We start from the raw sequence: 70,283 nt of genomic DNA, 5'->3' as shown, positions 1-70,283 counted from the left end.
CAAACTACGATTTGCTGCTTCACTTGTCCTTGTCTTGTTATTTGCAGCGGAATCTTTCAGTCGATCGACGAGATAGGCAGGCACGCTGGCGTTGGGGTGAGTGAGTCGATACGCGAGCTAAAAGTATACGAGGAACTAGAAATAATCTCGTACCGCTGGCGCTGATGATATAGATGTTCTTCCGTTTTGCTTTCAGATAATGTACTTCATGGGCTTCGCGTTGTTCGTGCTGGAGTCACTGCTCAGCATCTGGGTTTTCCAGGTAGGAGGAGGAAGAGCATACATACAGCGTAGTACATGTACTCGAAAAAAACATTCCTCCGATCGACAGGTTGTAGGACTGATGGGTTCTTTTTGTTCTGCAAAATGTTTTGTTTGTTCCCGTGTGTTTTTCAGATAGTGTACCGATTCTTCCGCGGGAAAGGTAGCGAGGCGCAGATGAGGCCTGACGCCGCGTCTCGTGCGCCGCCGTTCTGATCGAATATGCCTTCCCGGGCTTTTCCTCCCCCCCGCCCCGCTAGCTAGCCCGGAACCAGGAGAGAAGAAGAGGAACGAAGCATATGTGAATTCAAGTTTTGTGTGATGACCGAGTGAACTCTGATTCTGTACGCTTGCAGTTTCTGCCTTGTGGGCCGGGGTTGTTCCTTCCTTATTCGGAAACGAAACTGAAATGCCGCTGTGTGTCTGTGTTGTTCTGTTGGTCGAGTGGCGGCAGGATTTCAGGCAATGGCACATGTTGGGGTCATCTGGAAAAACTTTGTGTGTAGTATGGTTGTTATGCTAGCCGAGCGAGCCAATGTGGCTGTTGTCACTTGTCAGGTTTGGTCGTTTTTTTTTTTTTTGATTTCTTTCTTGTAAACTGGTATCCCGCGTTTGGGTCATGGCTGTTAAACATTGTGACTTAGCTTTCTTAAAGCTGAGGAAATCTCGTTCAAAAAAAGACATGTGGCCCGGCAAAGCACGATGGCGTACTGCTTGCTTTTAATCCCACATAGAATTTTTCTTGATCAATGCTGTAATCTTTTACGGCGGGAGCAGGTAAGAATAGGATATGGCAATGGCGACACGATCACTGTCTGTGGATGCCGTAGCTGGGGCGGCAAAAACCAAAGAGAGGTGAGGTCCAGCAGCGCCTCTTTTCCATTCGCTGCAATGCCTGATGATGCGTTTGGAGGCGAAAACTAAAATAAAGGTAAAAGCTGACGGCCGGATGGATGGGTGACAAATCCACGCGGAGTTCGCTGACCGGCAGTAGACGGCCGGGCACGGCTGCTTCTTCTCTCCGTCTACGATTTCTACGTGTTGGCTTGTTCCAGGGGTGCGGGTAGCGTTGGGAATATAGACAAGATTTTTTTTTGCCAGTACGGACACGGTCCAAAAATAAGAGTCTAAAGTACGATCTCACACAAGGCTCGAAGACGGGCCTAGATTGTGCCTTCAATTATAGCTCGTCGGGCCTCTAGCACGACCCTCACACATAGGCCGGGTTTGAACCGATACGACTCAATAAAGTCCATATTGTTTTATTTCTTTAATTTAGTAAGTTTTATACTTTATATTTGTCAGTACCCTGGATCAGGGGTACCCTCTTCTACAACATGAAGACGCTGCACCCGTGTAACACCTCAAGGCTACGCGGAGAATGGCGCCCAACCCCACCACATGGGCAGGTCCAAGGGTGCCACGTGGCAAGGAAAGGTAGTACATCCCAGTATTCATCGTTGGGTGCGGACCTCCACAGAAGGACACCAGACCCCTATACGTACAAGTCCAGAGCCCCCAAGAAGGCACGCCGGGTCCCTTGGAGGGCCCCAGTGCCCCTCCGAGTAAGGTCCGAGCCTTAGCAAGGTCCCAGGACGAAAAGGACCCTGGCATGAGTAGGGGTCCGGTGCTGGCACGTGTCCAGGCCTTGCCCTGCGCTCCCCGCTGCTACCGTGTGGCTTGTGGCGCGTGACATAAGCTAATGGGTCGAGCCTCACGTAAAGCCCATAAAGCCATGTAGCCTCTGCATTTATTGCGGAGAGGACGTGCCGCCTGCCACCACGCTAACGGGCGACGTGCCCTCCCAGCATTTAATGCATCCTGTCCAATCCGCTGGCAGACAGCGTCAGGGTCATCCAGCGGGCGGCGCGCCTGGCCGGTTTGTTGGCAAACAGTGCGCCCGTGCCGAGCGGCGCACTGTTCTCATCATCCCTTCTACAAGAAGCCTTCCCTGCACGCCGAGGATACACAGATCTCGGGTGTCAGGGCACTAGAAGATCGCCCCAGCAGCAAACATTTGTGGCTCCAAGTGCTATATTCGTTATGTCCCTGGGCCCGCATGTCAGGGCTCAGTACCTTTGTGCATGCCCCCTTCAGCTATAAAAGGGGAGGCATGTGGCGTTACAGGACAGATCCAATCTTAGGCTCACTCAGACACTCACAAGTTCATACAAGCTCTCAAGCAATACATCACACAGTGGAGTAGGGTATTACGCTCCGGCGGCCCGAACCACTCTAAACCCTCGCGTGTTCTTGTGTTCATCCTTCCATCTCGCATAACAGGCAAAACGCTTAGGCCCATCCTCATCTTAGGATCTAGGGCGGGTGCAATCCGCCACCCGGCTAGAGAGATTTCCTCTCCGACATTTGGCGCGCCAGGTAGGGGCTCTAGGCTTGAAGTTTTTGCTTGTTTTCTCGCTCAGCATGATGGTGCGGATCATCGAGCACCGCGCCGAAACTTCAGAAGATTTGGTGATGGAGCAAGAAGTTGCATCCTCCGCGCCACGAGTACCCGACCGCCCTGAGTCTGGGGCTGCTGTTGTACACGTCGTGCAGCAGCACACGCCAGCACAGGTGTCCCGGACTCCGTCGAGGGCAGCGCCTACGGCGCTGTCTGTGGCTAGGGAGTTGCTACGCCACCCCCTAGCTCCACGGCTTCACCGGGGCCATGAAGCAGTGGCGTGACGACGTTGACCAGTTACTCGGCATGGCGCATTCTACCTCAACCAGGTCCAGGCCTCGGTCATCCCGGCGCCAACGCGAGGCGACGGCGTCTGTACGCTCACCCTCCGTAAGGGGTGCACATACCGACGACCTCCAGGCAGAACTCAACCGCAGGCGTACGGGAGAGGACGCCCGAATCTCTTTGGAAAGGGCACACGAACGCCGCCAAAACATCGAGGGTCGCAGCCTCGATCAAAACTTTGTTGCGGCAGCACCGCAGACACCAATGGGCACACGGTCCCAAACGGGTGTCCCCTTGGCCAGCGTGGGCTGTGCCGCCCTCGCGGACCATCTTCGCATAGCGTCATGGCCGCCCAAGTTCCGGCCGTACCTGCCAGAAAAATACGATGGAATATCAAACCCGTCGAAGTTCCTGCAGGTGTACGTCACCACCATCACGGCAGCAGGTGGAAATACCACTGTGATGGCGACGTATTTTCATGTCACCTTGTCTGGACCTGCCCGGACTTGGCTCATGAACCTCGCCCCAGGGTCAATCTACACCTGGGAAGAGCTCTGCGCACGGTTCGTTGCAAACTTCGCCAGCGCTTACCAGCAACACGACGTGGAGGCCCACCTACACGCAGTGAGGCAGGAGCCCGGAGAGACCCTCCAGACGTTTATCTCCCGCTTCACCAAGGTGTGAGGTACTATACCTCGTATTTCCGATGCCTCCATCATCACGGCCTTTCGATAAGGGGTACGTGATAAGAAAATGTTGGAGAAGCTGGCCACACATGACGTGGAGACTGTCCCCATGCTCTTTGCTCTGGCTGACAAGTGCGCCAGAGCCGCCGAGGGCCGTGCATGGCACTCGGCCCCACAAACCGGGGCTACCCAGACGGGTGGCTCGGGTGCCGCCCCCGGGACGGCAAAAAGAAAAAGAAGGGTTACGGCTACGAAAGGTCGCAGTCTACCGCGCTGGTCGTTGCAGCTATGACCGGGGGCCGGGGCGACCGCAACAAACGCCCACGGCCGCAAAGGGGTAACAGCGGCTCGTGCCCTGTACACCCCAACGGTCACCACAGCGCCGCGGAGTGTCGCGAGATCATTGATCTCGCAAAACATGTCAGCGAACGCATTAGCGAGCGGCGTGAGCAGTCTTCCAAGGACGGCTCCCCACCTCGTCGCCGCCCTGGCAAGGAAAAGGTCGACGATGGCGAGGTAGCCGCGGCTGAGCGAGACCTCGGGTATCAGTCACCCGAAGGGGACCTAAAGGACGTCTTCACTAGGGACTCCCACTCCGATGGCGACGACTAGACGGACCACCGGTGGGACCCCATGTCCCCTGGCCTACGGAGCTAAAGCCTGCCTTCCTCCGGAAACCCTTCTGTATTCCCCACGGGTCTAGACTTCTGACAGGTTCATCCAGGAATGATCGCAGCCAAAGACGGGGGCTCCTTCATCAAATGTAGATGGAAACCCGGGGTCGAGACCTAATCTTACGGAAGTACCAAACCAGATTAGGGCTCCGCAACACTCCCCCAGCTGGGAAGGACCCTTCAAGGTAACGGGAATACTTCGACCCGAGGGCAACTGTCTAGCTATGACTGAAGGAGTGCCTCCCCTGGTGCCAGAACATCTCTGTAAGTTTTATCTATAGAGCAAGTCTGAGGGATCGAAGTGTTTCCCTTTTGTAACTAGGTAACGCATACGTGTACGCCAACCCGGTGGGGTCTGTCCCCATAAACCCAATCTGTTGGTTCGCACCCATGCATGATAAGTTATAAAGGAAAACTACCCTCTGAGATGTTGAAAGCTCTCTTGTGAGTTTTGGTGTTTGGATGACAACTCAATTAAAAGACTAACAAGTGTACTAAGTGTTGAACAGGTGCCTAAGGTAAAGCTAACAGGGTTCAACACAAGAGAACAAATGTGATGGTCCAAGAACTGGATTATGGATACATAATGGACATCACAAGTAAGATGGACATTGCATAAAGTGAGACTCGGGTGCGTAGCTCGGAGACAACTGATCAAGCCAAGGACGGAGGCAAGAGAAGCTTCGAGGTACCAAGTGCACGGGAGAAGGTCAAGGAGGCTGAGGAACCCAAAGCCAAGGGTGAAGAAGAAGGCTTGCAAAGTCAAGGGTGATCGAGTTGAGAAGAGCTATAACACACCAAGGATCACTACATAAGGACGTGACTTACAGCCAATGAAGAAACAGCTACAGTTATGTGGTGTAAGTCATAAGGATCAAGACCAAGCTCTAAGAAGGAGATCAAGGTCACTAGAAGGAGAACAAGTGTCAAAACCAGAACTGGAAGCAGCCCAAAAGAGCTAAGTTCACCTTGATCTTTAGTTTGGGTTGTTCCTATGTTTGGAGATGTTCTATGTGACCTTTACAGGATGTTGGAGCTAAGAAATGTCAATCTAGATCAAGTCAAGCCGACTTGATGATTTATGAGTCCAACATCAAAGCTCAAGCATGTGAAATGGTATAGATGTAATAATTAAGAGAAGGTATGTTTCTAGACTTAGTACATTGATTTTGTGGACTAATATACTTGTCTAAGTGTTAGAAACAGAAAGAAGAAGAAAAGGAAAGAGGTGCAAAGGGCTTGGCTGTGTACAGCTAAGACTCAGCTCAGTCTGGCACACCGGACTGTCCGGTGGTGCACCGGACAGTGTCCGGTGCGACAGGCTAAACTCTGGCGAACTGGCCGCTCTCGGGAATTCACCGGCGACGTACGGCTATAATTCACCGGACTGTCCGGTGTGCACCGGACATGTCCGGTGCGCCAACGGCTCCAAGACTGCCAACGGTCGGCTTCGCCATAGAAGGAAAGAAATCGGGCACCGGAAAGTGTCCGGTGCACCACCCGACAGAAAGCTGATATTGCCTTCCAAATGAAGTCCAACGGCTCCTAGGCCCCTTGGGTCTATAAAAGGGACTCCTAGGCGCCTCCAAGAGGGGTACAAGCGCAGCCAACAAGTATAGACTTCACTCGAATCAATTCTCGCTCTCCCTCTTGTGTGTAACTCTATAGTTTGTGTAGAAGGCACAGCTATAAGCCTTAAGAGAGAGAGGAGAAATGCTGCTTAGAGCTAGAGCAAGGTCTTGAGCGTATCGTTAACTCTACCGAGGTGCTGCCGAGAAGTTTGTAAGCAGCCACGGTGTTGTTGTAACCCATCTCAATAGTGAAAGGCTCTATCTGTCATACTGACAGATCTGAGTAAACGGAGGAAGGAGTTGAAATAGACTCCAAGCCCAGGTGTGGCTAACTCCAACGAGGACTAGGCAAGCATTTCAGGCTTGGCCGAACCTCGGGATAAATCCTTGCGTCTGTGTGCTCTGTTCTGTATTGTACTCTGACTCTCTGTCTTACTCGCTTTTACATCTGCACTTCACTACTTACTTGTGGTACTAGCTTTCCTTGAAGTGCAGGATATTCTTAAGACAGGAACTTCAATTCCACTGCAACCTACTCGAAGGGTTCTTCACTCCACTGCGATCCTGTCTTCGAGTAGAGTAAGATTTAAGTTTTAAAGTGATAATTTTTATTCGCCTATTCACCCCCCCCCTCTAGGCGACATCCAGATCATGTTCCCAGGCCAAAGGGAACTTTCAATTGGTATCAGAGCTAGGCCTCTCCAGTGTGGGCTTAGCCGTCCGGAGATAACGATGTCGTCACAAGAGGTAATTGTAGAACTTCTTTTAGGCAATGGCTCTAATTACAAATCTTGGTCTGTCTCTATTTATAATGCTTTCATAAGTGTTGATCCTGATTTGAGACAGATCTTTAGTAGAAGTATTTTTCCATCTGATATTAGTAAAAATCCCTCTAATGATGAACTAAGATGTTTATCTCTCAATCACCGTGCTTGCAACATCTTAGTTGATTCTCTTTCTAGAGGTGCTTATTTTGCCATCATGAGTAGTGATAATGATTTATTTGTTGATGCTCATGATTTATGGAATAGAATTAAAGTAAAATATTGTGTGGCAAATTGTACTGCTTCTACTCCCTATATTGCTTGTGATGCTAACCTTTCAAAGGGAGAAGATCAAGAACGATGGGCACCCAACGATGAATCCACCTCGTCGACAGGTTTGGTCTCCACTAATAATAAGTGTTTTATTGCTAACAATGACGGTGGAGACAAAAGCCATGATGAGGAGGAATATGAGGATGATAGCGAGGATGTATCTTCATCACCTCAAGGTACATTTTCCTATTTGGCTTCCACTGACATTAATGACAGGGAAAATGAGACCGATGATGTGGAAGAAGAGGAGATTCGTCGTTTCTACATCCATCTCAACAAAGAGGACAAGGCACTCTTGGTTAAGCTATTGAGAAGGAACAAGGAACAAGGCGAGACGCTTCTCAGGCTAGAGGAGTCCCTCATCAAAACCAACAACAGCCTGGAGAAGATGACCAAAGAACATGAGGAGCTAAAGTGCTCTCATGATGATTTGGTCCAAAGGTATGAATATGTTTTAATTGAGCAAAGAAATAGTCATGATGCATTATCTAATATTGCTCAACTTAAAACGGAAAATTCTATGCTTAAGAGTCAAGTAGAAACAAGGGACTTAGAAAAACGTGCTCTAGGTAAAAAGTATGATATGTTGTCATATTCTCATAATAAATTAGTTGATGAACATATCATGCTTAATGTTGCTCATGAGGTTATAATTGCAAACTTAAATTCATGTGAACCTCATTCTCGCACGTGTGCGCATTTGAATTGTATATCACCATGTGCTAACCCCTGTTGCTCAAAAGAAAGCCAATCATTGATTGAGCAACAAGTTTTAGGGTCACAAAAGAAATTCTGTGGGAACAAGAAGCAAAGACAACTAAGGAGAAGACACATTGCTCAACTCTCTCAAGATATCCACGGGCGCGTGGTGAAGAAGCTTGAGAAAGGAAAAACTGCAGCAAGTGTTAAGCTCAATAAGAAGAATGTTCCCAAAGCTATAAATGAAGAAATCAACATGAACAAGGAAAAAGGTAAAAATTCAATTAGTCATGTTGTTTGCACTGATCATCTCTCCATGTCTTTCAAGCACAAAAAGGGAAGAGGAAAAAGGAAGTGCTTCAAATGCAAGGAGATAGGCACCTCATCGCGTCTTGTCCGTACAAAGACAAGGATGAAGGGACAAGAAGTTGCTTTGGATGCAACAATAAGGACCACATGATCACTTCATGTCCAGTCATGAAGAATCAAGGATGTGCATCCTCCAAGATGACCCTCACCAAGGAAAATGACAAACAACAAGCGTCATGTCAGATTGAGCGACGCTTCTGCTACAAGTGTGGTGAGCAGGGTCATATATCAAAGGTATGTGATGAAGGTAAGGTTCCTAAGCAAGTAAATTTGTCTCAATCTCATTCGCTTAGGAGACCCAAATCATACACTTGTGCTAGATCTATAATGAGATCACCTAGAACTAGCACAAAGGCCATTTGGGTACCAAAGGCACTTTTAGTTGAACATCATGGACCCATCCCGAGATGGGTACCAAACTGTGCTAACTAGACCATGCAGGTGCCTTGAGATGGACTGGAGACCATGGGAGTGCTTAAGACGGTTATCTAAAACTCTATGCTTAAGCTGTCAATTGTTTTGGTGTTTATTGACCCAAGGTTGAATTATTGTAAAACACTAATCCCATGTTCATCTCAAGTGAAATAAGGTGTATAGGTCCTTAATCATTATTGGTGAATCAAGTAAAGGACTTTGATGAGAATCTACAACTTGCTCTCCAAAGGATGATATCCGTGTATTTTAAGTACATAATTGCAATTTAGTATTGCTCTTAAATTGGCTTGTTGTGCTACCTGTCTTTGGAGTAGTTATGCTTTATGATTGCCTGTGTTAAATGAATCATAATGATGTTTGCTTAATCATGACTGGTGCTATATAGGATATATCTTTTGAATCATTCATGGGTAGCTCTTTCATTTGTTATATCCACAACGATTAACTCTCTTGGTGTATATGGATAAACCTGTAACTTTTTGTAAGTCATGCTATGTGCAAATATGACATTTTGTTTTAGTCCATGTTCACATGATTACCCTAGTTTGGTACTGTGTGAATTTCAAATCCATGTCATGCCCTTTTGAGCTATGAGGTGCGTGAGCAAAAGGAGCCCTGAATTGGTGATAACAAGTGCTCTCATAAAGGCAAAGGTATGGAAAATGGAACTGTGCAATTTTATTGAATATCTTGAAGTTCCATTGATAGTGATCATAGCTGTGTTCTTGCATTTCATTGGTAGTATCGTGGCTTAGGAGACTTATGCCTTAAAATGTTGTTTCTTTTGGTGTCTCTAAAGAACCTTCTTAACTATGATGTGCTTAGACATGATCATGTTGTTTTTCGATTAGTATATGTGATGCAATGATAGTTAAGTATGAAGCATGTCTAAGTTGCGTGTAAATGTTATACTTCCTGTGAGTATTCAATTGGCTTAGGTGACACTGAGGCATGCATTGTTGTATTTAGTCAACCTTTCATTTAGCCTTCAATTGGTGTTAAGTGGCTTTTCATTTGATATTCAAATTGGCATCTTTGTGTGATGAAAGTGATAGAGTATGCCTTGACCAAGGTATGTTGTGAACCCCTCTAGTTCTAAGGAAGCTAGAATGTGCAAAGTGCAAGTCATTCAAATACTTGATGCACAACTTGAGGGGGAGCACACATAACTTGTGTCTTTTGAGACTAACTGTTTCTTGAACAATCTTGTATAGTCTCTAGGTGGAAAAGAGAAGATAAGCAAGAAATGGAGCAATCAGGACTTGGGTACCTCTGTAAGTCAAGAAATTGGTATCTCAAGTCGTGAGTAAGTGCATATTTTTAGATTGCTCATGCTCTATAATATCTGGTGATAATAGATGCTTATTCTTAAATATCATGGAGCTATGATAATAAATGAACTTTTGCAATTGGTATCTTTCAATTAGTAGCCGTGATAGTCTACTTCAATTGACATCTTTTGATAATCATTAGAATGGAAGTTTCTTCTTGTGCCCAATACTATAACTTGTTCTAAGTTTGGTGTCTTAGCAACAAGAAAAAGTTAGGAGAAAGAATCATGCACAAGTGTGGAGAAGCTCTCGAGAGATTAACTACTTTCAAGATGGGAAGTACACTACAACATGGTAAAGGTACAAAAGGAAGTATTAATCTTTTTGCATATATGTATCTTACCTAAATGTTCATAGTGCATATGTTCAATAAGTAAGGGGGAGTTTTGATAGTCGTTTTTCCTCCTTAAACACCCTGCTGTCCCTTGACATCATCCTATGTTTGCTCGAGTATGGTTTTTGGTGTTTGATGTCAAAGGGGGAGAATTTGTGTATTAAAGCTTATCTCAACCTGAGAGGAAAGCTTATCCTAAGGGGTGATGTGTTAGTTTAAGCTTTGCTAGTGTGTTATTCATATGCTTCCTGCAGTATTATATGTGTTGCATCATATGGACTAGTGTTTCTGCTGCGATGAATTAACTGGCTTCTATAGTGTAATAGATAGTCATGTGGTTAATGGTGCTTTAAGATTGCTTTAAATTGGAAATTGGAAGATTGCTTTAAATTGGAAATTGGTATCTTAGTTTAAATTGGTATCTTAAAAGTGAATAGTGGTAGGTTGATATTCCTGTGATATATCCACTAATTTGAATGGTGTTTAACTCTGATTATGTGCATTTGTGTGTTATAGCATCATGGTTTGATTCTTGACACAATGCATCCTAAAAAGTGCTAAGGTGTAGAAATGCTTCGAATTGCCTAAGTATGTGCATATTGGCGTCTGAGGCCAAAATTATGTTTTTGAAGTAAGCACACATTTAGGGGGAGCATTCTATAAACTTAGAATTCAAAATGTGTGCTTCTAATCTTATTCTTATGTAAGCTTTAATTGTGTTGCCATCAATCACCAAAAAGGGGGAGATTGAAAGCTCTCTTGTGAGTTTTGGTGTTTGGATGACAACTCAATTAAAAGACTAACAAGTGTACTAAGTGTTGAACAGGTGCCTAAGGTAAAGCTAACAGGGTTCAACACAAGAGAACAAATGTGATGGTCCAAGAACTGGATTATGGATACATAATGGACATCACAAGTAAGATGGCCATTGCATAAAGTGAGACTCGGGTGCGTAGCTCGGAGACAACTGATCAAGCCAAGGACGGAGGCAAGAGAAGCTTCGAGGTACCAAGTGCACGGGAGAAGGTCAAGGAGGCTGAGGAACCCAAAGCCAAGGGTGAAGAAGAAGGCTTGCAAAGACAAGGGTGATCGAGTTGAGAAGAGCTATAACACACCAAGGATCACTACATAAGGACGTGACTTACAGCCAATGAAGAAACATCTACAGTTATGTGGTGTAAGTCATAAGGATCAAGACCAAGCTCTAAGAAGGAGATCAAGGTCACTAGAAGGAGAACAAGTGTCAAAACCAGAACTGGAAGCAGCCCAAAAGAGCTAAGTTCACCTTGATCTTTAGTTTGGGTTGTTCCTATGTTTGGAGATGTTCTATGTGACCTTTACAGGATGTTGGAGCTAAGAAATGTCAATCTAGATCAAGTCAAGCCGACTTGATGATTTATGAGTCCAACATCAAAGCTCAAGCATGTGAAATGGTATAGATGTAATAATTAAGAGAAGGTATGTTTCTAGACTTAGTACATTGATTTTGTGGACTAATATACTTGTCTAAGTGTTAGAAACAGAAAGAAGAAGAAAAGGAAAGAGGTGCAAAGGGCTTGGCTGTGTACAGCTAAGACTCAGCTCAGTCTGGCACACCGGACTGTCCGGTGGTGCACCGGACAGTGTCCGGTGCGACAGGCTGAACTCTGGCGAACTGGCCGCTCTCGGGAATTCACCGGCGACATACGGCTATAATTCACCGGACTATCCGGTGTGCACCGGACTGTCCGGTGAGCAAACGGTCGGCCGGGCCAACGGTCGGCCGCGTGATCTGCGCGGGACACGTGGCCGAGCCAACGGCTAGATGGAGGCACCGGACTGTCCGGTGTGCACCGGACATGTCCGGTGTGCACCGGACATGTCCGGTGCGCCAACGGTCGGCTTCGCCATAGAAGGAAAGAAATCGGGCACCGGACAGTGTCCGGTGTGCACCGGACTGTCCGGTGCACCACCCGACAGAAAGCTGATATTGCCTTCCAAATGAAGTCCAACGGCTCCTAGGCCCCTTGGATCTATAAAAGGGACTCCTAGGCACCTCCAAGAGGGGTACAAGCGCAGCCAACAAGTATAGACTTCACTCGAATCAATTCTCGCTCTCCCTCTTGTGTGTAACTCTATAGTTTGTGTAGAAGGCACAGCTATAAGCCTTAAGAGAGAGGAGAAATGCTGCTTAGAGCTAGAGCAAGGTCTTGAGCGTATCGTTAACTCTACCGAGGTGCTGCCGAGAAGTTTGTAAGCAGCCACGGTGTTGTTGTAACCCATCTCAATAGTGAAAGGCTCTATCTGTCATACTGACATATCTGAGTAAACGGAGGAAGGAGTTGAAATAGACTCCAAGCCCAGGTGTGGCTAACCCCAACGAGGACTAGGCAAGCATTTCAGGCTTGGCCGAACCTCGGGATAAATCCTTGCGTCTGTGTGCTCTGTTCTGTATTGTACTCTGACTCTCTGTCTTACTCGCTTTTACATCTGCACTTCACTACTTACTTGTGGTACTAGCTTTCCTTGAAGTGCAGGATATTCTTAAGACAGGAACTTCAATTCCACTGCAACCTACTCGAAGGGTTCTTCACTCCACTGCGATCCTGTCTTCGAGTAGAGTAAGATTTAAGTTTTAAAGTGATAATTTTTATTCGCCTATTCACCCCCCCTCTAGGCGACATCCAGATCCTGTTCCCAGGCCAAAGGGAACTTTCAGATGTACCTCTATGATAGATTTATCCTACTGCTTCAAGGTCTTACCCTGTAGTTTCCGGATTGTATTTTATCCAACCCACCCGATCAGCTCCCATCCTATCAGGCGTAATGACATCTGAATTAAATAGCCATACTTGCAGTTTAGGACCTCTATGCGAAAGCAGGAGGGCCCGACAACCTGGGGGCTGGCTCTGAAGAATGGGAGCCCGTTCCATGGGGTGGTCCGGAGCCTGTGTGGGCGGTTAGCCTGGTTCCGTACCCGAAACCCTGCGCACTCCACCACTCCGTGACGGGTACCCTAGTATTTGGAGCTATAAGTCCTGTGGGTCCGACAACCTGGGGTCCGGAACTAGAGAAGAGACACTTGTCTCTTAGGGTGGTCCGGAGCCGTGTAGCCGCTCAGCCTGGCCCCGTACCGTGGGCCTGCATGCTCCACCACTCTGTGACAGGTGTCCTAGTACCTAGAACCACCATCCAGGGGGTCCGGGCGCACAACTTGGCTCCCCCAGACTAAACCCTGCAAGTTCCGAGCATGTATCAAAGGATGGCTAGTGCCAGATGACGAGTCCTACGGGTGTATTACTAACGCTCCTTAGCTAAAGCTGTGTACCGATCTAGGTCTCGGCGAAGCTGCCTCCCGAGAGTCGTTGGAAACTCTTTCACACATGCTGGTATCCAACCTTGACACATCAAGCCTGCATCCCAGGCGGGGCCAGCCACCAGGGCGAGTCAACAACGTAACGTCGCACACAGCAGGAACGAGCGATACACAGATAAGTATTAAACACTGCCTTATAAATAATACTCAAGAGTACCTTTCAAAAATAGGAAAAAGCCTAGGGGCCGATTCTAAAGAACGGGTGCCCGTTCCATGGGGTGGTCCGGAGCCTGTGTGGTCGGTTAGCCTGGTTCCGTACCCGAAATCCTGCACACTCCACCACTCCATGACGAATGCCCTAGTATTTGGAACTATAAGTCCTGTGCGTCCGACAACTTGGGGTCCAGAACTAGAGAAGAGACGCTTGCCTCTTGGGGTGGTCCGGAGCTGTGTAGCCGCTCAGCCTAGTCCCGTACCGTGGGCCTGCAAATTCCACCACCTTGCGGCAGGTGTCCTATTACCTAGCACCACCATCCAGGGGGTCCGGACACACAACTTGGTTTCCCAGACTAAAATCCTGCGTACATATGTGTCGGGGACCATAATTAGGGGTACCCCCAAGACTCCTAATCTCAGCTGGTAAACCCCATCAGCACAAAGCTGCGAAGGCCTGATGGGCGCGATTCAGGCCAAGGCTCCGCCCAAGGGACACGATCCCGCCTCGCCCGAGCCCGGCCTTGGGCAAAGACAGCCGACCCCGGAGGATTCACGTCTCGCCCGAGGGTCCCCTCAAGCAACGGGCGAACCTTCGACTCGCCCGAGGCCCAGCTCGGGCAGGCTTCGCAGAGAAGCAACCCTGGCCAGATCGCCACGCCAACCGACCGGATCGCAAGAGCATTTAATGCAAGGGTCGCCTGACACCTTATCCTGACGCGCGCTCAGTCGACAGAGCCAAAGTGACCGCAGTCACTTCGCCGCTCCACTGACCAACCTGACAGGAAAACAGCGCCGCCTGCCCTGCTCCGACTGCTGTGCCACTCGCCAGAGCGAGCCCGACAGCAGCTAAGTCCAGCCTCGAGCACCATAGGAAGCTCCGCCTCGCCCGACCCCAGGGCTCGGCCCCCGTCTCGGCCTCAGAAGACGATGGACTCTGCCTCGCCCGACCCCAGGGCTCGGACTCAGCCTCTACTCCAGAAGACGACGGTCTCCGCCTCGCCTGACCCCAGGGCTCGGACTCAGCCTCTACTCCGGAAGACGACGGTCTCCGCCTCGCCCGACCCCAGGGCTCGGCCCCCGTCTCGGCCTCGGAAGACGATGGACTCCGCCTCGCCCGACCCCAGGGCTCGGACTCAGCCTCTACTCCGAAAGACGACGGTCTCCACCTCGCCCGACCCCAGGGCTCGGACTCAGCCTCTACTCCGGAAGACGACGGTCTCCGCCTCGCCCGACCCCAGGGCTCGGACTCAGCCTCTACTCCAGAAGACGACGGTCTCCGCCTCGCCCGACCCCCGGGCTCAGACTCAGCCTCGACCTCGGAGGAGTCGCCGCCTCGCCCGACCTCAAGCTCGGACCGACCACGCCACGGGGGGGCATCATTACCCTACCCCTAGCTAGCTCAGGCTATGGGGAACAAGACCGGCGTCCCATCTGGCTCGCCCCGGTAAAACAAGTAATGATGGTGCCCCGCGTGCTCCATGACGACGGCGATTCTCGGCCCCCTACGGAAGCAAGGATACGTCAGCAAGGATCCGACAACCCCGACAGCTGTGCTTCTACAGGGCTCAAGCGCTCCTCCGACGGCCACGACATCACATGAACAGGGCAGCAACACCTCTCCGACAGACACATCGGCATGTACTTAGGGCTCTAGCTCCTTTCTGCTAGACACGTTAGCACACTGCTACGCTCCCTATTGTACACCTGGGCCTTCTCCTTACGTCTATAAAAGGAAGGTCCAGGGCCCTCACGCGAGAGGGTAGCCGCAAGTGGCAACAAGAGGTGGCCGCGCGGGAGAACGGGCAGCTTAACGCCCCCCCTCTCTCTCTCTCCCTCGCAAACGCTTGTAACCCCCTACTGCAAGTGTATCCGCCCTGGGCGCAGGACAACACGAGGCCGCGGGTTTCCCCTCACTGTTTTCCCCCTTGTGTCTCCGTCTCGCGCCGACCCATCTGGGCTGGGACACGCAACGACAATTTACTCGTCGGTCCAGGGACCCCCCGGGGTCGAAATGCCGACAATATATTATTACATTCTGCTTCCAAGCAAACATATGTTATTATATTCCCTTACAAGCGGGGCCCTAGCTCCATTTATGTAGGAATGAACTGCGCTGCACCAGCAGGAGTCGTGCCGGAAGCTGGCTCCGACCGGCCTCACCGGCGGCGGCGACCACCTCTGCACCGACGGTTCGCCGGCGACAGCGACTACCTCTGCACCAGCAGCGACAACCACCTCCGCTCCGAGCGGCTTGCCAGCGGCGGCGACCACCTCAGGGTGTGCGCCATTGCGAGGAGGTCCTCGCCCCCGTCCTCCTACGGGGGGTGACTGAAAGGGAATTAGGCTTACACCTAGTTCCTATATAATTTTAGTGGTTGAATTGCCCAACACAAATCTTTGGACTAACTAGTTTATTCTAGTGTATAAGTTATACAGGTGCAAAAGGTTCACACTTAGCCAATAAAAAGACCAAGTATTGAGTTCAACAAAAGAGCAAAGGAGCAACCGAAGGCTCCTCTGGTCTGGCGCACCGGACTGTCCGGTGTGCCACCGGACAGTGTCCGGTGCACCAGAGGACTCCAACTCCAACTCGTCACCTTCGGGAAAATCCAGAACCGGCGCGCTATAATTCACCGGACTGTCCGGTGTACACCGGACAGTGTCCGGTGCTCCAACGAAGACGCTGCTCCAGAACTTGCCAGTCTCGGGATTTCACGAAGGCTGCTCCGCTATAATTCACCGGACATGTCCGGTGTGCACCGGACTGTCCGGTGCATCCTCGGAGCAACGGCTACTTCGCGCCAACGGCTACCTGCAACGCATTAAATGCGCGCGCAGCGCGCGTAGAAGGCAGGCGCGCCCATACCGGCGCACCGGACACTGAACAGTTCATGTCCGGTGCGCCACCAGACATCGAGGCGGGCCCAGAAGTCAGAACTCCAACGGTCAGATTCCAACGGCACTGGTGACGTGGTTGGGGCACCGGACTGTCCGGTGCGCCATCGAACAGACAGCCTCCACCAACGGTCAAGTTTGGTGGTTGGGGCTATAAATACCCCAACCACCCCACCATTCATTGTATCCAAGTTTTCCACTTCTCAACCACTTACAAGAGCTAGGCATTCAATTCTAGACACACCAAAGAGATCAAATCCTCTCCAATTGCACACAAGTCTTTAGTGATTAGCGAGAGAGATTTGTCGTGTTCTTTTGAGCTCTTGCGCTTGGATTGCTTCTTTTCTTTCTCACTTGTTCTTGTGATCAAAACTCCATTGTAATCAAGGCAAGAGGCACCAATTGTGTGGTGGCCCTTGCGGGGAAGTTTTGTTCCCGGTTTTGATTTGAGAAGAGAAGCTCACTCGGTCGGAAGGATCGTTTGAGAGAGGGTAAGGGTTGAAAGAGACCCGGCCTTTGTGGCCTCCTCAACGGGGAGTAGGTTTGCGAGAACCGAACCTCGGTAAAACAAATCATCGTGTCTCACTTCGCATTTGCTCACGATTTGTTTTAAGCCCTCTCTCGCAGACTCGATTATATCTCTAACGCTAACCCGGCTTGTAGTTGTGATTATTTTTTGAGAATTTCAGATTCGCCCTATTCACCCCCCCTCTAGGCGACTTTCAATTGGTATCAGAGCCCGGTGCTTCATTAGAGCCTAACCGCTCGAAGTGATGTCGGGAGATCACACCAAGAGGGAGATGGAGACCGGCGACAAGCCCACTACGAGCCAAGGGAGCACTTCATCAGAAGAGTCCCGCACCAAGAGGAAGGAGAAGAAGAAGGACTCCTCCAAACGGAAGGAGAAAAGATCTTCCTCTTCTCACCACAAAGAGAAGAAGGAAAAATCTTCTTCTCACAAGTCGCATCGGAAAGGCGACAAGCACAAGAGGATGAGGAAAGTGGTCTACTGCGAGACCGACACTTCATCAACATCAACCTCCGACTCCGATGCGCAGTCCGTAACTTCTAAGCGCTAAGAGCGCAAGAAGTTTAGTAAGATCCCCTTACACTATCCTCGTACACCTAGACATACTCCATTACTTTCCGTTCCATTAGGCAAACCGCCAACTTTTGATGGCGAAGATTATGCTAGGTGGAGTGATTTAATGAAATTTCATCTAACCTCACTCCACAAAAGTATATGGAATGTTGTTGAGTTTGGAGCACAGGTACCATCCATAGGGGATGAGGATTATGATACGGACGAAGTGGCCCAAATCGAGCACTTCAACTCCCAAGCTACAACCATACTCCTCGCCTCTCTAAGCAAGGAGGAATACAACAAGGTGCAAGGGTTGAAGAATGCAAAGGAAATTTGGGACCTTCTCAAGACCGCGCACGAGGGTGATGAACTCACCAAGATCACCAAGCGGGAAACGATCGAGGGGGAGCTCGGCCGTTTTTGTCTTCGCCAAGGGGAGGAGCCACAAGATATGTACAACCGGCTCAAAACTTTGGTGAACCAAGTGCGCAACCTCGGGAGCAAGAAATGGGATGACCACGAAGTGGTTAAGGTTATTTTGAGATCACTTATTTTCCTTAACCCTACTCAAGTTCAATTAATTCGTGGTAATCCTAGATACACACTAATGACTCCCGAGGAAGTAATCGGGAATTTTGTGAGCTTTGAATGTATGATCAAGGGCTCAAAGAAGATCAACGAGCTTGATGAACCCTCCATGTCCGAAGCACAACCTGTGGCATTCAAGGCGACGGAGGAGAAGAAGGAGGAGTCTACATCGAGTAGACAACCAATTGACGCCTCCAAGCTCGACAATGAGGAGATGGCTTTAATCATCAAAAGCTTTCGCCAAATCCTCAAGCGACGGAGGGGGAAGGACTACAAACCCCGCTCCAAGAAAGTGTGCTACAAATGTGGTAAGCCCGGTCATTTTATTGCAAAATGTCCTATGTCTAATGACAGTGATAGGGGCGACGACAAGAAGGGAAAGAGGAGAGAAAAGAAGAAGTACTACAAGAAGAAGGGCGGCGATGCCCATGTTTGCCGGGAGTGGGACTCCAACGAGAGCTCCACCGAGTCCTCCTCCGACGAGGATGCCGCCAACATCGCCGTCACCAAGGGACTCCTCTTCCCCAACGTCGGCCACAAGTGCCTCATGGCAAAGGACGGCAAAAGGAAGAAGGTTAAATCTAAATCCTCCACTAAATATGAATCCTCTAGTGATGATAATGCTAGTGATGAGGAGAATAATTTGTGTACCCTTTTTGCCGATCTTAACATACAACAAAAAGAAAAATTAAATGAATTAATTAGTGCCATCCATGAGAAGGATGATCTCTTGGACTCCCAAGAGGACTTCTTAATCAAGGAAAATAAAAAGCATGTTAAGGTTAAAATGCTTATGCTCAACAAGTTGAAAAATGTGAAAAATTGTCTAGTGAGCTAAGCGCTTGCCATGAGACTATAGACAACCTTAGAAATGAAAATGCTAGATTAATTGCTAAGGTTGATTCTCATGTTTGTGATGCTTCAATTCCCAATCTTAGAAATGATAATGATGATTTGCTTACTAAGATTAAGGAATTGAATGATTCTCTTGCTAGCCTTAGAGTAGAAAATGAAAATTTGATTGCTAAGGCTAAGGATTTTGATGTTTGCAATGTTACTATTTCCAACCTTAGAAGTGAGAATGATATATTACATGCTAAGGTTGTTGAATTAAAATCTTGCAAACCCTCTACATCTAATGTTGAGCACGTTTCTATTTGTACTAGATGTAGAGATATTGATGTTAATGCTATTCATGATCACATGGCTTTAATTAAACAACAAAATGATCATATAGCAATATTAGATGCTAAAATTGCCGAGCATAACTTAGAAAATGAAAAGTTTAAATTTGCTAGAAGTATGCTCTATAATGGGAGACGCCCTGGCATTAAGGATGGCATTGGCTTCCAAAGGGGAGACAATGTCAAACTTAATGCTCCCCCTAAGAACTTGTCTAACTTTGTTAAGGGCAAGGCTCCCATGCCTCAGGATAACGAGGGTTACATTTTGTACCCTGCCGGTTATCCCGAGAGCAAAATTAAGAAAATTCATTCTAGGAAGTCTCACTCTGGCCCTAACCATGCTTTTATGTATAAGGGTGATACATCTAGCTCTAGGCAACCAACCCGTGCTAAGTTGCCTAGAAAGAAAACTCCTAGTGCATCAAATGATCATGGCATTTCATTTAGGACTTTTGATGCATCTTATGTTTTGACTAACAAATCCGGCAAGGTAGTTGCCAAGTTTGTTGGGGGCAAACACAAGGGCTCCAAGACTTGTGTTTGGGTACCCAAAGTTCTTGTTTCTAATGCCAAAGGACCCAAAACCGTTTGGGTACCTAAAGTCAAGAACTAAAATTATTTTGTAGGTTTATGCATCCGGGGGCTCAAGTTGGATACTCGACAGCGGGTGCACAAACCACATGACAGGGGAGAAAAAGATGTTCTCCTCATATGAGAAAAACCAAGATCCCCAACGAGCTATCACATTCGGGGATGGAAATCAAGGTTTGGTCAAAGGATTGGGTAAAATTGCTATATCACCTGACCATACTATTTCCAATGTTTTTCTTGTAGATTCTTTAGATTACAATTTGCTTTCCGTATCCCAATTGTGTCAAATGGGTTACAACTGTCTATTCACTGATGTAGGTGTCACTGTCTTTAGAAGAAGTGATGATTCAATAGCATTTAAGGGAGTGTTAGAGGGTCAGCTATACTTGGTAGATTTTGATAGAGCTGAACTCGACACTTGCTTAGTTGCTAAGACTAACTTGGGATGGCTCTGGCACCGCCGACTAGCCCATGTTGGAATGAAGAATCTTCATAAGCTTCTAAAGGGAGAACACATTTTAGGACTAACCAATGTTTATTTTGAGAAAGACAGGATTTGTAGCGCATGCCAAGCCGGGAAGCAGGTTGGCACTCATCATCCACACAAGAACATCATGACTAGTGACAGGCCACTGGAGCTCCTACACATGGACCTATTCGGCCTGATAGCTTACATAATCATCGGCGGGAGTAAGTACTGTCTAGTTATTGTGGATGATTATTCTCGCTTCACTTGGGTGTTCTTTTTGCAGGAAAAATCCCATACCCAAGAGACCTTAATGGGATTCTTGAGACGGGCTCAAAATGAGTTCGACTTAAGGATCAAGAAAATTCGAAGCGACAATGGGACGGAGTTCAAGAACTCACAAATAGAAGACTTTCTTGAGGAAGAGGGCATCAAGCATGAGTTTTCTTCTCCTTACACTCCACAACAAAATGGTGTAGTGGAGAGGAAGAATCGAACTCTATTGGACATGGCAAGAACCATGCTTGATGAGTACAAGACACCGGATCGGTTTTGGGCCGAGGCGGTCAATACCGCATGCTACGCCATCAACCGGTTATATCTACACCGAATCCTCAAGAAGACATCCTATGAACTCCTAACCGGTAAAAAGCCAAATATTTCATATTTTAGAGTTTTTGGTAGCAAATGTTTTATTCTTGTCAAAAGAGGTAGAAAATCTAAATTTGCTCCTAAAACTGTAGAAGGCTTTTTACTAGGATATGACTCAAACACAAGGGCATATAGAGTCTTTAACAAGTCCTCAGGACTTGTTGAAGTTTCTTGTGACGTTGTGTTTGATGAGACTAACGGCTCTCAAGTAGAGCAAGTTGATCTTGATGAGATAGGTGAAGAACAGGCTCCATGCATAGCGCTAAGGAACATGTCCATTGGGGATGTGTGTCCTAAGGAATCCGTAGAGCCTCCACATGCACAAGATCAACCTTCCTCCTCCACGCAAGCTTCTCCACCAACCCAAAATGAGGACGAGGCTCAAGTTGATGAAGGAGAAGATCAAAGAGATGAGCCCCCTCAAGATGATGGCAACGATCGAGGGGGAGATGCAAATGATCAAGACAAGGAGGATGAAGAACCAAGGCCGCCACACCCAAGAGTCCACCAAGCAATACAACGAGATCACCCTGTCGACACCATCCTCGGCGACATTCATAAGGGGGTAACTACTCGATCTCGTGTTGCACATTTTTGTGAGCATTACTCTTTTGTTTCCTCTATTGAGCCACACAGGGTAGAGGAAGCACTTCAAGATTCGGATTGGGTGATGGCGATGCAAGAGGAGCTCAACAACTTCACTAGGAATGAGGTATGGCATTTAGTTCCACGTCCTAATCAAAATGTTGTAGGAACCAAGTGGGTCTTCCGCAACAAGCAAGACGAGCATGGTGTGGTGGCAAGGAACAAAGCTCGACTCGTGGCCAAGGGGTATTCACAAGTCGAAGGTTTGGATTTTGGAGAAACCTATGCACCCGTAGCTAGGCTTGAGTCCATTCGCATATTATTAGCCTATGCTACTTACCATGGCTTCAAGCTTTACCAAATGGACGTGAAGAGTGCCTTCCTCAACGGACCAATCAAGGAGGAGGTCTATGTTGAGCAACCTTCCGGCTTTGAAGATAGTGAGTACCCTAACCATGTCTATAGGCTCTCTAAGGCGCTTTATGGGCTCAAGCAAGCCCCAAGAGCATGGTATGAATGCCTTAGAGATTTCCTTATTGCTAATGGCTTCAAAGTCGGCAAAGCCGATCCTACTTTATTCACTAAGACTCTTGACAATGATTTGTTTGTATGCCAAATTTATGTTGATGATATCATATTTGGGTCTACTAACGAATCTACATGTGAAGAATTTAGTAGGACCATGACACAAAAATTCGAGATGTCGATGATGGGGGAGTTGAAGTATTTTCTAGGATTTCAAGTCAAGCAACTCCAAGAGGGCACCTTCATTTGTCAAACGAAGTACACTCAAGACATTCTAACCAAGTTTGGAATGAAGGATGCCAAGCCCATCAAGACACCCATGGGAACAAATGGGCACCTCGACCTCGACACGGGAGGTAAATCTGTCGATCAAAAGGTATACTGGTCGATGATTGGTTCATTGCTTTATTTATGTGCATCTCGACCGGACATTATGCTTTCCGTTTGCATGTGTGCAAGATTCCAATCCGACCCTAAGGAATCCCACCTTACGGCCGTAAAACGAATCTTGAGATATTTGGCTTATACACCTAAGTTTGGGCTTTGGTACCCTCGGGGATCCACATTTGATTTGATTGGTTATTCGGATGCCGATTGGGCGGGGTGCAAAATCAATAGAAAGAGCACATCGGGGACTTGCCAGTTCTTGGGAAGATCCTTGGTGTCTTGGGCTTCAAAGAAGCAAAATTCGGTCGCTCTTTCTACCGCCGAAGCCGAGTATATTGCCGCAGGCCATTGTTGCGCGCAATTGCTATGGATGAGGCAAACCCTGCGGGACTACGGTTACAAACTAACCAAAGTTCCTCTTCTATGTGATAATGAGAGTGCAATCCGCATGGCGGATAATCCCGTTGAGCATAGCCGCACTAAACACATAGCCATTCGGTATCATTTTCTTAGGGATCACCAACAAAAAGGGGATATCGAGATTTCATACATTAACACTAAAGATTAATTAGCCGATATCTTTACCAAGCCACTTGATGAACAATCTTTTACCAGACTTAGGCATGAGCTCAATATTCTTGATTCCAGGAACTTCTTTTGCTAATCTGCACACATAGCACACAAGTATACCTTTGATCATGTCTCTTTTATATATGCTATGACTAATATGTTTTCAAGTGTCTTTCAAACCAAGTCATAGGTATATTGAAAGGGAATTGGAGTCTTCGGCGTAGACAAAGGCTTCCACTCCACTCTACTACTCATCCTTCGCCGTCACTCCAAGCATCTCTCCAACTTTGGTATAATCTTCACTCATTCATTTTATAACCAAAGGAGGAGAAAATATTTCGAAGGGCTCTAATGACTCCGTTTTTGGCGATTCATGCCAAAGGGGGAGAAAGTATTAGCCCAAAGCAAAAGGACCGCACCACCACCTAATTTTAACATATAATTTTCAATTGTCAATTTGGTATCTTAATGTGTTCAAAAAAGGGAGAAAGTAGTATTTCAAAATTAATTCATCAAAACCCTCTTGAACACTAAGAGGAGAATTTCATTTAGGGGGAGTTTTGTTTGGTCAAAGGAAAAGCATTTGAAACCGGGGGAGAAAATTTCAAAACTTGAAAATGCTTCGCAAACTCTTATTCATTTACCTTTGACTATTTACAAAAGATTTTGCAAAAAACAAAACATGTGGTGCAAGCGTGGTCCAAAATGTTAAAAATGAAGAAACAATCCATGCATATCTTGTAAGTATTTATATTGGCTCAATTCCAAGCAACCTTTGCACTTATATTATGCAAACTAGTTCAATTATGCACTTCTATATTTGCTTTGGTTTGTGTTGGCATCAATCACCAAAAAGGGGGAGATTGAAAGGGAATTAGGCTTACACCTAGTTCCTATATAATTTTGGTGGTTGAATTGCCCAACACAAATCTTTGGACTAACTAGTTTATTCTAGTGTATAAGTTATACAGGTGCAAAAGGTTCACACTTAGCCAATAAAAAGACCAAGTATTGAGTTCAACAAAAGAGCAAAGGAGCAACCGAAGGCTCCTCTGGTCTGGCGCACCGGACTGTCCGGTGTGCCACCGGACAGTGTCCGGTGCACCAGAGGACTCCAACTCCAACTCGTCACCTTCGGGAAAATCCAGAACCGGCGCGCTATAATTCACCGGACTGTCCGGTGTACACCGGACAGTGTCCGGTGCTCCAACGAAGACGCTGCTCCGGAACTCGCCAGTCTCGGGATTTCACGAAGGCTGCTCCGCTATAATTCACCGGACATGTCCGGTGTGCACCGGACTGTCCGGTGCATCCTCGGAGCAACGGCTACTTCGCGCCAACGGCTACCTGCAACGCATTAAATGCGCGCGCAGCGCGCGTAGAAGGCAGGCGCGCCCATACCGGCGCACCGGACACTGAACAGTTCATGTCCGGTGCGCCACCAGACATCGAGGCGGGCCCAGAAGTCAGAACTCCAACGGTCAGATTCCAACGTCACTGGTGACGTGGCTGGGGCACCGGACATGTCCGGTGTGCACCGGACTGTCCGGTGCGCCATCGAACAGACAGCCTCCACCAACGGTCAAGTTTGGTGGTTGGGGCTATAAATACCCCAACCACCCCACCATTCATTGTATCCAAGTTTTCCACTTCTCAACCACTTACAAGAGCTAGGCATTCAATTCTAGACACACCAAAGAGATCAAATCCTCTCCAATTGCACACAAGTCTTTAGTGATTAGCGAGAGAGATTTGCCGTGTTCTTTTGAGCTCTTGCGCTTGGATTGCTTCTTTTCTTTCTCACTTGTTCTTGTGATCAAAACTCCATTGTAATCAAGGCAAGAGGCACCAATTGTGTGGTGGCCCTTGCGGGGAAGTTTTGTTCCCGGTTTTGATTTGAGAAGAGAAGCTCACTCGGTCGGAAGGATCGTTTGAGAGAGGGTAAGGGTTGAAAGAGACCCGGCCTTTGTGGCCTCCTCAACGGGGAGTAGGTTTGCGAGAACCGAACCTCGGTAAAACAAATCATCGTGTCTCACTTCGCATTTGCTCACGATTTGTTTTAAGCCCTCTCTCGCGGACTCGATTATATCTCTAACGCTAACCCGGCTTGTAGTTGTGATTATTTTTTGAGAATTTCAGATTCGCCCTATTCACCCCCCCCCCCCTCTAGGCGACTTTCAGTGACAACGAGGCCATTAAAGCCAAAGAGTCGGGGACTCGGTGGCAGGTGGCTTTGATGGTCTCGCCAGCGGCGGCGACCACCCTTGCAACGGGTAGCCTTACCAGCGGTGGCGACCACCTCAGCACCGACGACAGCGCCCACCTCTGCACCGGTGGACGGCGGCTGCCTCAGCACGCACGAAGGGGTCCTCGCTCCCGTCCTCCCATGAGAGTGAGGACAATACCATCCAAGAACATGGCCGCCAATCCCGCGGCGTACGGCGTCTTGTACGACCCCCCAGTGCAGCCGGCGGGCAGGAGAAGCTATGGATGTGGCGGACCCGCGCATGGCGCGACCGTTTCCCGTGCAGTGGACGGATAGCCACGCCCCGGCCAGACGACAGGAGGCAGCATCGGAGGCGGCGCCGAAGCCATCCAGCCCAAAGGGCCAGACACGCTGCAGCTGACGGCCTGCAGCCAGCCGGCCCCGCGTAGCCGAGGTTCGCCTCCTCCGCAAGGCTGGTGAATGGCCTTCTCCTCCGAATGCTGGAGGAAGAAGCGGGTCACCAGCCCATGCGGAGGGCAGGGCCCCGACTTCGCTCGCCCTCCACCCCAGCGAGGATGATGAACATCCTTGAAGCTGAGGGTGGGGGAGGTCGCAGCCCAGCTTGCTTCTCCCCACCACGAGGCTGGTGGTCATCCTTCTGGATGGCCACTGGCGGGGGACTGCAGTCGAGCTGCATGATGAAAATCCTTGAAGTCGAGCAATGGCGGAAGAGCACCAACCCCCACGGGGTTGCGCTCCTCTAACAGCAGCAAGAAGAAAACAAGACCGCCGGCACCACCACGAGTGTAAGCTCTCCGGCGGTGAGATCGCCAGAGGGGACGGCCCTGACGCGGATCTCTCCAGAAGACACCGGCGCACCCCATCTGGAGGCCCGGAAGGCGGAAGGGCGCAAGGAATGCGAGAGGAGCAAGGCATGGTTACTGCCCGGGAGATCGATCCCTTTTTAAAGGCAGATCTCCCCACTCGCCCCCCGAAGCGTCATGGGCAAAGTCTCCCTCGACGTACTCCAGGGTTCCTACCCTATGACACGGGGGCCAGGCCCCACATGTCATACAGACTGACCCGAAGCACGAAGAAGGCGAACCACCGCATAAGGAGCATGCAACTGCCCCGCAGTTATATGCCCCTTCATTTTCGGAGCATCCAGCGGTCAGGAAGGCGAACCGCCGCATAAGGAGCATGCAACCGCCCCGCGGTTAAGCGCTCCCTCATCTTCGCTGAAACCAACGGTCGAAAAGGAGAACCACCACGTAGGAAGCGTACAACCGCCCCGCGGTTATGCACCCCCTCAGCTTCGTTGCAACTGGCGGTCCAACATGGGGGCCCAGGCCCACATGTCATACAACCGGCGCACCGGTTGCCGGGTGCGGAAAAATCGCACCGCCGCTCGCGCCAATGCCACGTCTTCTCGGGGTCGTCGCAGCAGACTGAAAAGATAAGTTTTTAGAACCAGTGCAACGACTCGAGGAATCCCGCGCATGGCCCAATAGTGACATTAAGTGCGAAGGTCACAGGCCAGTCAACCATGGAATAGGCGTGGCAGTCGGCATGACCATAAGAGGGCCGACAGTAATTGCGTCAACAGACGCGCATGAGCGCTAATCAGACTCTGGCCCCGCCTACAGGTTCACATCCTCCCCTGAGGCGGGCCTGAGGGCCACTGTCGGTACCCTAGATCAGGGGTACCCTCTTCTACAGCATGAAGACGCCGCACCCGTGCAACACCTCAAGGCTACGCGGAGAATGGCGCCCAACCCCACCACATGGGCAGGTCCAAGGGCGCCACGTGGCAAGGAAAGGTAGTACATCCCAGTATTCATCGTTGGGTGCGGACCTCCACAGAAGGACACCGGACCACTATACGTACAAGTCCAAAGCCCCCAAGAAGGCACGCCGGGTCCCTTGGAGGGCCCCAGTCCCCCTCCGAGTAAGGTCCGAGCCTTAGCAAGGTCTCGGGACAAGGACCCTGGCATGAGTAGGGGTCCGGTGCTGGCACGTGTCCAGGCCTTGCCCTGCGCTCCCCGCTGCTACCGCGTGGCTTGTGGCGCGTGACATAAGCCAACGGGCCGAGCCTGACGTAAAGCCCATAAAGCCGTGCAGCCTCTGCATTTATTGCGGAGAGGACGCGCCGCCTGCCACCACGCTAACGGGCGACATGCCCTCCCAGCATTTAATGTGTCCTGTCCAATCCGCTGGCAGACGGCGTTAGGGTCATCCAGCGGGCGGCGCGCCTGGCCGATTTGTTGGCAAACAGTGCGTCTGTGCCGAGCGGCGCACTGTTCTCATCATCCCTTCTACAAGAAGCCTCCCCTGCACGCCGAGGATACGCAGATCTCGGGTGTCAGGCCACTAGAAGATCGCCCCGACAGCAAACATTTGTGACTCCATGTGCTATATTCGTTATGTCCCTGGGCCCGCATGTCGGGGCTCAGTACCTTTGTGCATGCCCCCCTTCAGCTATAAAAGGGGAGGCATGCGGCGTTATAGGACAGATCCAATCTTAGGCTCACTCAGACATTCATAAGTTCATACAAGCTCTCAAGCAATACATCACACAGTGAAATAGTGTATTACGCTCCGGCGGCCCGAACCACTCTAAACCCTCGTGTGTTCTTGTGTTCATCCTTCCATCTCGCATAACAGGCAAAACGCTTAGTCTTCTCCTCATAGGATATAGAGCGGGTGCAATCCGCCACCCGGCCGGAGAGATTTCCTCTCCGACAATATTGTTATAATATTTAGACTTTATCCGATTAAATGATGTTAGCACTGTTTAATATCTTAAAGCAGTAAGCTATACATTTTATTTAGTTGTAATATTTAGATTTTATATGATTCAAATATATAGACTAGACTTAGACTTAGACCAGCACTGTCAAAAAAAAAAACGACGTTCTTTAGAATCGGGGCTCGGACACTGTTTTTATTTGACTGGCACTGTACAGTCCAAAAAATCAGATCTTTTTACCTAAATCCGTTTAGTCCGAAAACACAGACTTAGACCGGGCTGGCCGGTCTGCCCAAATTTTCAGTACTAGGTGGGGGTGGGGGAGGAGTACACAAGGAACCGAGGTCCAAGTAGGCTGCTGCTTCTTCCGGTTGGTCCTGCCCTCCTTGCTGACCTCGGAGCGGAGCGGAGCAGAGCAAGGAACCGGCAGGAGGGAAGGAAAGGTCCATGGCGGGGAGATCGACGTACGACAACCCCTTCGAGGAGGGCGCAGCCGCGGCCGAGGTCAACCCTTTCGCGGTAATCCTGCCTGCCCTGCCCAGCCCAGGCCCAGCTCGCGCCGGCGATGAGCTCCGTCCGGCTCTTCCTTTCCCCCTGCTTTGATTGATTGCTTCTGCGTATCTCCTTGTTCGCTTCGTTCATCCGGAGTTGCTTTTTTCATATTTCGAGTTGATGCTCCTGCTTCGTCATCAAACCTTCTGCCAAGCTCGCTTGCGATGACAAAGAACAGTATCCTTCAAAAAAAAGAAGGGGGGAAAGCCAAGGAATGATAGAGAAAGACAAGAGATTAGATTGATATCATCTTGCAGAGACTACACCCGATCACACAGACTCTATATCAATGCAATTGAATTGAATCGTGTCGGAATTTCTACATAATCATGATCGTGCAGGGGATCTGAGCTCGGCCAAGGAGACGATTAGTTTTAATTTGTATCTTCAATTTTTTTCCCTCCAACTGTACGCACCAACCTGATAGGGAAAGTGGCCTTTAACACACATATTCTAGTGCGTTGTAATCGGCTGCCTTCTGAAAATTCAAATTTATTCTCAAACTTCCGATGGAAGGATTCGAGTAATATCTTGTTGCCGGTTTAGACTGTCGTGTCGTGTAAGATAGATGACACGGTACTGTAGATGATAATATTTATTTGGAAAAAGTAAAATTTAAAATAAAGGATGGGATGTAAGATAGAATATGGGAGCTGTTGGAGACCTGGTAATAGGCTAACCATATACTGACATACCCCGCTGCGGCTTCATACGTATGTTCAGGTCCTTATTAACGTTCCCTGAAAAAAAAACCTTGTGTCATGAGCCCATGACCATATAAATTACTTCAAGTTCATACTATGTATGCCCAAGTATACTTATTAACATTCCAGTTTCTTTCAAAAAAAAAAGATTCAAGCTAGAGTACTTGCGCCGTTGTGCGTTGATGATGACAACAAATTTCAAAAGAAATGAAGAGAAAGTTGCATATGGTACATGCTAACACATTCTCGATTATGACAACATAAGCATCTACGCCAGAAACAAAGCGGTTCGTTCATATTTTTTTTTCTTTCAGTAACGAGGCGTGCTAAGGGATAACAGGAGTTAGGTTAAGTGGTTAGCTGCAATTCTGCACTCATGCTGATCTATTCTCCAGGACCAAGCTAAACGAGGAGGACCGACGGCTCAGTCCAGCTATTCTGGCGGCGCTTTCTACACGACGGTGAGTGCAATGTTTTCAGTAACCAAAAAAAAAAGGGGGGGGGTTAAAAAATAAAAATGTTTTGGATGGATGACCATACGATCGCGACATTGAGTTCACGTACGCAGCAGTCGCAACGCCCGGCTCCTCCTAGCACACGCCTTTCGCCGCTTGCTCCTGAACCTGCTGGCTTCTACAATGACTTCGCTACTCCAGTGGATATCCCCATGGACGACACAAACAACAAGGTAACTGCAGCTATTTAAACCACTAGATGGATGTTAGTATTGGCGTAATTCTAGTAGCATGTAAACCATTCTTGCTTGGTTGTCCTGTCCACTCACGCAGGACAGGAAGACAAGGGAGAAGGAGCTTCTGGCCAAGGAGGCCGAGTTGAACAGGCGTGAGAAGGTAACTGGATCCAACACAGAGACCACGGCGCAAAAATTTTAGTAGAAAGTAGAAACTATAGCGTACCTTGTGTATGGCCTCCAGTTTGTTGATTTCTCTGTTAAACCTAGCCTCTGCTGCGTATGTAGGAAATAAAAAGGCGAGAAGACGCCGCAGCACGAGGTGGAGTTTCAGAGTGTCATCATCCGACGTCGCTTTGCTATCTTTTGGCGTCATTCACGAGGACTCCCTTTCGTTAATGATAATAATACGAGCATCGTTATCCATCTCCTCTTGCAGCTGGCGTTGTGTTGGAAGAGAAAAACTGGCCACCGTTTTTCCCCATCATCCATAACGATATTGGCAACGAGATACCTGTCCATCTGCAAAGTACACTGTATGTCGCATTCGCGTCACTCTTAGGTAATAAGTTTCTTTTATCCTTTATCGTTTTTTCCCTGCGATCGGGCATAGCCTGCATTTCATTAAAAAAGACAGGAAGTTTGAAAAACATTAAACATTCTTAGTATTGGTATCCTTTGTCTGAAACGCCATTATCAGTACTTACCTTGTGCTTCATGTCGTCTCCACGCAACAATGGTACCTTCATTATTGTAATACAAGATGCTAAACTAATGCGTATCCTGATATGTTGTCTGGCAGGGTTGGTCGTGTGCCTGTTTTGGAACATAATCTGCGTTACGGCTGCCTGGGCAAAAGGGTCAGGTATGTCGATAAAACATTAAAACATTGCTCTTTCTAAATTCTAATCATGCGCTCGATCATAACCGACGTGTATGGTTCACGGCCATGTGCATCTTGTAATGCAGAGGCCAGGGCGATCTATGACCCCGTTGTTGTCTAAAAAAAATGCGTGCTATTTTGCTCCTTGATATGATGCAGGTCCTAAAATATGGTTTCTCGCAATCATATACTTCATTCTTGGATGCCCCGGCGCCTACTACCTTTGGTACCGGCCACTATACCGTGCCATGAGGTAAATGCAATAGATTAAATCGTTTCCTCCCTATGAATATTACAGTTATTATATCTCTACTTGGTGAGCTCCCCGTAAAATTATTATCCACTATACCGTGCATGTGTTTACAGGAACGAGAGCGCTCTTAAATTTGGATGGTTTTTCCTATTCTACTTGGTGAGCTCCCGGTAACATTACTGTATTAGGATTAGGATGTGTTGCCGATAAGCCCTACTACGCATCTCACGCCGACCCCCACACAGGTTCACATCGCCTTCTGCGTGTACGCAGCTGTTTCTCCTTCGATTCTCTTCGTGGGGAAATCGTTGACGTAAGTTATACATTTTTTTACAGTTCCATCATTGTTTCAACATATTTCATTTTTTTCTTAAAAAAGTTCCGAATCTGGATTTTAATGTAATTTTTCTTTCACATGTCTGTCTACTCATCGTGCAGCGGGATTTTCCCAGCAATCAGTTTGATAGGCGACAGCGTGATTGTCGGGGTGAGTCTGAATCCAGTAAAATGCCACAGCATAGTATCTATTTTTTCCCCCGCAAAGACAAATGAAAATGATTACAAACATCGAAAACAAATCTATGCCTCGCATGACATGTTTTTTTCTGGACACGACGGTAACTCGATTGCGTGTTAATAAACTATTTTGACCTGCAGATCTTCTACTTCATTGGCTTTGCACTGTTCTGCCTAGAGTCTTTGCTAAGCATGTGTGTCATTCAGGTGTGAAGTTACTAAATATGTTGCTCTCCTATTCATCTCTTGACACCTTCAATTGGTTCTGAACTGTTAAGTTTTGCCAACACCTACTGCAGCGTGTTTACCTCTACTTCCGAGGAAGTGGGAAGGAAGCGGAGATGAGGCGGGAAGCAGCACGCAGTGCTGCGAGGGCAGCATTTTGACGAACCGTGTGTGTATATATAGCACGGCGTGTGTTTTGTTCATAGTTTGAAGTGTCTGTAGATCAACATACATATGTAGAGTAGCGTTGGTGTACTGTAAATCTTCAGAATTTTTCTTACCAGTATTTGAGCCCTAATACAAATAATAAAATTGTAATGATGATCTCACTCAACCTTTTAGGAAAAAAATATATACTTACATTGTCAAGGGTTGTACTCATACCCACTCGCAAAGATCTTTTTTCCCCTAATACCAGCAAATAATAAGTTCTTCAAAATTTGGGAAAAGAGGTTTCTTAGCCTGTGTTCAGAGTTCTTCAACATTTGGGAAAAGAGGAAGTCGTTGCGGCATGGATCTCATCTCTTCATCCATCTGGAGGAAAACGGTAACATTCTTCAGAATAAAACTGATGATGCATTTGTTTTCTTCTCTGAAAAGAGCTCAGATCCAAACTCAAGTTTTCAGATGCAAATTTGAATTTACACGGGCAAAAAAAATAATGCTCCAGCAGCAGCATCAGTGCTACAAACATGAGTTTACATTTACCCCATGTATTTATTTCTACAAGCTCATCAGTCGTCAGCGCAAGCAATCTTGAGATACTTATCGAGCGCTTCGTCCTTGGTTATGTCAGTGTAGTATCCCTGCTCAACCTCAAGTCCCTGGTCTCCTGCAATCTGTTCCACGACGGTCTGAACTTGATAGGCGCTGGCATGATCTGGATCCAGCAAGCACGCAATCTCGGTGCAGTCATCTCCATGGAAGAGCGCGAGAGCCTGCACCGTGGGAAGGCCTCCGCTCCGTCCAGTGACACCACGGGTGATCCTCCTGACGGTGGCGACGTCCTTACACAGCACGGGGACATTGTAGTTCTCGATCCAAGGCGTGACACCCACCGTCGTAGCGCCTCTCTTGTGCGAGACGACGTGGGCCGGACCGACGTCAGGCTTCACCGGCAGGACGTTGGGGAGCACGCTGCCTGACCACTGGTTGCCCCTGTAGTTTGGGCGGTAGTAGCCGAGCTCACGCCGGACCGCGCCCACCGACTTCCCCGCCGGGTGGGCTGCTGCGTACAGGAACACTGGGACTGCTGCGATGCAGGCAATGTCAGACGCTACCTGCCTAGCCAGAGAAGCGGCGTCCTCGATCGTCGCTTGGCCCACGGGGTGGAAGGACAGGTCGTCGACTACGCCGATCCTCGGATGCGCTCCCGACTGTGATTCCAGGTCTATGCTTGAGAACGCGGCCTCGATCATTGCCAGCAACACCTTCCTGATCGGGCTATGTACTACTGTCGCCTCTCCAGCCGCCGACGATCCGCCGCCGTCGACGACGACGATGTAGGAGACAAGCGTGTAGCGGAAACGGTTGTAGTGATGGTCCCCGAACTGGCTGACGACGACCACCTGGGGGTCACTCTTGCTCGCACGCTCCACTGCGTCCACGGCCGTAGCGTTGCGGGATTCGGAAATGTAGAGCTTGCAGGAGATGAACTTGGAGTGCTTCGTCGCGCTGAGCTTTGGCCTTGGCTTTGGCGGATGAATGGACAAGATTAAAAACTCAGGTTAGTCTCTTCTATCTCAGAAAGGTTGAATTTTTTGAGAACCGGGCTTTCTATGTTCGATTGGTTTCGATTCAGTTCCTGTGGTTCGACAGAGCTGCTGTTCATATATGTGCAGAAAACAAACAAACTAGTCTGTGTGTTTTGTGGCATGGTCTGATGACCTCTAGTCTACATGCTGCGCTGCAGGAAACCCACGGCGCATCCATCTGGATAAAAAAAAAGCCTAACGACAGCAATGCAGGAACCCTACATCATCATCGTCGTAACGGAAATTTCTGAACCCAGCAGATTTCTTTCTTTTTGTTTTGCGAGTTAGCTAGGTCTTGGATAAAATAGGCTTTCGGTCGATTCGTACTGCCATGCTTTTTTTGCAGCTCGAAACCATCTTGAACTAGGAGTAGGAGGAGGAGGTTAAGGCGTACCTTGTTTGCGTGATGAGGCTCCATGCCTGCTGCCCTGCAGCTGCAGCTGCTGCTGCTTCTTCTTCTTCCTCCTCTCCTCCCCTCCCCTCTCTTCCCTGATCTCCCTCTGACTGTGTCTGTCAGTGCGCGTGCGTGGCTCTTGAGTGAGTGAGTGCGTGCCTGCTCAGTGATTGAGCAAAGGGCCCTCTTATAGCGGGGATGCGCGCATCATGAGGTGTACTTGCACGGAACTCTCTGGGTATCTTGCTGCTTGATTTTTTCTTGTTTTCCAATCCATTTAGCAAGGGTCCCAAGGCCGTCTGTGGATGCAGCATGTGGCTTATCTGCTTTCGGACTCAAATCAGCAGCAAGCACCTCCCTGCATCGGGAAGGAAAGCGGCGAGTAATTAAAATAATAGCTTTTTTGCCCCTCCTATCTTCAGATCCGAAACAGAATGCAATCACTCGGTACTATTTTAATCTATTCTATTGCGGCAAGCATGCATCCATCCATTTAATCTCTAGCCACCCTTGCTTGTTGTTGTCGTCGCCTAGTGCTACACTACACTACACTTCGCCGGAGCAGAGCAGAGCAGAGCAGGCATCGCTTGTGGCATGAGTCATGGACCTTGTCTGGTGCGTGCCCACCCAGAGTGGCCAGCGCAGCGTCATTATCCACCAGAAGCACACGGTTTCCCAGAAACCATTTTCTGGAAGCTAATAAGAGACCGGTTGATGGCTCTGTCGGTCAGAAACCATCTATCTATTTATTTCTTGCCGGATCAGATTTGTGCTGCCCCGTGTGCGTGCATGAACTGATGTTAGTAGTAGTAATAATCTCATAAAAGGCCTGTAACAGAAAACCGGTTGGGTTGCGTCTGTGTGTACCTCACCTCCATGACCGTAACACCGTCCTGCGTTCCACTTGGATGCCATGCGCTCCGTGTCCTTTCGGATAGGGTCCGGTCGACGTCTCAGCACGCATGGGGCGGGGATCACGTGCATGCTATTATAAATCAACTATTCAAAGCTCGTTGTCCTGTGCCCAAAAAAAATAAATCGCTGTCCTTGCCCACGTCGGTCTTGCGCGAGCGCCACGCCTAATCTATTAGGTCAGGTTCGTTTGTGCCGGATTGATGGGTCGAAACGATTCCTAACTGGATTGTTTCTCTAATTTATATAAACTTTGACTAGCTGGAATGATTCCGGGTGCAATCCAACACAAACGAACAAGATCTTAGTCTACTTACACATAGAAATCAATAGCTACAACGAATATTAATTTGAGACAGAGGGACTACCATCTACCTATTTGTTTAGGTTTCCTGGTGCCCACCTGTTTTATATGAGCCTATTTTCTGTTGCTATCTCTATAAGTACTACTTAGAGTAATGTTCCTATTCTTTTTAATTGCGATTCCAAACTATGATGGTACAACAAAATATATGTGAGTACAAACCTTGCCTAACAAAACAAACCTATGATTCTTTCAAATAAAGTAGAATACGATTATTAGAGATATGTATTCATTCTTGAATTTAACAATCTAACTCCATAAGTTTGACAAAGCTTGAAGATGAGCAACACTGTGAAGATCATCTCGGTATTACCACACAACAAATTTGCATCAACCATCGTCATCCTTTGTAACATGTAGGGCTTGAGCACAACAACCTCGACGCTGGTCATTTGCAATCTAGTAGCATTTAAGGTGTCATGAAAGATAGGTCATAAAGAAGCCACTTCATCAAATAAAAGCATTGCTCTCACATGTGATGAGCATATAAGAAGATGAATGGCAATGAGCAAGTTTCAGACAAGCTTAAGCTCAAGTTCATCACATGAAGATGATGATGATGATGATCAAACATGTACCTCCTCCAACGTTGATGAAGAAACCATTAAATCAATAGGAGTTTTGAAGCGGGTGCCTATAAAAAAATAGACAGAGATCCATTTGAACTAATATTATTTGCTAGTATCGTGGATGTAGTTTAAAGTGGTGATCAAGAAAATCATCACCTCAAACAATGTGGACTTTACAAAAGGTAAAGTGGTGATCGAGAAGAGAAGATCGACGCCTTAAACAAGATATTACGTCTTAAACAAGACATTAGAACATTTATTAAAGACTTATAAAAATCATAAGTCTAATACACAAGATAAAACAAGCATGAAGAAACGAAGGAAAATAGACAGCTCAACAATACCGAGTGTGACACCGAGTCACGAGATGCCAAGGCGAACGAGGCGCCGGCGGCTATAGCAGCGGTGAAGAGGCTACTGACGATTGCAGCTCGCCACAGCATCAAGCTACTGACGATTGCAGCTCCCCGAATGAGCCGATAGTGAAGAAATGTTGCGCCGAGCCGGATTGAGTTCCTAGTGCCACTGCCACCGTTGTGGTTGTTGCCCCTGCTGGTGCTTGGTGGGCTGAAGCGGCCACAAGGTCAACTCCGTGCACCTCAAGTTGTGGGGGCTTCCAAAATCAGAAAAATCCGGGATCCAAAATTTTCTCCACATCACACTGCGAAAGAGGTGTAGGCCTTACGGAGGCACGTAAGGCTGTCTCCAGCAACGTTCTCTATATCCATCCTCTATATCCGTCCTTTACAGTCTTCTCTAAAAGATTACATCCTCTATATCTCTTTTCTCTCCAACAATATCCTCTAAATTACGTCCTCTATACTCAAATACCTATATTAGAGACATTTTTTATTTTTATTTTTTATACGTACGTATTTGTCATACTCTCAAATATATTGTGTATATTTTAATTTTGCTAAACCGGTTATTTAAAGTATTCAAATGTATAGAGAACCGTTTAGAGAAACTCTATATATAGAGAATCTAGCAAAGTCCTCTAGGTTTAGAAGACCGTTTAGAGGACGTTGTTGAAGAGCATAGAGGACCTTTTAGTCCTCTATATTTAGGGTAGAGAACCCTTTAGGGGTCCTTGTTGGAGCCAGCCTAAATACATCCAACAACTTTTCAACAACCAATACACGGATGAAAGTAGTAATCTGGACTATTAGAACAAAATTAATATTTTAAAATAGATATATATAAAATTTGATGTTAATATTTTCTTATATTAACAAAAGCACATTAGTACAAATATGAATAAAATATTACATAAATTGTTTTATGTATTACTTACTCCCTACAACACAAAAAGTTGAAAAAATTACCGAATTTGTTTTCGAATCCATACCAAAGTTTATATCTATAATTTAAGAAAATATAGGATGAATTTGAGGTTTACCTTTTATGAATCTTAACAAGCTAGATGTTAAAAACAAGAATACAAATTTGTATTGTATATTCTATATTCTATTTATTCGCAATCAAAGAAAAACGACTAAAAAACTGATTACCGAATAAATACCGTTTCCGACCGTTTTCATCCCTACCAATACTCCAATTTTCAAATAATACCACCAATAAAACGTTTGCTAAATTCATCAGTAACAACGCAAACTAGAAAGCACGGAGATCTTATCAATCTGCAAGTACAGCGTTCAACTGTTGGTGGCAACAGAAGTAAAACATCAACTACTCAATCGCATGAAAGAAGTACAACGTTTGCATTGTTCGCCGACATGAAGCTCCACTGCAGCAAAGATTATTCATGGTGGATGAGTAAGAGTAGCTTCTCAATATATTGCCTACGTAAAGCAAAATCTCCTGTTGCCACAATTTATCAACTTGAAAGCACAACATAAAGCATTCCTTTTATTTAACATTGTTGCCAGGCCACAGATACGGGTATAACTCCATCTCCGCCACCTATGCCTGTGGTGATGCCGCCTGTAGCAGAGTATCAGATTTTTGTAACACTGTTAGATTTCATAAAGCATTCTCACTGTAAAGTGCAGAAAAACAAAAGCAGCAAGCATTTGGATTGTGTATTAGCAATAGTTAACCTAACATGACACATTGGTTGTGGGATCACCCACAAGCTAAGCTGCAGTTGCTGCTGGGCAAAAATACACTGCCAAACTAACCACACCGTACCATACCAAAACTTAAGGATTTTTCAGTGATCTGTGTTCGGTGTGGTCGGAGAAGCCATGCCTAACTGGTTTGGAGTGTGGGATGGTTTATCAGGTTCAGAAACCAAATGACTCAGATCACCCAAAAAAACAGATCACGCACAGTGCTGGCCATTGGACCAATTCATAGACCATGTGGCCCAGCCCAGTTACCAAGACCACATCGCTCCTGACCTCACACGTGGTACGTTGCAATCCAGTTATCCACCTCCTTCCACAATCTAACACAGGCAGTGTGACAAACTGACAAGAGAGCTAGCCAGCGGCCATGATGAGCACACAATAGCAATAGCGTGAACCTTGTAGATGCACACTAGCCTTCATGGGTCCAGTGGCAAGCATACGACAGTCCACCATGCTAGCTCACACGCAAGCAGCCAAAGGCGGTCCACATTTTCATGCTGAGCTTGCTTAGTTGTGTATATCAATATCTCCCCAGATCTGACCTGGTCCTCATTTCCCAATTGTTTTCCCCGATTTCCTTACCATTTGCTGCCGCATCGTTATTTCTTCAGAAAATAACAAAGATTCCACTGAATAACCGAATACCAAAAAGCGCAGTGCTTGGGTTTGTGGTGACAAAGTTTTTTGCTAAAAGAAACTGAACCAAAGAAACAAGAAACCTAATGCCAGACCTAGGCACAGATGCAACCTTTTATCTTTGACAAATTATTTCTCAGCTACGAATTCTAGTTATCGAAACGTCAGGAACTAATCTACTACTGTGAACAACATTTTACAAGTGTTAGTATAAGTGTATAACTGGTAAATTTTAAAGAATTACCTCAGTCTTGGCTTCCTTCTTTCCACTAAAAAGCTTGTAACCACCATAAAAAATAACCCCCCACATTGAGAGGCTTGCTAGAACAAACTGCACGAGGGAAACATAGTTATAAAAAATATCCATGGTTCAATTAATTACAAAAGAAACTCATGTTCATTTGGAGCTGCTATATAAACAAACCAAAGCACAATAGTACAACTATGATAACAGAAAAACACATGAAAAGCAGATACTGAAGAAAAAAATTACAATATAAAAGAAAATAAAATGACCCCACATTGTGTGGGAGCTTTCAGCACTGGGTGTGTAGAAAGTCAAACAGATATATCATATTCCCTTTGTCCCAAAATATAATTCGTTTTAGACAAAATACACATTCATTAATCAAATTACGAATGTAGTTTGTATGTATGTCGATGTTCATTATCATTCATTCGAATGTGGACGGAAAAAAACAAGGCTAGGAAGAACTATATTTTGGAACGGAGGGAGTATATAAAACCACAACACAGCATAAAGTCCATTTTTAATGACTCGCGGATTGGATGAAAGTCCTCAAAATGTACACCAAATAATTTATTTGTATCTATTAAAAGTTTGAAACAGTGCATGAAAGGTCCAGATTTCATATTAGAAATTTAGAATATATTCAAAATAGCAAGATATATCGAAATGAGTCAGCTATTGTTTGCAGGTGTCATTAGATGTAAGGTGCAATTCAAAATTCATTAGGTACTAACCAAGAACCGTGGGGGGGGGGGGGGGGGAGGAGGAAGGGGAAGATGAGGTTTGGATCTGGGGAAGATCCCTCAACATCAGGATTGTGTGAGGGGGCATGGTTAGTGGAAAACCAACAAGATTCAGTGGCTGCTGAGGCTAACTTGACCTCACCCATTGGCCACCTGGCCTCATTGACCAAGACCTAATTGTAGTGAGGCCACCTTGACTGGTTTCTGAAACACTTCCTGCCAACATATTTTGGCTAGAGGCATGCATGTTGGGTAATTGCAGCCAGTAAAAGGTACTTAGATGAAATATTTCATATGAAGCAAGAAAGATCAGGAAGAAACTCTATGACATGATTCAAATGAGAACAAACTATAGAGTCTAACAGCTCTAGTTTTGCAGATGTATTGTAGATAACAAGTATGTGTGCCAGACAATTTTTGAGAACTTGGCTACAGAATGCATATGGTAAAAAAAAGATATTGATTCAACTGATGACAGAGGCAACCTAAAGATGTAGGTAAACCTGTAATCTGATTACAAGGCCAAAAAGTTTGGCACTAGTTACCAACTTATGTGTTTTCCACCCAGAAGACATTCTACAGTTCCACTTAAGCATCCAAATGAACTCAAGAGCTCAGTGGCAGACCCTTATAAAGAAAATATAATGTACTCACAGGCTGTATGCCTAACACTAGTACGATAATCATCACAACATCAATGTAGTTAGCTTCAATGACTTTAAACAAGATGTTCTAGGGTAAACTCACGTGCTCTTCCTTCCACTTGCTCGGGCTCAACGGATCTTTCCACAAGGGCACCTTCGCAGACCCATGGCCGTCTGGCAAGTACACAAAACGAATCCATAAGCACTCAGCAAGGGTAAGCTATGAATCACAACGACAAGACGCCACAGAAATAACAAGTAGAGGGTACCGACTGCTCGCCTAAAGTTTCTTATGCGCAACCCCACAATCCGACCGCATCGGGACTAGGCTACGTTTATCGCATCATGAACACATCGAATCCAAAACTGGATCTAAATCGCAGGAGACAATCTGGCGAGACTGGTCCAGGAATGGACGCAAGCAACGAGCGGATCCAAACGACCTGCGCCCGCAATCCCTAGATCTGGGAAAAGGGCAGGGAAGGTGCACGTACCTGCGGCACCGGCAAGGCCGCGGCGAGAGATTAGGCGAGCGAGGGGGGACGCTGAGGAGAGGGAGGAGGAGGAGGCCGCCGCCGCAACGAGACGAGACGCCATGGCGATGGATTCGTTTACGCAGCGGTTGTCTCTAGCTTTGGTTCCTCTGCGATGGTCAGGGACGCGGCTGCAAGTTTCTAGGGTCTGCGGAATGTACATGGGCTGGGCTGGGCTGGGCTGAGCTGGGCCGTCTCGGAACGAAACGACTCCAATATATCTGATTCATTATTTATCAAATTATCATGTTGGATTGTTTCTTCAAACCGGCCCTGCTCATCATCATTTATATTTGTGTATGATTTGGGTACTCAAACACGAGAATTTCATATGTCATACTGTTATTGTGAGAACCAGGCGATTTGTAGACTAGTGTTCAATCGATAACTTATTCTAACGAACAAGCATGAGACGGTGCTTATTTGTTGATAGAGAAAGAACAAGGTATAGCGAAGTGACCTTGTGGGTAAAAGAAAAAACAGGGATAAGTTATACTCATATGGTAAAATTCGGACAAGTGCTTAGGTGGTCATGCATGAATTTGGGTGACTACTGTTTACCCAGGTATTTGACCACTAATCAGGGCTAGTTTGAAAACTCAAATCCTCCTATTGATTAGGGAGGGTTGAGTTAGAAATGAATTAATTCCACACTCAATCCCCTCTAATCCGCCGAACTTATTCGGTTAAAAGCGGATTAAAGATTATTGGAGGAGATTAAATCAATTGCTAGTCAAAATTAAATACAAAGGAATTTATGTCTTGTTTGTTTTGACCAGATAGGCCTGTTCTCGGGCTCGTTCCGATCGGAACGAACCAGCTCGGTTTGGAATCCGGTCCAGCTTGCTAGAGCTGCTCGTTTTGACCTAGACCAAAAACAAAATCGTCATTTCCACTCACCCCTCCTAATTCTCGGCCTAGAACAAACCCAAATAATCTATTTTTCGGATCAATTCATGGCCTAGATACGAGTTGATGACTATGAATGGTGACCACTCGATCCTGGGTTGGCTTGTTTATTGGCATGGCTTGCATCCTGGTCTTAATCCCCCCCTAATCTCTAATTTTATGTGAAACTAAACAAGACCTCAAGAGAAATAAAATCCATGCTGGTCAAATGAAACCTATTAAGTTTAACTATATTTATATATAAAAAGTAGCAACATTTATGTTTTTAAATAAGTTTACTATAAAAAATATATATTCAGCAATTCATCTAATGATAACAATTACACGCCGTGAAATATCAACATTATATATATATATATATATATATATATATATATATATATATATATATATATATATATGATTAAAGTTAATGATGATTGAGTTCTTGAAAGGTGGAAAATGGCACTTTTGATGAGACGTGTGCAACGGACCCTTTCTCAGTTCCTCTTCAAGCCGGTGGTTCTGGTCTGGACGAATGCGGATCCTGCACGCAGCGCGCTGCGCGCGCGGATCAGTCGATCAGAGCCGCCCATCGACGGTCGAAGAAGTTACGTACTGGCGTAAAGCGATGCTCATCGATGAAGATCCCATGGCCAGGAATGGAAGAATCCAACTACCAAAGGCAGGAAAGGAGCCTTCATTCGTGACTTCTGCACTCTCTTCCTCGTTGGCTCGCTCATGGAGGAGCAGGATCGAGTAATGGAATATTTATCACGACATATAGATGGAGTTAAAACAAGAGATCGACCAGCTCGGCCAGGGCTCGCTGCTGCCAGGTCATTACTGTTTCTCGAGTATGCACTATACTTTAATTACAGCCAGTACTAGTAGTAGTATTCTTCTTAGACACATGCCCTTCTGTGTTTAAATATACAAACAAAGAAATAACCAATATTTATCGAATCAATCGTTGTTCTACTTAAAAAATAGTACTCCCTCCATCTTAATAAAAAATGTTTGTCATTCTCATTTTCCTAGGAGTCAACTTATTTTTTCGACATTGAGCAAGTATATATAATAAAATGTTGATGTTTGTAGTATATAATTAGTATCATTATATAGATAGATATATGAATCTGTTGTTGTAGTAAAATTACCTAGAGATACAAATGTTGCTAATATTTTTCTATAAATATAGTCAAACTTAAGAAAGTTTAAACACTACAGCAACAAACATTTTGAGTCGGAGAGAGTAGTAATTAATTAGTATGTACAAGCCTTAGGGAGCCCGAGCCCTGTCAGCCCCTTGTCTACGCCACTGCGGCTACGTTAACATCCTGAGAGATAAGAGAGAGAAACGGTGTGTTTGGTTGGTTGGATGCGCTCGTGCGAAACTTTACAGATGCAAAACTCAGACAACTGCATGTGTTTGGTTGCTTGGACGTGTGTCTGGGCCAGGCCACACTCGTGCAAAACATTGGCCTCAGCTAGGCCCATGGGATACAGCCAAAAGGCGCGTTCCACGCGAGCCAGGCTGCGCTCGGCCACTCGCGCTCTCCTCCTCGAGCTCTTCTCGCACTAGAGTTTGGCCGTCGTCTCCTCTCCCCTCCCATCTCTCCCTCTCACGTCTCTTCTCCCCCTCGAGCTCCCCCACGAGCAAGCTCCCGCGTCTCCTCTCCCCCTCGAGCTCTCCATGGAGCTCCCCCCCCCCCCCGCGAGCAAGCTCTCGCGTCTCGTCTCCCCCGCGTGCGAGCTCTCGCGTCTCCTCTCCCTCGCGTTCGAGCTCTCGCGTCTCCTCCCTCTCGCTGTTGTGACACTCCTTCCAGGTAATCTGTTCTTCTTCTGATTTGTAGTACTATTGGTAGTTCTTGGCTGAGATATGATATTTATGCATAAAAATAGCTCTTGGCTGAGATCTGTTCTTCGACTGATCTGGTATAGTTTGCTAATGTCTCTCCTCTCAGATCTGGTATAGTTTGCTAATTTCTCTCCTCTGAGATCCGGTAGTTGTTGGCTGAGATCTGTTCTTCGTCTGATTTGAGCTCTCCCTCTTGCATGGACCCATTTGACCCCTCTCAGATCTGGTATAGTTTGCTAATTTGTTATATAAAAATAGCTTCTGGTGTAGGATTTTGCTGTAGAGTACCATGTTGTCAGTGTTCCTCAGATGATTTTAGGGTTTTAGGGTTTTGCTGCAAACTACCATGCTTCTGGTGTCGCATGCACCCATTTCGCTTCCATGTCTGGGATCAGATGATTTGTAGGATCATTAGTAAAAACTAGGGTTTTAGGGTTTTCCTGATTATGTTTTTACAATGATTACCTGAACATTTATGTTTTATTGTCTAAACAATGATTATGTTTTACTGTCTAAACATGCTTATGGTGTTTTTACAATGATTATGTCTGGGAACAGAACAAGTTTTACTGTCTAAACATGATTTGTTATTCTATTGAACTATTTTGAACATTCATATGTATGATCTGGTATTGATTTTACTGTCTAAACAATGATTATGTTTTACTGTCTAAACATGCTTCTGGTGTTTTTACAATGATTATGTCTAGGAACAGAACAAGTTTTACTATTATGTTCTGTTGGATCATACTATTATGATCTGGTATATATTTGCTGCTTTAATTTGTATAAAGAAATAATTTTGAGCTGGTATGTGATGCTTCAATACCTCTGGGTGGCGCATCTCTTGTATGTCGCAGCCGTGGTTTAGGCTATTTGTTTGATCCTAATTAGCTAGGATCAACATTGCACCTTTCTTAGTCCTAATTATCTAGGATCGATGATGTTGAGCTGAGTTCTATGGTTACTTTTGATTATATTCATACTTACTCTGAGCTATCGATCAATGGTATGTGATGTTTTAATGCCTCTGGGTGGTGCATCTCTTGTATGTCGCAGCCGTGGCTCGTGTAAGAATTTGTTATCATATATTTGCAACTAGCACATCACTATGTTAAAACGGTTATGTTCTGAGCTATAGATCAATGTTCTATGATGCTAATATGCCTCTGAGCTATATATCAATGTTCTATGAATTTCCTTTTTTAGCAACTAGCACAACACATCTGAGCCAACTTAGACCTCTAATATCATTTTGTCGGCGTTTCGGACCCGAGGGACCCTCAACCGGACCGACTAGTGAATTTTGTGCCGCGTGTCCCTGCCCAGATGGGTTGATGCAAGATGGAACACAAGAGGAGGGATGAGGCTTATATTATCTTGCACTGGGGTGCTTGCAGTAGGGGCTACAAGCTTCGTAAGAGAGGGAACCGGCCCTAGGCCTCTTGAGAAGCCTAGTGTTGCGGAGTGGAGATCGATGTTTGAGTGAGTCCGTCTCCATCGTTCTTACTGCCCGTGCCTCTCTCCCCCCCCCCCCGAGAAGGCCCTGGGCATCCCCTTTTATAAATACAAGGGGATGGTACAGCTGTACATATGGGGGTGTAGCTATGTGCTAACGTGGCCGGCAGAGAAGTGCTTGAGCCTTGTATGAAGCGTAGCTGGCGGTGCGGCCCTGGGTCCTACTGACGTTTCTTTGCCTTCGTAGAGAACTTGAGAACAATCGACGTCATGGGCGCATGCAGGGAACCATCATTACCTATTACCGGAGTAATCTATATGTGACACCGGTCTTGTTCCTTCATAGCCTGAGGCGGCTAGCTAGAGGTAGGGTAATGATGTGTCCCCTGTAGCGAAGTCGGTCTGAGGTCGAGGTCAAGCGAGGCAGTGACTTCTCCCGAGGCCGAGGTCGGGGTCGGCGAGGCGGTGACTTCTCCCGAGGCCGAGGCTGAGGTCGGGGTCAGGCGAGGCGGAGACCTTTTCCCGAGGCCGAGGCTGAGGCCGAGGTCGGGGTCGGGCGAGGCGGAGACCTTCTCCCGAGGCCGAGGCTGAGGCCGAGGCCGAGGCCTGGGGTCGGGCGAGGCGAAGCTCCCTGTTGCGCCCGAGGCTGAACTCGGGAGAGGCCGTGACTCACTGTTGTTAGTCTTTCCCTAGTGGTTGGCACAGTAGTCGGAACAGGGTGAATAGTGTTGTTTTCCTGTCAGAACGATCAGTAAAGGGGCGAAGTGACTGTGGTCATTTCGACCTTGCCAACTGAGGCGCGTGTGTCAGGATAAGGTGTCAGGTGATCCCTGCATTAAATGTGCATGCGATACGGTCGGCGGTAAGGCGATTTGGCCGAGGTTGCTATGCGACAAAGTTTGCCCGAGCTTAGCCTCGGGCGAGCCGGGGGTGCGCCTGCTGCCTGAGGAGGCTGAAAGTCGCCTAGAGGGCGGTGAATAGGGCGAAACTGAAATTTACAAAGTTAATCACAACTACAAGCTGGGTTAGCGTTAGAAATATAATCGAGTCCGAGAGAGGGCGTAAAAACAAATCACAAGCGAATAAGGAAGTGAGACACAAGGATTTGTTTTTACCGAGGTTCGGTTCTCTCAAACCTACTCCCCGTTGAGGTGGTCACAAAGACCGGGTCTCTTTCAACCCTTTCCCTCTCTCAAACGGTCCCTCGGACCGAGTGAGCTACTTCTTCTCAATCAAACGGGAACGAACTTCCCCGCAAGGACCACCACACAATTGGTGTCTCTTGCCTTGGTTACAATTGAGTTGTTCGCAAGAAAGAATGAAAGAAAGAAGCAATCCAAGCGCAAGAGCTCAAAAGAACACAACAAATCTCTCTCACTAATCACTAAAGCTTTGTGTGGAATTGGGAGAGGATTTGATCACTTGGGTGTGTCTAGAATTGAATGCTAGAGCTCTTTGTAAGTAGTTGGAAGGTGAAAACTTGGATTACTTGAATGTGGGGGTGGTTGGGGTATTTATAGCCCCAACCACCAAACTTGACCGTTGGTGAAGGCTGCAGTCGACGGGTGCACCGGACAGTCCGGTGCGCCACCGGACACTGTCCGGTGCGCCAGCCACGTCACCCGGCTGTTAGGGTTCGACCGTTGAGCTCTGACGTGTGGGCCCGCCTGGCTGTCCGGTGGTGCACCGGACAAGCCCTGTAGGCTGTCCGGTGTGCCACCCGCGCGTGCTCTGCTCCTCTACGCGCGCTGGCGCACATTTAATGCGTTACAGACGACCGTTGCGCTTGAAGTAGTCGTTGCTCCGCCGTTACACTGGACAGTCCGGTGTGCACCGGACATGTCCGGTGAATTATAGTGGAGCGGATTCCCGAAGTTGGCGAGTTCAGAGTCGCTCTCCTCTGGAGCACCGGACACTGTCCGGTGGTCCACCGGACAGTCCGGTGAATTATAGCGAAGCGCCTCTGATTTTTCCCGAAGGTGAAGAGTTCAGCTTGGAGTCCCCTGGTGCACCGGACAGTCCGGTGCGTCAGACCAGGGTGCCTTCGGTTGTCCCTTTGCTCTTTTGTTTGAACCCTTTTTCTTGGTCTTTTTATTGGCTTATTGTGAACCTTTGGCACCTGTAGAACTTATAAACTAGAACAAACTAGTTAGTCCAATTATTTGTGTTGGGTAATTCAACCACCAAAATCAATTAGGAAATAGGTGAACGCCTAATTCCCTTTCAATCTCCCCCTTTTTGGTGATTGATGCCAACACAAACCAAAGCAAGTAGAGAAGTGCATAATTGAACTAGTTTGCAAAATGTAAGTGCAAATGTTACTTAGAATTGAACCAATATAACTACTCATAAGATATGCATGGATTGTTTCTTTATAATTTTAATATTTTGGACCACGCTTGCACCACATGTTTTGTTTTTGCAAATACTTTTGTAAAATCTTTTCAAAGACCTTTTTGCAAATATTCAAAGGTAAATGAGTAAGATTTTGAGAAGCATTTTCAAGATTTGAAATTTTCTCCCCTTGTTTCAAATGCTTTTTCCTTTGACTAAACAAAACTCCCCTTCAATAAAATTCTCCTCTTAGTGCTCAAGAGGGTTTTAAGATACCAATTTTTGAAGTTGCTACTTTCTCCCCCTTTAGAATACAATGAGATATCAATTTGAAAATCATAAGTTTTAAAATTTGGTGGTGGTGTGGTCCTTTTGCTTTGGGCTTAATACTCTCCCCCTTTGGCATGAATCGCCAAAACGGATGTTTGAGTGAAATATAGGCCCTTTTCTAACTATTTTCTCCCCCTTTGGCAAACAATGATATTAGTGAAGATTATACCAAAGACGGAGAGATGCTCGGAGCAACGGCGAAGGATGAGTGATAGAGTGGAGTGGAAGCCTTGTCTTTGCCGAAGACTCCAATTCCCTTTCAATACACCTATGACTTGGTTTGAAATTCACTTGAAAACACATTAGTCATAGCATATATAAAAGAGACATGATCAAAGGTATATTTATGAGCTATGTGTACAAGACATCAAAAGAAATTTCTAGAATCAAGAATATTTAGCTCATGCCTAAGTTTGGTAAAAGTTTGTTCATCTAGTGGCTTGGTAAAGATATCGGCTAGTTGATCTTTAGTGTTAATATATGCAATCTCGATATCTCCCTTTTGTTGGTGATCCCTCAGAAAATGATACCGAATGGCTATGTGTTTAGTGCGGCTATGCTCAACGGGATTATCCGCCATGCGGATTGCACTCTCATTATCACATAGAAGAGGAACTTTGGTTAATTTGTAACCATAGTCACTAAGGGTTTGCCTCATCCAAAGTAGTTGCGCGCAACAATGGCCTGCGACAATATACTTGACTTCGGCGGTAGAAAGAGCTACGGAATTTTGCTTCTTTGAAGCCTAAGACACCAAGGATCTTCCCAAGAAATGGCAAGTCCCCGATGTGCTCTTTCTATTAATCTTACACCCCGCCCAATCAGCATCCGAATAACCAATTAAATCAAATGTGGATCCCCGAGGGTACCAAAGCCCAAACTTAGGAGTATAAGCCAAATATCTCAAGATTCGTTTTTCGGCCGTAAGGTGAGATTCCTTAGGGTCGGCTTGGAATCTTGCACACATGCATACAGAAAGCATAATGTCCGGTCGAGATGCACATAAATAGAGTAATGAACCTATCATCGACCGGTATACCTTTTGATCGATGGATTTACCTTCCATGTCGAGGTCGAGATGCCCATTTGTTCCCATGGGAGTCTTGATGGGCTTGGCATCCTTCATTCCAAACTTGTTTAGAATGTCTTGAGTATACTTCGTTTGGCAAATGAAGGTGCCCTCTTGGAGTTGCTTTACTTGAAATCCCAAGAAATACTTCAACTCCCCCATCATTGACATCTCGAATTTCTGTGTCATGATCCTACTAAATTCTTCACATGTAGATTCGTTAGTAGACCCAAATATAATATCATCAACATAAATTTGGCATACAAACAAATCATTGTCAAGAGTTTTAGTAAATAAAGTAGGATCGGCCTTGCCGACTTTGAAGCCATTAGCAATAAGGAAATCTCTTAGGCATTCATACCATGCTCTTGGGGCTTGCTTGAGCCCATAAAGCGCCTTAGAGAGCCTATAGACATGGTTAGGGTACTCACTGTCTTCAAAGCCGGGAGGTTGCTCAACATAGACCTCTTCCTTGATTGGTCCATTGAGGAAGGCACTCTTCACGTCCATTTGATAAAGCTTGAAGCCATGGTAAGTAGCATAGGCTAACAATATGCGAATTGACTCAAGCCTAGCTACGGGTGCATAGGTTTCACCAAAATCCAAACCTTCGACTTGGGAGTATCCCTTGGCCACAAGTCGAGCTTTGTTCCTTGTCACCACACCACGCTCATCTTGCTTGTTGCGGAAGACCCATTTGGTTCCTACAACATTTTGATTAGGACGTGGAACTAAATGCCATACCTCATTCCTAGTGAAGTTGTTGAGCTCCTCTTGCATCGCCATCACCCAATCTGAATCTTGGAGTGCTTCCTCTACCCTGTGTGGCTCAATAGAGGAAATAAAAGAGTAATGCTCACAAAAATGTGCAACACGAGATCAAGTGGTTACCCCCTTATGAATGTCGCCTAGGATGGTGTCGACGGGGTGATCTCGTTGGATTGCTTGGTGGACTCTTGGGTGTGGCGGTCTTGGTTCTTCATCCTCCTTGTCTTGATCATTTGCATCTCCCCCTTGATCATTACCGTCATCTTGAGGTGGCTCATCATTTTGATTTTCTCCTTCATCAACTTGAGCCTCGTCCTCATTTTGAGTTGGTGGAGATGCTTGCGTGGAGGAGGATGGTTGATCTTGTGCATGTGGTGGCTCTTCGGATTCCTTAGGACACACATCCCCAATGGACATGTTCCTTGGCGCGATGCACAGAGCCTCTTCATTACCTATCTCATCAAGATCAACTTGATCTACTTGAGAGCCGTTAGTTTTATCAAACACAACGTCACAAGAAACTTCAACTAGTCCTGAGGACTTGTTAAAGACTCTATATGCCCTTGTGTTTGAATCATATCCTAGTAAAAAGCCTTCTACTGTCTTAGGAGCAAATTTAGATTTTCTACCTCTTTTAACAAGAATAAAGCATTTGCTACCAAAGACTCTAAAATATCAAATGTTGGGCTTTTTACTGGTTAGGAGTTCGTATGATGTCTTCTTGAGGATTCAGTGTAGATACAACTGGTTGATGGCGTAGCAGGCGGTGTTGACTGCCTTGGCCCAAAACCGATCCGGCGTCTTGTACTCATCAAGCATGGTTCTTGCCATGTCTAATAGAGTTCTATTCTTTCTCTCCACTACACCATTTTGTTGTGGCGTGTAGGGAGAGGAGAACTCATGCTTGATGCCCTCCTCCTCAAGGAAGCCTTCAATTTGTGAATTCTTGAACTCTGTTCCGTTGTCGCTTCTTATTTTCTTGATCCTTAAACCGAACTCATTTCGAGCTCGTCTCAAGAATCCCTTTAAGGTCTCTTGGGTTTGAGATTTTTCCTGCAAAAAGAATACCCAAGTGAAGCGAGGATAATCATCCACAATAACTAGACAGTACTTACTCCCGCCGATGCTTATGTAAGCGATCGGGCCGAATAAATCCATGTGTAGGAGCTCCAGTGGCCTGTTAGTCGTCATGATGTTCTTATGCGGATGATGAACACCAACTTGCTTCCCAGCTTGGCATGCGCTACAAATCCTGTCTTTCTCAAAATGAACATTTGTTAATCCTAAAATGTGCTCTCCCTTTAGAAGCTTATGAAGATTCTTCATTCCAACATGGGCTAGTCGGCGGTGCCAGAGCCAACCCATGTTAGTCTTAGCTATTAAGCAAGTGTCGAGTTCAGCTCTATCAAAATCTACCAAGTATAGCTGACCCTCTAACACTCCCTTAAATGCTATTGAATCATCACTTCTTCTAAAGACAGTGACACCTACATCAGTAAAAAGACAGTTGTAGCCCATTTGACATAATTGGGAAACAGAAAGCAAGTTATAATCTAAAGAATCTACAAGAAAAACATTGGAAATGGAATGGTCAGGAGATATAGCAATTTTACCCAAACCTTTGACCAAACCTTGGTTTCCATCCCCGAATGTGATAGCTCGTTGGGGATCTTGGTTTTTCTCATAAGAGGAGAACATTTTCTTCTCTCCGGTCATGTGGTTTGTGCACCCGCTATCGATGATCCAACTTGAGCCTCCGGATGCATAAACCTACAAAACAAATTTAGTTCTTGACTTTAGGTACTGTTGGGGACTTGTTCTCTGATGCTTCGGCTTGAGAACAAGGCAACACAAGAAATGTCAAACATTAAAGTCCTTCGTCCTTCGAAGCATTATTTCCCTTAGGACATAATGATTTTCGGACGAAGGTTATGAAGGACATACCTTCATAAATTCAACATTTAATAATGAAGAAGGAATCATATGAGACACAAAAGATAGCACAAACCATTATGTATTATTATCAATTCATTTCTGTATTATTATTATAGAAAAATAGAAATAGTATCAAATTACAAATGTACCTTCGGCTTGAAAGAAGGCGGAAGTACAAGTGTGACGCAAAAGCAAATGCCAAGTCAGCGTGTCCAGTACGGGGGTACTGTTCACCTATTTATAGGCATGGGACACAGCCCATATAAAATTACATTCATGCCCTTTACATTTGGTAGTAATTCTATAGTAATCCACCGAGGTCTGAATAGCCTTTTCATCTTTAAGTCGGTTTCCTTTTCTGCTACCACGCCGAAGCTTTCCTGCTCACATCTTCGGCGCTGTATCAACCTTCGTATTATTTGGGCTTCTCCTACTGTGATATCGACTCGAGTCCGAAGATACCTGTTCACACATTATACTCCAGAAACACTGTTAAATCTTGTTTTTGAGGACCTTCGGAAGCCGAAGGCCCCCAACAGTAGCCCCTCGCAATATTAATTTGTTAGAATAATAAATTTAGATTGCGACATGGACGAAGGCCTTAAGCCGAAGGTCCGAAAAAACATTTTCCCTTTGCTAGAATAGCAACATACACTGACAAGCGAGGTCTTCCAATTTTCAACGCACTGGGCGTATAAATAAGAGCATACCGCGAGCTCATTTGGTACGCTCTCTTGCCATCTGCTCTTGCTCACTCAATTTTTAGCTCTTGCGCACCAAGACTTGCTTAGCTTTTTAAGTTTTTAAGCTTCGGTGTTGAAAACAGTTTTTTAGTGTTTCCGAACATGTCTGAAGATAAGAAGGCTGCTGCCGAGATGAAGCTGAGTCTCTCTGAAGAGAAAAACCTGGGGTTTCTTATAGCAATGTCGAAGACCAATACAGAAAAAATCACCAAAGAGATCTTAGAAGGTTTGTCTGAAGATACTGATGACAACGACAGTTATGATGTGGATAGTGGTGGTGAAGACTCCGAAGATCGCCCTTGGCGACCAAGCCATGCGGTTTTCGGCAAATCAAGTATCAAAGAAAATCATCTTGTCAACATGAGGGGAAGATATTTCCGGGACTTGTCCGTTGTGAGGGCCGACGAAGGAGAAAAGACTTGCCCGAACCCTGAAGAAAATGAAGTCGTAGTGTACCGAAGCTTTTTGAAAGCTGGACTACGATTTCCCCTGAGCAACTTTGTCGTAGAGGTGCTGAAAATATTTGAAGTCTATCTTCACCAACTTACCCCCGAAGCAATCATAAGGCTGAATATCTTCGTGTGGGCCGTGAGAAGCCAAGGTCTGGAACCTGATGCGAAAAGTTTCTGCAACATACACGAATTATCATACGAGACAAAACCCTGGGGTAAGGAACAGTATCACAATAATTTTGGCTGCTACAGTTTCGTTTCTCGGTCTGGGTCAAGCTGTCCCGTGCCAACCTTTCGGAAGAGATGGCCCGGCGACTGGATGACAGAATGGTTTTATGTGAAGAATGACCTGAAAACACGGGAAGATATTAAAGGTATAATTATGCGCCCTATTTGGCAAAGCTTCGGCCTGCGGAGGCCGAAGGTTGAAATGAATGAAGCTGCCGAAGAATGCCAGAGAGCCTTCGGAATTATTTGTTCTTTTATTGGAACGAGAGATTTGGTCCAAGAGCATATCGCCTTCAGAGTATGGCCGCTCGCGGAAAAATGGGAAATGCCCCAAGAGATTATAAAGGAGGCTGACGAAGGTGGACTTATCAGGCTGAAGTATACTTTCAAATTCGGAGATAAATTCGTAGAGCCAGATGATGACTGGCTGAAAAGCATTGAAAATGTAAGTGATGAACTACTTGGGGTTTATTCAAAGGCCGAAGATACTGCATTGTCAGCAGCCTTCGGAGGCCGGAAAAAGAAAAGACTGAACCGAGTGTTTGACGCAATTGGGTTCGTGTACCCCGACTACCAGTATCCAACACGAGGCCAAAAAAGAAAAAGCGCAACTTCTGCACAGGAAACTGCTTCAGCCGCTCCCAGCGAGCCAGCGCCGAAGAGACAAAGGGTAAAAGTTCTCACACACCGGCCACGCTACATTGAACCAGCTATAGTGCCTGAGTTCGCCAGTGAAACCTCTTCGGCCACCGACATTAAAGAACTAACTTCAGAGCCGAAGTTCGAAGAAAAAGCTGAAGCACCTTCAGTAGAGAAAGCAGAAGAACCGAGTACTGAAGGAACGAAAATATTGGAAATTTTAAGTCCTTCAGCAAGTGTTGAGACAACAAGAAACCAAAAAGGCCCAGCGGTGACCCCAAAAAGAAAAAGAATGGTCACTGTGCTAGATGTTCTGGAGACAATTGAGTCCTCAAGCACGACTCCGAAGAAGACTGTTGAAACTTCCGAAGCAGAAACTGAAATCTTTGATGCTGAAGCTCCAAAGCAGCAAACTGAGACTGAAGCTGGGCCTTCAGAGCCCACGAAGGTAAAATCTTTGGAAACCGAGGAAGAAAAAATGACAGAGCCAATTCTTGTTGAAGAAATCAGTGTTGTTGCCCCCGAAGCATCCACCAAAGTCCTTGATTACATTGTCCGACATGCTTCGGGGAAAAAGTTGTCTGAAAAAGAAAAGCAAGAGGCCCAGTTATACGCCCAAAAACTGAAATATCCAAAGGGGGCGTTGATATTCAACGGCAGCGGAGAAGAAGACTTCTTGTATTGTCTTCCTGACAGCAAGGAGATTTCTGTCTGTCGGGAGATGAGCAAGAGCTTCGGATTCCCAACACTTGAAGACGGGCTCTCGGTGTTGTCGAAAAACGAGCTGGCCGACAGCTTGGCGTACAATAGCTTAAAGGTGCAAAAAATGAGGTCTTTGTATTTTTTCTTGAAACCAAAATTTTTCGTTTGCATAAATTTATTGACGCACAGACATTTTTCTTTGCAGGGCCTTATACTTAGTAATGCCCTTAGGGCCCAAAAAGATGCCGAAGATGAAGGGTGTGTTATGGCCCTGAGCAACCTTCGTTCCGAAGTAATTGAACTAAGGAACAAAGGTCTCGAAAAAGATAAAATATTGCATTCATTGATAAATAGAATAAAAGAAGACGAAGCTACTTTTAAAGGTCAAGCTGAGGCTCAGAAGCGTGAAATTGAAGATCTTCGAAAACAACTAGCCAGAGCTAGAGAGGAACGCATGCTTGAAGAAACGAGGCGAGAACTTAGCGACCAATGGGCAAATCATTTAGAAGGAACTGTTGAAGAGCTTCGTTCGTCCAAGAAAAGATGCTATAACAAATCTATGGAGTGTGTTAAGAAAATGAAAGCTAGCTTCGCCAGCGTTGGCGCATTTTCGAGCGAAGAAAACTTTACAAGAGGCAACCCCGAAGATCCCATCGAATGGATTAATCACGAAGCTGAGGCCTTCGAGGAAATTTTAAATAGCCGTGGGGACATATGTGCTTTTTCGGGTGCCAGGGGGATTGCCACCATTTTGGAGAAAAAGGGCTGCGAGCATGTAAAGATTTTAGCGCAATCCGAAGCCACCTTGTCCTTCGAAGATGCAAAAGATCCTTCAGCCGAAGCTAGCATGGTTGGTGGAAAATTTTTCACCGATGTCTGGGACAATGGTGGTCGAGAAATGGCCCGAGAAATTATCCAAAAAAGCGAAAAGGGCATCCACGATGCTAGAAAAGTAGCAGAGGCTGCTGAGAAAAGCGCAGAGCCCGAAGGGCAAATAGGTATTAACTAATGGTTTTTATTGTGTTGTAATTTTTGGTTTTAAACTTCGTTCACAATTTGTAATAGCAATGCAGCTGTATCCTGTCCTCCCTCAGATCCTACTAAAGCGTCTCCGGGCCCTCCCCCGAAAGATGACGACGAAATTAAAAAGATGGCTGAAGCTATCATGGATCAAGTTGTTAATCAACTCCTGAATAAAGCTGCGGAAGTAGTGCTTAGGGAAGACTAGGTGCTATTGTAAAAACATCTGAAATATAATATGTATAATATCTTGTAATCCTGAATGTAATATACTTGTCTCTTTTTTTTATGGTTCAATTCTTTACGATGCATGAAATTTTACATACGTACCGTTTTTGAGTCTTTGACGAAAAAACACCTTTCCTTCTTTTCATGCTTCGTGAAGAAGAATTTTCATTTATCACAACAATATCCGTAGTGTTCTGATGAAGAATATCCAAGCTTCGTGAAGATATTTTCCGAAGCTACACTTCCGAAGATCAATAGTGTATCTCCTTGTGACTTAGCACGATTTTCCCCTTTTTCAAAACATTCTTCTGAAGATCGATATTGTGTCCCCTTCTTGTGCCATATGCAGCATGATGTATGATGCTTATGCCATGCGAAATGATGTGATGATGTTATGCTATGTAAAATGGTATTTATTCCGAAGATACACGCACATCCCTGTAAAACAACACATAATCTTTTTAAATCAGCGATGACTTTTCGCTGTAAGCCTCCCTTAGGAGCTTCTTCGCCTTTTACTTCAGCGGAATCAGCGTTTATTTTTTGCTGTAAGCCTCCCTTAGGAGCTTCTTCGCCTTTTACTTTTAGCGGTATTCGCGTTGACTTTTCGCGCTTCACCTTTTACTTAGGCGGTATCAGCGTTTATTTTTCGCTATAAGCTCTGCATTCCCTTTGGAACGACTTTGGAGCAGAAAACTTACACTGCGCTCCCTTTGGAACGGCTTTTTGTAACTTCAGCGAACTTACTCTGCGTTCCTTAGAACGACTTTTTGTTGCTTCGAAGAATTTTTGATAATTCGAAGGTCCTCCTTGTTATCGCAAATCTTTAAGCTTCAACAACTTAAGCCTATGGAGAAAATATATTTTCCTTGTGGCAAACAACGAAACTATTACATGAAATTTAAAAAATGTCCTTTATTACACAGAAAATAAAACTGAATGGAAAAGACTACTATCAAGGTAGGATATTTGTCAATAGATGTGCTTCGACTCTGGCACAGTGCTATTGACTGTGCGAGCTTCGGACTGTTCTCTGAAGTCCCTTTGGTGTTGAGCATATTGGCCCCCTTCTGGCTGCTGGCCTTGCTGCAGCGGTGGTGGAGGCGGAGGCTGTTGCCAGGAAACTTGAGGTTGACTCGCCGAAGCAACAGAACTGCAGGGTGGTTGCCTACATATTCTGGGATGTAAGGCGAATGATACGAAGCAGTGTGCATGATTTGCTTCGGCTAAGCCTGTTGTGCTGCAGCTTCGGCTATCTCCTTTTGCTTCTGGATGGTAACATGACACATCCTAGTGGTATGGCCCTTGTTTTCACCACAGAACAAGCAAAATATTCTCCTTGGTTGATCTCCAAACCTTCCGCCGAAGCCCCTGGCGCCTCTGCCTCTTGGAGCTGGCGGCCGGAAGGAGCTTTGCTGTTGCCCCGAAGCCTGTGAGGAGCACTGTGGCCTTTGCTGCTGACTTCCCTTATCATCATTTTGAGTAGAGTTGTGAATTGACCTAACATGCCTCGGATAAAATCTTCCTCCGAAGCCCCTGGTCATTTCAGAAAACCTGAAAGCCTCCTCCCTTCTTTGACGAAAATCATTGTCGACACGAATATACTCGTCCATCTTTTGGAGCAGCTTCTCCAGAGTTTGAGGAGGCTTCCTAGCAAAGTACTGAGCTGAAGGTCCTGGCCGAAGTCCCTTGATCATGGCCTCAATGACAATTTCATTGGGCACTGTTGATGCCTGTGCCCTCAAACGCAAGAACCTCCGGACATACGCCTGAAGGTATTCTTCGTGATCCTGGGTGCACTGGAATAGAGCTTGAGCAGTGACCGGCTTCGTTTGAAACCCTTGGAAGCTGGTTAACAACATGTCCTTCAGCTTTTGCCATGAAGTGATCGTTCCTGGCCGAAGGGAGGAATACCAGGTTTGAGCAACACTCCTGACAGCCATAACAAAAGATTTTGCCATGACTGCAGTATTGCCACCATATGAAGATACTGTTGCTTCGTAGCTCATCAGAAACTGCTTCGGGTCTGAATGGCCGTCGAATATGGGAAGCTGAGGCGGCTTGTAGGATGGAGGCCAAGGTGTAGCCTGCAACTCAGCGGACAAAGGAGAGGCATCATCAAAAGCAAAATTTCCATGGTGAAAATTCTCATACCAGTCATCTTCGTTAAGGAAACCCTCCTGATGAAGGTCTTTATTCTGAGGCCTTCGGTTCTGCTCATCCTGAGTAAGATGACGAACTTCTTCAGAGGCTTCGTCTATCTGCCTTTGCAGTTCAGCTAGCCTGGCCATCTTTTCCTTCTTCCTCTGCACCTGTTGATGAAGCATCTCCATGTCTCTGATTTCTTGGTCTAGCTCATCCTCTGGCAGTGTCGGGCTGACAGCCTTCCTCTTCTGGCTTCGGGTCTCCCGAAGGGAGAGAGTCTCCTGATTGGGGTCTAGCGGTTGCAGAGCTGCAGCCCCAGTTGCTGAAGCTTTCTTCGGCGCCATAGCGAAGGTTTATGATCGCCGAAGGTGTTCAAAACTCAAAGAGTGGAAGTGAGTTCACCGGAGGTGGGCGCCAATGTTGGGGACTTGTTCTCTGATGCTTCGGCTTGAGAACAAGGCAACACAAGAAATGTCAAACATTAAAGTCCTTCGTCCTTCGAAGCATTATTTCCCTTAGGACATAATGATTTTCGGACGAAGGTTATGAAGGACATACCTTCATAAATTCAACATTTAATAATGAAGAAGGAATCATATGAGACACAAAAGATAGCACAAACCATTATGTATTATTATCAATTCATTTCTGTATTATTATTATAGAAAAATAGAAATAGTATCAAATTACAAATGTACCTTTGGCTTGAAAGAAGGCGGAAGTACAAGTGTGACGCAAAAGCAAATGCCAAGTCAGCGTGTCCAGTACGGGGGTACTGTTCACCTATTTATAGGCATGGGACACAGCCCATATAAAATTACATTCATGCCCTTTACATTTGGTAGTAATTCTATAGTAATCCACCGAGGTCTGAATAGCCTTTTCATCTTTAAGTCGGTTTCCTTTTCTGCTACCACGCCGAAGCTTTCCTGCTCACATCTTCGGCGCTGTATCAACCTTCGTATTATTTGGGCTTCTCCTACTGTGATATCGACTCGAGTCCGAAGATACCTGTTCACACATTATACTCCAGAAACACTGTTAAATCTTGTTTTTGAGGACCTTCGGAAGCCGAACAGGTACCCAAACGGTTTTGGGTCCTTTGGCATTAGAGACAAGAACTTTGGGTACCCAAACACAAGTCTTGGAGCCCTTGTGTTTGCCCCCAACAAACTTGGCAACTACCTTGCCGGATTTGTTAGTCAAAACATAAGATGCATCAAAAGTTTTAAATGAAATGTCATGACCATTTGATGTATTAGGAGTTTTCTTCTTAGGCAACTTAGCACGGGTTGGTTGCCTAGAGCTAGATATCTCACCCTTATACATAAAAGCATGATTAGGGCCAGAGTGAGACTTCCTAGAGTGAATTCTCCTAATCTTGCTCTCGGGATAACCGGCAGGGTACAAAATGTAACCCTCGTTATCCTGAGGCATGGGAGCCTTGCCCTTAACAAAGTTAGACAATTTCTTAGGAGGGGCATTAAGTTTGACATTGTCTCCCCTTTGGAAGCCAATGCCATCCTTGATGCCAGGGCGTCTCCCACTATAGATCATACTTCTAGCAAATTTAAACTTTTCATTCTCTAAGTTATGCTCGGCAATTTTAGCATCTAATTTTGCTATATGATCATTTTGTTGTTTAATTAAGACCATATGATCATGAATAGCATCAATATCAACATCTCTACATCTAGTGCAAATAGAAACATGCTCAATAGTAGATGTAGAGGGTTTGCAAGATTTTAGTTCTACAACCTTAGCATGTAATATATCATTTTCACTTCTAAGGTTAGAAATAGTAACATTGCAAACATTAAAATCTTTAGCCTTAGCAATCAATTTTTCATTTTCATTCTTAAGGCTAGCAAGAGAGATATTCAATTCTTCAATCTTAGCAAGTAAATCAACATTATCATTTCTAAGATTGGGAATTGAACCATTACAAACATTTGAATCAACCTTAGCATTTAAACTAGCATTTTCATTTCTAAGGTTGGCAATTAAATCATGGCATGTGCTTAGCTCACTAGTTAATTTCTCACATTTTTCAACTTCTAGAGCATAAGCATTTTTAACCTTAACATGCCTTTTATTTTCCTTGATTAGGAAATCCTCTTGGGAGTCCAAGAGTTCATCCTTCTCATGGATGGCACTAATTAGCTCATTTAGTTTTTCCTTTTGTTGCATGTTGAGGTTGGCAAAAAGGGTACATAAATTATCCTCCTCATCACTAGCATTATCATCACTAGAGGACTCATATTTAGTGGAGGATTTGGATTTAACCTTCTTCTTTTTGCCGTCTTTTGCCATGAGGCACTTGTGGCCGACGTTGGGGAAGAGAAGTCCCTTGGTGACGGCGATGTTGGCGGCGTCCTCGTTGGAGGAGGAGTCGGTGGAGCTCTCGTCAGAGTCCCACTCGTGGCACATATGGGCATCGCCGCCCTTCTTCTTGTGGTACCTCTTCTTTTCCTTTCTTCTCCCCTTCTTGTCGTCGCCCCTGTCACTGTCACTAGAAATAGGACATTTGGCAATAAAGTGACCGGGCTTACCACACTTGTAGCAAACCTTCTTGGAGCGGGGCTTGTAATCCTTCCCCCTCCTTTGCTTGAGGATTTGGCGGAAACTCTTGATGATGAGCGCCATTTCCTCGTTGTCGAGCTTGCAGACGTCGATGGGTTGTCTACTTGATGTAGACTCCTCCTTCTTTTCCTCCATCGCCTTGAATGCCACCAGTTGTGCTTCGGGCATGGAGGAGGTGCCTTGCTCGATAATTTTCTTTGAGCCTTTAATCATTATCTCAAAGCTCACAAATTTTCCTATAACCTCCTCGGGAGACATTAGCTTGTATCTAGGATCACCTCGAATTAATTGAACTTGCGTAGGGTTAAGAAAAACGAGGGATCTAAGAATAACCTTGACCATCTCATGGTCATCCCATTTTTCGCTCCCGAGGTTGCGCACTTGGTTCACCAAGGTCTTCAAGCAGTTGTACATAGCTTGTGGATCTTCCCCTTGGTGAAGCATAAAGCGACCGAGCTCCCCCTCGATCGTCTCCCGCTTGGTGATCTTTGTCACCTCGTCTCCTTCGTGCGCGGTCTTGAGTACGTCCCAAATTTCCTTTGCACTCTTTAACCCTTGCACTTTATTATACTCCTCTCGACTTAGAGAGGCGAGAAGTATAGTGGTGGCTTGGGAGTTAAAGTGGTGGATTTGGGCCACTTCGTCCGTGTCGTAGTCTTCATCCCCTACGGATGGTACCTGTACACCAAACTCAACAACATTCCATATGCTTGTGTGGAGTGAGGTTAGATGATGCCTCATTTTATCACTCCACATATTTTAATCTTCACCGTAAAAAACCGGTGGTTTGCCTAATGGAACAGAGAGCAAAGGAGTACGCTTTGAAATACGGGGATAGCGTAGGGGAATCTTACTATACTTCTTGCGCTCATGGCGCTTAGAAGTAACGGACGGCGCGTCGGAGCCGGAGGTCGATGGTGATGAAGTGTTGGTCTCGTAGTAGACCACCTTCCTCATCTTCTTCTTTTTGTCACCACTCCGATGCGACTTGTGGGAAGAGGGTTTCTTCTCCTTCCCCTTCCCTTTGTTGCGGGACTCTTCCGATGAAGCCTTCCCGTGGCTTGTAGTGGGCTTGTCGCCGGTCTCCATCTCTCTCTTGGCGTGATCTCCCGACATCACTTCGAGCGGTTAGGCTCTAATGAAGCATCGGGCTTTGATACCAATTGAAAGTCGCCTAGAGAGGGGGGTGAATAGGGCGAAACTGAAATTTACAAAGTTAATCACAACTACAAGCCGGGTTAGCGTTAGAAATATAATCGAGTCCGAGAGAGGGCGTAAAAACAAATCACAAGCGAATAAGGAAGTGAGACACAAGGATTTGTTTTACCGAGGTTCGGTTCTCTCAAACCTACTCCCCATTGAGGTGGTCACAAAGACCGGGTCTCTTTCAACCATTTCCCTCTCTCAAACGGTCCCTCGGACCGAGTGAGCTACTTCTTCTCAATCAAACGGGAACGAACTTCCCCGCAAGGACCACCACACAATTGGTGTCTCTTGCCTTGGTTACAATTGAGTTGTTCACAAGAAATAATGAAAGAAAGAAGCAATCCAAGCGCAAGAGCTCAAAAGAACACAACAAATCTCTCTCACTAATCACTAAAGCTTTGTGTGGAATTGGGAGAGGATTTGATCACTTGGGTGTGTCTAGAATTGAATGCTAGAGCTCTTGTAAGTAGTTGGAAGGTGAAAACTTGGATTACTTGAATGTGGGGGTGGTTGGGGTATTTATAGCCCCAACCACCAAACTTGACCGTTGGTGAAGGCTGCAGTCGACGGGTGCACCGGACAGTCCGGTGCGCCACCGGACACTGTCCGGTGCGCCAGCCACGTCCCCGGCCGTTAGGGTTCGACCGTTGAGCTCTGACGTGTGGGCCCGCCTGGCTGTCCGGTGGTGCACCGGACAAGCCCTGTAGGCTGTCCGGTGTACCACCCGCGCGTGCTCTGCTCCTCTACGCGCGCTGGCGCACATTTAATGCGTTACAGACGACCGTTGCGCTTGAAGTAGTCGTTGCTCCGCCGTTACACCGGACAGTCCGGTGTGCACCGGACATGTCCGGTGAATTATAGTGGAGCGGATTCCCGAAGTTGGCGAGTTCAGAGTCGCTCTCCTCTGGAGCACCGGACACTGTCCGGTGGTCCACCGGACAGTCCGGTGAATTATAGCGAAGCACCTCTGATTTTTCCCGAAGGTGAAGAGTTCAGCTTGGAGTCCCCTGGTGCACCGGACACTGTCCGGTGGCACACCAGACAGTCCGGTGCGCCAGACCAGGGTGCCTTCGGTTGTCCCTTTGCTCTTTTGTTTGAACCCTTTTTCTTGGTCTTTTTATTGGCTTATTGTGAACCTTTGGCACCTGTAGAACTTATAAACTAGAACAAACTAGTTAGTCCAATTATTTGTGTTGGGTAATTCAACCACCAAAATCAATTAGGAAATAGGTGAACGCCTAATTCCCTTTCAGAGGCCCTCGGGCAAGGCGTGAATCCGTCCGGGACCACAGTTCTTGCCCGAGGCCGGACTCGAGCGAGAAGAGATCTCGTTCCTTGGTAGATGAGGCTTTAACTTTGCGCTGTGCTTACCATCCTTTACGGTCTGTTTTGAAGATGTTTTCCAGCTATGCTTAGGAGTATTGGGGGTACCCCTAACTACGGTACCCGATAGTAGCCCCTGAGCCTCCAAGGGAGTGTAGGCACTCACTTGGAGGTTATGCCGGATTTTTTTGCAAGGGGACTAGCCTTTCTCGGTCATATTTTGTTTCGATGGGTGCACGCGAGCGCACCCGTCAGGTGTAGCCCTCAAGGCCTCGGAGGAGTGGTTTGACTCCTCTGAAGTCTTAATTTTTCTTGTGATTCCTCGGTCGGCCTTGTTGTTCCCTCATGTGGCCTGACCGCAGCTCGGGTGCATGGTCAGGCCCCGAGTTTTTTAAGCTGGTTGGTTGACGTGGTCAACAATTTGGCTGTAGCCTGGTGCGAGAGTAGCCTCCGAGCCTCTGCACGGAGCGAGAGGACGATCGAGGACCGTCTCGGCTTTTTATTGTATGCCCCTTTGTCGCCTTTCCGCAAGGAGGAGAGGGGGAACGCGCCGTGTTACCCTTGATGGGCACCGAACACGGTGTTTCAAGTGAGTTGCTAACGGGTAATCCGAGTGGACGCCCGAGCCCCGTTCGATAAGGGTCGGCTAGTGGCCCAGAGGCACGCTCCAAAAGTACTTGCAGGTGATTTGCTGGACCTGGGCCCATTAGATAGGGTCTGAGGGCTCGGTGCCTCCCTCCCATGGGATTCCATTACAAAATCGTTCCCGCTGGTCTTGGAAATGTCCTAGGTTACCTCGGGAGCGTAGCCCGAGCCTTGGCCATGTAACGGACGTACCCAGGGTTATCCCTGACTCTGCATGTTCTGGGGCGGCTGTCGAATCCCTTCGAGGGGCCAGCCTTCGAACCCCTGATCAGTAAAGGGCTCAGGGCCCGAGTGCTCTAGGGCGGTCGCCGAACCCCGCGGGGCGTAACCTTCGAACCCCTGATCAGTAGGAGGGCTCGGGGCTCGTTTCCTTCACTGCGAAGGACTCCTTCGAAATGTCCCTTTTTCCCGATCCCTGTGGAGAGAGAGAAAGAGAGAGGAAAGGAAGAAAGGTGATATTTCGAAACAGTGTAGTGCACCTTTTTTGAGGCAGCCATCATGACGGAGGCGAAACGGCGCCCGCCCGCCTGCCAGAGGAGACGCGTGTCCTGCCAGGGAGTTAATGCGATGGGGCGGGTGACACACGGGGTATCTGTTGCGCGTGCGTGAGTCGTTCGAGGAATGGAACACGGGTGCGTCGTATTTATGCCGTAGGAGAGGGCTCCCCTGCCGCATCAGGGGGGATGCGAGCCTGTAGGTGGTATCCGTTACCTTCGCACTTAATTGGCACTGTTGGGTCATGCGCGGGCTGCCTCGAGTCGCTGAACTGGTTCTGTAGTCCCGAGAAGACTAGACATTGGCATGAATGGCGGTGCGATTTCTTTGCATTCGGTAACCGGTGCGTCGGTTACATGACATGTGGGCCCGGGCCTCCATGCTAGACCGCCAGTTGCAGCGAAGGCGAAAGGGTGCACAACCGTGGTGCGGTTGCATGCTTCTCGCGTGGCAGCCCACCTTTTCGACCGCTGGTTTCAGCGAGGATGAGAGAGCGCTTAACCGTGGGGTGGTTGTGTGCTTCGTGTGCGGCGGTTCGCCATCTTCGTGTTTCGGGTCAGTTTGTATGACATGTGGGACCTAACCCCCGTGTCGTAGGGCGGGAACCCTGGAGCACGTCGGGGGAGACTTTGCCCGTGATGCCTTGGGGGCGCGAGTGGGGAGATCTGCCTTTAAAAAGGGATTGACCTCTCGGGCAGTAGCCATGCCTTTGCTCTTCCCGCATTCATCGCGTCTTTCCATCTTCCGGGCCTCTGGATGGGGTGCACCGGTGTTGCCTTCTTCTTGCTGCTGTTGGAGGAGCACGACCTCGTGGGGGTTGGCGCTCGTTAGTCATCACTCGGCTTCAAGGATTTTCATCATGCAGCCCGGCTGCAGTTCCCCGCCAGTGGTCACCCAGAATGATGACCACCAGCCTTATGGCGGAGAAGAGCGAGCCGGGCTATGGCCTCCCCCTGCCCTCAGCTTCAAGGATGTTCATCATCCGTGCTGGGGGCGAGGGCAAGCCGAGTTGGGGTCCTGCCTTCCGCATGGGCTGGCGACCCGCTTCTTCCTCCAGCACTCGGGGGAGAAGAGTGTTCGCCAACCTTGCAGAGGAGGCGAACTGCCACCTGCTGCCTGGTCGAGGTGTGGTTGTCCGTCTACCGCACGGGCGACGGTCGCGCCGTGCGCAGGTCGACCACGTCCACGGCCCGTCCCACGCCGCTGGCCACACCGAGGGGTCGTATAAGACGTCGTACACCGCGGGGGCGGTGTCCGCATCCCTGGATGGTCTTGTCCTCACTCCCGTAGCAAGGACGGGAGTGAGGACCTCCTTATGCGTGCTGGGGCAGCCGCCATTCGCTGGTGCGGCGTTGGAGCGCAGGTGGCCGTTGTCGTCGGTGCTGAGGTGGTGTCCGCCATAAGTGAGGCTTTCCACCGCATAGGTGGTTGCCTCTGCCGATGAGACCGTCAATGCCACCTGGACCCAGACTCCGACTCTTTGGCTTTAATGGCTTGTTCTCGCCCCCCGTGTGGGGATGGGGGCGAGGGCCTTTTCATAGTAGCGTTTGCCCTGGGGCAATCGCTGCTGCTGTCTAGCCGCCCGAGGCGGAGGTCGTTGTCGCTGCTGGTGCAGTGGTCGCCAGTGAGCCGCTTGGAGTTTGCTATCTTGTAGCCCCTCCGGTGTGGAGGTAGTTCATTCCTACGGGAATGGAGCTGGACATCTGCCGTAGGTCGGGAAAACCGCCAAGGGTGCTGCCGACGTCTAAGTCTATGTAGCATAGTTATCCCAAGTATGTGTGTTTGTTTTCTGTGGCTGCTGAGGCCTGAATACTTGGGTATTTGAGTATAAAGCCGTGTTTCTTTCCTCTTATTTCGAGCATTAATACTTGTTCATCGGTAGTAGAATCACTTATCCGAGCGTGAGTTACCTTTCGTGGAAGGTGATGAGTAAGGTATCTGTATCCCGGAGGCGTAGGAGTCCCTTGGCTCGGTCGGCCTTGCCGTTCAAGGTCTCTCTTGTCGTTTTTAGGATTCCGCCATCGATACAATCGAAAGGCACGAAAGTCGTTTTGGTAGAAAAACTTATCCGAAGAAAATTTTGACGCAGAGAGGGTTCCCCCCTTCTAGACCCCGAGGCGATCGCTCGGGCCGGGACCCTTGCGGAGGGCCTGGCCGTGGCCATCGGGTCTGCCCGGTCTGCCCAAGCCATGGCCTCACAGCAGCGTGCCCAGGCCGAAGGTATGTTTTGCCTGCTCTGCGACTTTGTTTTAGCTTCATCCTTTTCCTCGTGTCTGAAGAATATCGTCTGGCTATCTTCAGGGTTCGAGGCGGCTCTCGACGAGTCCGTCAAGAACTGCAAGGCGCTTGCCCAGGCGGCTGAGCAGAAAGAGGCCGACCGGATGGCCATGTCTAAGGCCATCTTGGCCTTCTGCCGGACCTTTGGCCTCGACGACGTCCCCTCGGGCAGCTCCCCCTAGAGTCGCCTGCGGGCCTTGGGCGGCCATGTGCGCAGCAGACTCCGCGGGGCGCTGCACCACGACGTTAGGCGGGCCTTCACCGTCCTTGCTTCCCACTATGACATGGATTTGGAGTGGGTCGGCGAAGGCTACTGCCTACCTGATGACGAGGACACCGCCCTGGCGGAGGTCCAAAGGCTTGATGCGGCTGCTGAGGGCCCAGTCGCGGCGTTGGCTTCCTTCTTTGAGGTGGAGATCCTTCCGTCTGTGTCACCGTCTGAGGTCGGGCCAGATTCCGCCGCGGGTAGGAACGACGCCGAGGGTGCTGCTCCTCCCCCTGCCGACACCTGAGCCTATGGGGAACAATTTATTCTAAGTATGTGTATGTTTCTCGCGGCCGCTGAGGCCTAAACATTTTTTGTGTTAGAGTATAAAGCTACGTTTTCTTTCCTCTCGTTTCGAGCGTTAGGACTTGTTCGGTAGCAGAATCACTTATCCGGGCGCGAGTTACTTTTTGCGAAAGGTGATGAGTGAGGTATCTGTATCCCGGAGGCGTAGGAGTCACTTGGCTCGGTCGGCCTTGCCGTTCAAGGTCTCTCTCGCTCGCTTTTAGGATTCTGTTATCGATATAGTCAAAAGGCACGAAAGTCATTTTCTACCCGAGCGTTAGGACTTGTTCGGTATCAGAATCACTTATCCGAGCGTGAGCTACCTTTCACGGAAGGTGATGAGTGAGGTATCCGTATCCCGGAGGCGTAGGAGTCCCTTGGCTCAGTCGGCCTTACCGTTCAAGGTCTCTCGTGTCGTTTTTAGGATTCCGCTATCGATACAGTCGAAAGGCACGAAAGTCGTTTTGGTAGAAAAACTTTTCCGAGGAAAATTTTGACGCAGAGGGGATCCCCCCCTTCTAGCCCCCGAGGGAGGGTCGGTTTTTGCTGAGGCAAGGCCGATCCTCCCTTGACAGCTAGACTTTATTTGTACATGTAAAGGGACCGAGATACATGAACAACTTGAAACACTTTAAGGGTAAAAGCGACGTAGCTATTCGATGTTCCAAGCATTGCTGTAGACCTCACCTTGATCGTTGGCCAGCTTGTATGTCCCGGGCTTCAAAATTTTGGCGATGATGAACGACCCTTCCCAGGGAGGAGTAAGCTTGTGGCGCCCTCGGGTGTCTTGTTGTAGCCGAAGCACCAAATCTCCCACCTGGAAGCCTTGGGGCCGAATCCTTCGGGCGTGGTAGAGTCACAGAGACTGCTGATACCGCGCCGAGTGTAGTAAGGCTATGTCCCAAGCCTCTTCCAGCTGGTCCAATGAATCCTCTCGGCTGGTTTGGTTGTTTCGTTCGTCGTACGCCTTTGCCCTCGGGGAACCGTATTCTAAGTCTGTGGGTAGGATGGCCTCGGCCCCATAGACTAGAAAAAACGGCGAGAAGCCCGTGGCTCGGCTCGGCGTTGTCCTTAGACTCCAAACTACCGAGGGTAGCTCTTTCATCCACCGCTTGCCAAACTTGTTGAGGTTGTTGTAGATCCTTGGTTTTAGCCCCTGCAAAATCATGCCATTAGCGTGCTCCACCTGCCCATTTGTCATTGGGTGAGCTATGGCAGCCCAGTCCACACGGATGTGGTGGCCTTCATAGAAGTCTAGGAACTTTTTCCTAGTGAACTGCGTGTCGTTGTCGGTGATGATAGAGTTTGGGATCCCGAAGTGGTGGATGATATTTGTAAAGAACGCCATCGCCTGCTCGGACCTGATGGTGGTTAAGGGTCGGACTTCGATCCACCTGGAGAATTTGTTGATGGCGACCAGCAGGTGTGTGAAGCCCCCGGGTGCCTTCTGCAAGGGACCAACGAGGTTCAGCCCCCACACAGCAAACGGCCAAGTGATAGGTATTGTCTGTAGAGCCTGAGCAGGCAGGTGTGTTTGTTTCGCATAGAATTGACACCCTCGGCAGGAGCGTACGATCCTAGTGGCGTCGGCCACTGCGGTCGGCCAGTAGAAACCTTGTCGGAAAGCGTTTCCTACGAGGGTCCGAGGTGCTGCATGGTGACCGCAAGCCCCCGAGTGTATTTCTTGTAACAGCTCTTGTCCTTAGGCGACGGGTATGCATCGTTGGAGAATGCCCGAGGGGTTGCGGTGGTACAACTCTTTTTTATCACCCAGTAAAACGAACGACTTGGCGCGCCGAGCCAGTCACCGAGCTTCGGCCTTGTCGAGGGGCAGCTCTCCTCGGAGGAGATATTCTAGGTACGGGGTCTGCCAGTTTAGGTTTGGTGTGACCCCATTCTGCTCTACCTCGACGCGCAGGGCCTCACCCTCGGTGGCCGAGGTCTCCTTGGGTTCAGGTGTGTCGTTGAGTTTGACGGATGGTTGATATATATCCCTGGAGAAGACATTCGGGGGAACCATTGTTCGTCCCGAGGCTATCTTAGCCAGCTCATCTGCAGTCTTGTTGTACCGTCGAGCAACATGGTTGAGTTCTAGCCCATATAACTTATCTTCCAAGCGCCGAACTTCGTCACAGTAGGCCTCCATTTTCTGATCGCGGCAGTGAGAGTTCTTCATGACTTGGTCAATAACGAGCTGCGAGTCACCACAGGCGTCGAGGCGCCGAACCCCTAGCTCGACGGCGATGCGCAACCCATTAACCAAGGCCTCGTATTTGGCCACGCTGTTTGACGCCGGAAAATGGAGGCGTATTACATAACACACATGTTCTCCGAGGGGTGAGATGAAGAGCAAGCCCGCGCCTGCTCTGGTTTTCAGCAACGACCCATCGAAGTACATGGTCCAAAGCTCGGCCTGGATTGGGCCCGTTGGCAACTAGGTGTCGGTCCATTCAGCTAGGAAGTCGGCCAAGACTTAGGATTTTATGGCCTTCCGAGGGGCAAATGAAAGTGTTTCCCCCATGAGTTCTGTTGGGGACTTGTTCTCAAATGCTATGAGTCAAGAACAAGGCAACAGAAAATGTTAAATGTTAATATCCTTCGTCCTTCGAAGCATTATTTCCCTAAGGATATAATGATTTTTGGACGAAGGTTATGAAGGACGCACCTTCATCAGCATAAAATATAATAATGAAGAAGGAAACATATGAAACATGAAGATAACATAAACAGTTGTGTACTATTGCCAACTTATTTTCATTTTATTATAATGAAAATAAAAAAATAATATTAAATCACAAATGTACCTTCAGCTCGTGAGAAGGTAAAATTACAAGTGTGACGCAAAAGCCAATGCCAACTCAGCGTGAACAGTACAGGATCACTGTTCATCTATTTATAGGCACGGGACGCAGCCCATGTACAATTACATTAATGCCCCTCACATTTATCAATAACTCTATGATAATTCTTCGAGGTCCAATCTGGTTTTTCATCTTTAAGTCGGTTTCCTTTTCCGCCGCTATTCCGAAGCTCTTCTACACACAGCTTCGGCTCTGCGCCAACCTTCGTGCTCTTTGTGCTTCTTCGTACCGTGGCTCTGATCCGAGTCCGAAGATACCTGTCAATGTACTTTACTCCAGAAATATTGTTAAATCATGTTTTAGAGGACCTTCGGAAGCCGAAGGCCCCCAACAGTAGCCCCTCGCAATATTAATTTGCTAGAATGATAAATTCAGATTGCGAAATGGACGAAGGCTATGAGCCGAAGGTCCGAAAAAACACCTTCCTTTTGCTAGAATAGCAACAGTCTCTGGCAAATGGGGCCCTCCAGTCTTCGATATAATAGGTTTATAAATACAGGCTCGCCACAATTTATTTGGCACGCTCTCTTGCCATCTGTTTTTCCTGCTCAAATAGTTTTCTGCCTACAAAAATTTGGTTGACTCCCTAGTTTCAAATTTCGGAAGCGAGAGGCAAGAATTCCGAAGGAATGTCTGAGGAGAAGAAGGTTGCTGCCGGAATGTCTGAGGAGAAGAAGGTTGCTACCGAAATG

At 47.2% G+C, this 70,283-nt stretch overlaps 4 protein-coding genes across 5 annotated transcripts in view; 2 read left to right on the top strand and 2 right to left on the bottom strand.

Annotated features, from left to right (window-relative positions):
* The window catches only part of LOC103626076 (secretory carrier-associated membrane protein 4), a 3,515-nt gene extending 2,596 nt beyond the window's left edge, over nt 1-919 (top strand). The window contains exons 10-12 of the mRNA XM_020537962.2: nt 48-96; nt 197-262; nt 397-919. Coding sequence (XP_020393551.1) covers nt 48-96; nt 197-262; nt 397-477 — 196 coding nt within the window. The 3' untranslated portion in view covers nt 478-919. The remainder of the gene's footprint in view (nt 1-47; nt 97-196; nt 263-396) is intronic.
* A 27,389-nt stretch (nt 920-28,308) lies between these two features.
* LOC100285595 (uncharacterized) lies at nt 28,309-32,394 on the top strand. Of its 2 annotated transcripts, none has more exons than NM_001413644.1 (13): nt 28,309-28,654; nt 29,787-29,852; nt 29,963-30,079; nt 30,180-30,242; nt 30,371-30,404; nt 30,522-30,644; nt 30,885-30,947; nt 31,125-31,218; nt 31,332-31,377; nt 31,464-31,531; nt 31,657-31,705; nt 31,876-31,941; nt 32,034-32,394. In NM_001413644.1, exons 1-13 carry the CDS (start codon nt 28,583-28,585, stop codon nt 32,118-32,120), a joined length of 948 nt encoding a protein of 315 aa, NP_001400573.1. In that variant the 5' UTR covers nt 28,309-28,582; the 3' UTR covers nt 32,121-32,394. The 2 variants fall into 2 exon arrangements, with proteins under 2 accessions (NP_001400573.1, NP_001151958.2); NM_001158486.2 differs by having other exon boundaries at nt 29,960-30,079.
* A 125-nt stretch (nt 32,395-32,519) lies between these two features.
* LOC100191169 (uncharacterized) lies at nt 32,520-34,510 on the bottom strand. Its single transcript, NM_001136604.1, has 2 exons — nt 34,108-34,510; nt 32,520-33,650 (listed from the first exon to the last, which is right to left on the bottom strand). The coding sequence occupies exons 1-2, from the start codon at nt 34,129-34,131 to the stop codon at nt 32,694-32,696; spliced, it is 981 nt and encodes a 326-aa protein (NP_001130076.1). The 5' UTR covers nt 34,132-34,510; the 3' UTR covers nt 32,520-32,693.
* A 3,008-nt stretch (nt 34,511-37,518) lies between these two features.
* On the bottom strand, nt 37,519-41,006 carry LOC100276070 (uncharacterized). The gene is made up of 4 exons (NM_001149951.2): nt 40,813-41,006; nt 40,422-40,492; nt 38,926-39,012; nt 37,519-37,896 (listed from the first exon to the last, which is right to left on the bottom strand). The coding sequence occupies exons 1-4, from the start codon at nt 40,913-40,915 to the stop codon at nt 37,876-37,878; spliced, it is 282 nt and encodes a 93-aa protein (NP_001143423.2). The 5' UTR covers nt 40,916-41,006; the 3' UTR covers nt 37,519-37,875.
* Between the last annotated feature and the right edge of the window lie 29,277 nt (nt 41,007-70,283).

This window comes from Zea mays, chromosome 5, assembly GCF_902167145.1.
Source record: "Zea mays cultivar B73 chromosome 5, Zm-B73-REFERENCE-NAM-5.0, whole genome shotgun sequence".
In the NCBI taxonomy this organism is placed as follows: Eukaryota; Viridiplantae; Streptophyta; class Magnoliopsida; order Poales; family Poaceae; genus Zea; species Zea mays.
The sequence above is the reverse complement of the archived record's forward strand: the minus strand, read 5'-3'. Positions and strand labels throughout refer to the sequence as shown.

Bases quoted from the DNA above. Each gene is read 5' to 3' on its own strand.
- LOC100285595 (NM_001158486.2), top strand. From the start codon at position 28,583: ATGGCGGGGAGATCGACGTACGACAACCCCTTCGAGGAGGGCGCAGCC. The intron at 31,219-31,331 runs GTAAATGCAATA...ATGTGTTTACAG, and splicing joins CCACTATACCGTGCCATGAG to GAACGAGAGCGCTCTTAAAT. The intron at 31,942-32,033 runs GTGTGAAGTTAC...CACCTACTGCAG, and splicing joins TAAGCATGTGTGTCATTCAG to CGTGTTTACCTCTACTTCCG.
- LOC100276070 (NM_001149951.2), bottom strand. From the start codon at position 40,915: ATGGCGTCTCGTCTCGTTGCGGCGGCGGCCTCCTCCTCCTCCCTCTCC. The intron at 40,493-40,812 runs GTACGTGCACCT...TGTACTTGCCAG, and splicing joins CGGCCTTGCCGGTGCCGCAG to ACGGCCATGGGTCTGCGAAG. The intron at 37,897-38,925 runs GTAATTCTTTAA...ACTCTGCTACAG, and splicing joins AGAAGGAAGCCAAGACTGAG to GCGGCATCACCACAGGCATA.
- LOC100191169 (NM_001136604.1), bottom strand. From the start codon at position 34,131: ATGGAGCCTCATCACGCAAACAAG. The intron at 33,651-34,107 runs GTACGCCTTAAC...CATCCGCCAAAG, and splicing joins AGCCTCATCACGCAAACAAG to CCAAGGCCAAAGCTCAGCGC.